A 60,948-nucleotide genomic window follows, 5' to 3' on the forward strand; every position below is an offset into this window, starting at 1 on the left:
TTCTATATAGTAATAAACATAATGTTTTCATATTTAAATTGCATCAAGAAAGCAGCATATGTGTATGAACAAGACGTATAATTTGTTTATTATATTTCTTTTTTAAGAAGGAGTATAATTGTGTTAACTATTTTGTTTTGGTCTTTTTAGGAGGAATACCAATTTTGTTTCGACACGATTTCAGACTACTTACAGAATGACACTTTGTATGCAAACGTTTAGACTTTTTGGAAAATATTTCCGAGCGTTGTTCCACAAAACAATTTTATTTAGTGCTCAGAATCTAGTACATGTATACAACATTCTGGAAACAGTCTGTGATGAACAATAGTTTTATACTACATTAGATTTTTAACATTCAAATGAAAAATGTGTTGTTTTTACTATCAGAATTGTGTTCTATTCATTTATGTAAAATGATATCTGATCATTGAATTAATTTAGATGAATTTAGCATTTGTTTTTAACTTTTAAACTTTGAATAATTTGATTCAATGAAAATACACGCTAACTGTTTCATGCTGTTAAGTTCACATTTTAGAAAGTGCCATCTTAGTTGCACATCATTGTTGTAGTCTTAATTGTTGGTTGTTAAAAAATGTTGATTTGTTGCAGTTGTTTATGTGCTTATTTGTTAGGTTTTCTTTATTGTTGAATTTAGTAAGTATTTTTAGAATATCGTCAATTGTTTTCCACGTAATTTCATGTCAAGCAGAACATAAATTCCTACATTTTGTACTAGTACTGACATAGTTTATGTTTGTTAATGATTATTTTTTATCAATTTGATTAAAACCGAATCTCTTATATCCGCTTCTACAAATTTATTTATAAAATTATTTTTGTATATTTTAATATTTGCCTTGTTTTGAGATTTAAAATCTACAGTGTTTTAAAATGATTTGTTTGATATTTGTAAAATTTGCATCAAATGCTGTTAAATAGTTTATGCAATACAACAAATTAGCGCTACATGTATAAGATACTTGTTTTCATGATAAACCCACGTATACTGTCCGTTTGTTGATTTTCCTACTGAATGGATACTATACTAATAGATAGTCATAGAACATAAAGCGATATTTGAAATGTAATTCAAATAATCATCTTGACTATATCGGCAAAGATCACGTTAAAAAATGAACATTGTACACTTTAAGTTAACTTTCATCAACAAAGAGAAATCATAAAAAATTAAGACAAATTAAAAATGTAAAATTATAGGATTCTGATCCAACTATGTAAAAATCATATTGCTGGTTTGTACAGTCTACATATGTTTTTGACGTTTTGGTACATAATTAACTGTCCATTTGCCAAGAGGACAGGAGTAATATCTGCAATCATGGTCTGTTGACCCCTAAGATTTGATCTACGTGTATATATACATGTAACAAGAATCCCCTCCCTCCCACCTCCCACACACGCATCTCTGTCGTTACGCCCCCTCCCCGTCCATACCCCGACTCCATATGCATGCATGGTGTCGCGCTTTCTTAAAAGAAATATATTAGTGTAGCGGCTTAGGTCAATATTTCAGCAAAATATTTCACTTGTGGAGACAAGCACCAAATTTTGCATGAAGGTTCCTTGAACATAACTTTATTTTCTGTGAAATTATGAAAAAGAATTTGTTGTATGATATAATTTGATGTTCATTTCATATATGAACACTCTGCGCATGCGTATAAAAACATGCTGCAGCTCATTTTTGAATGTACATGATCTAATTGTCTAAGCAGTTGCACTGCAAAGAGCAGTGCAAAATAATTCGGACTTGAAACATTTGCATTCCCCAACACAACTAATATTACATCAACATTTCAGTAGTTTTTGACATGAAACTGCAATTGATGGTCAGGATGTCCCGTGTGAAACCAATAAATCGCAATCTTATCCCAACCCATCGGGAAGGGGATGCTGTGGTTTTTTACTTACATAGTAACTGACCCAATGTATGTTTAGCTTGCAATACAGATCTCTTAATATGCTCTACAAGAGCAGCGTCTGAAGGATCGAGGGATGCCATTGTATGGAAGGTGCTTACGAGCAAAGAGGCCAATGCGCGTGTCATTAACTCTTTTGGAAGTGCTAGACCGAACGTACATGATGACTACAAATTCTTCTAGTTTATTAATTATATGTTCTGTCACACTGTCACAAGGAGAACTTAAGATAATTTCTGTCGTAGTAGTTGCATATACGATTTGGTCTGCTTTAAATCCAGATGGTCTTGTTTTGTTCTCGTTACACCGAAGAAAAGTGTTCCAAGAGTTTGGCGGTCTAGTGTTTCTAGTTATCTTCCGCCTAGATCTTATGCTTCGTTTTCTTCTAGTTTCACCTTTATGACTATCATCTTTGTAAACATCCGAAGACAATATCTACTCTCCGATGGCCTTGCGCAAGCGAAGTGATGTGCGTTAGGATAATGTCATTGGCATAGTTATCAAAGGTTTGACATTGTTCGGTTGTTTTGAATTGACTAATGATGTGCCGTCAATAACAAGTGAGGGAACTGTCGGTACACTGTTTGGCAATACTTGACTAGCTTCCACAATAGGCATCGACTGAAATTTCACACCAGTATACAAAAAACATTTTGAGAAAGCGAGGGGGAATTTCTGATTTTCATATTCCAAAAATTTTTGTAAATCACATTGCTCTGTCAGGAAATAAAAGTCTAGATAACAGGCCACAGTCATCTTCTAAATGTGCTAACTATGTCTTTGAAGAATCAGCTTTTTGTTTGGCAACTTTACTATTAGAAAAAGTGAATCACTGAATTTTTCAAGCTCAGCCAATGCAAAAGCCCATGAGCAGAACAGTGCAATTGTAAAAGGTGATGATGGTGCGATATTGCTAACTGTCAAAGAATCTAGAGGGTATGTAACTAGTAACACTAGACTTGGAACTCTTTTCTTCGGTGTATCGAGAAAAAACAGAACTATAGGGTTTTTAGCAAACAAAATCTTATCTGCAACTATAACGACAGGCACTACTATAGTTGTAACAAAGGCAAAAATGTTGTTAGTAACAGAGCTATAGATACAGACTTTGTATCATCTTGAAACAATGAAGAAGCTGACACTTGTATGTTCCTACATACAAAACATGCAGCCTTGGGTAGTATCAATTCAAATTCGGATACAGATTGTTGTTGTTATTGGTGTGGGTGTTTTTAATGATTTAAAAGTTGATGAGTTATGGGTGAAAGGGCAGGGATTTGAGATCGATACCAATTCATGATAATGTTTGATCAGTGGGTCCAAGATCATAAGCACTTTAATTCTTTCATGCATTTACGGATTGTGATACAGAGTCCGTATTTGATGGGACATGTAAAATGACAGCATGGCAGGCTGAAAAGTGTTTGAGAGGGTTGTAGGGGTATTCGGATTCTTAAGTTCTCCTTGTGACAGTGTGACAGTCTATAAATAGTGCCTGTTTGGAAGGGTAACAGTTGAAATTGACACCCCGAGAAAACCAGTGTCAACCGACGCGAAGCGGAGGTTGACAATGGTTTTCGAGGGGTGTCAATTTCAACTGTTATCCTCCCAAACAGGCACTATTTATTTTATTATACTGAATGTCTTAATTTTAGAGATTTTTTGTGATTCTATATAGAAATGACGTGAATTCCACGGCGAACCGTACGCGCATAATTAACGCACATGTAACAATTCGTTGTGTTACCCGTTGCTAAGTGTATTCCTAACGCTAAGGGTAATAGAACGGATTATCAAATGCGTCTAAACCAATCAGATTTCAGTATTTAACATGAAAGTATAATAAAACATATAATCAATTTGTACACATCATGTACGTTCGGTCCAGCACTGCCAATTGAGTAAATGACACGCGCCTTGATCTTTTCGCTCGTAAGCAGCGTCCGTACAATGGCATCCCTCGATCCCTCAGAAGCTGTTCTTGTAGAACATATTAATAGATCTGTATTGCAAGCTAAACATACATTGGATCAGTCACTATACAAGTGACAAAACTCGCCATCCCCTTCCAGATGAGATTGGGATAAAGATTACGGTTTTCGGATTTCACACTGGACATCCTTACCACCAATGGGGTCTTCATTTGAAGATTTACTGAAGTGTTGATGTAGTATTAGTTGTTCTGGGGAATGCAAATGTTTCAAGTCCGAATTATTTTGCACGGCTCTTTGCAGTGCAACTGCTTAGACGATTAGATCATGTACATTCAAGAATGAGCCGCAGCATGTTTTTATACGCATGCGCAGAGTGTTCATATATGAAATGAACATCAAATTATATCATACAACAAATTCGTCTTCATAATTTCACAGAAAATAAATCATTACCCAGAAATATTTAAAATATCATGAAAACATTATGAAAAAAGACGCCATTTTGAAATAAGAGGTTGCCATCTTGAAAATGATTAAAACTTGAATATCCAACGATATTTTTTAATCAAGTAATGTTCAAGAAACCTTCATGCAAAATGTGGTGCTTGTCTCCACAAGTGAAATATTTCATCCCCTAAGCCGCTACACTAAAACTGCGAAGGGTAGAAGGATGAAAATTACACGGGGCGAAAATAACCCTGTATACAGAATTATCAGTGGAATTTTATTCATTCTGAATAAACTTCACCATAATCAAAACATTGGCCTAAATAATTTTCAAACAAATGCAAATTCTATGTTTATAATGCTGTTATATTCTTAATAACACAGTCTGTTATAATTTTTACCTTGATGCTGTGAAAATGGAATATTTAGTAAAGATTGTAGCATCACATAGAAAATTGTTCACTGCAATTAAATCAGCGGTTGAGTAAATTATTTAATAGCACGCAGTATAAAGACCTATGAATTGATTTGCTTGCAAATCTGTTTAGTTAACTGTAAGGATGGGTGATGTAACAATGGTTCTTGTATTTGCACAAATGGAAGGAATCTCTTTTGTGCAATGGCGGCAAAATATAATAAAATTTAAGTGGTATTCTGCTCCTAATATATTGAAACGTTTGGGATTGACTATATCATCTTTAAAAACCAATAGGAGATCATGTACCTATACAACTGTTTATAAGGCTTGTCTGCTCAAATTGATTTTTTCATTGTACGCACGAAGTACCTGGCATTGTTTTAAGTTTCATTTGTAAATAATATTTTAAGCAATTGTTTAAAATAAACATTGTGTTCAAAAACATTGAATTTATCATAATAATTCATTGAAAGTGTTCTTTGTTTATTTATAACAATACATGCATGAAAACAATGAATTTGAAAGTTGGGATGGTTGTGATGTCGAGAACATTGCTCATAAGCATCAGGAGATATAGAATAGGCTAATTCTTATAAAGTATAACCAGGCACTATAACCAGGATGTTTGCGTGTGTGAACCAACTTTCATCGGGATCGGTAAACGTTTGGGAGGAAATTCGAATGCTATTTGAAGGAAATTCGGATGAACTATGTGCAATAACAAGTTTAGCTTTTTAAAAAAAGCTTACTGTCTTAAGAGCGAACCATAAACAGCAATTAGTTATCAAAGACAATTTAATTCTTTTTCATATAAATGTCATCTTCCTCTACATACCATGGCGTTTGGAACATGTTTATGCCATCATGTGTCTTTAAAGCCTGCGTGTCTAAAATTGAGAAATGCCTACCCGAGCTTGTAAGTTGATATCGACTACAGTAGGGTAAAAGAAATCTTAGGAAGGGTCGTAGACTCGTATTATTTTGATAAAAAGTTATACCGCTGCATTCAGTATTTTGTTGAACAATTATTACACGGAGTTTTACCTATCTAAGGTGCAAACAACTTTACCGATGTTAGCCATACCGCCTCAATTTTTTTTAATTTTTGTATTTGAAAAACAAAATAATGAAAAGAAATAATTTTAGTAGATAGTATAGAATATTGCTTTTAACTAGTTGGACCTGAAAATCAAAAGGCTGAATTTCATTCATAGCAATTTGTTTTGCATTTTTGTTTTCAAACTTTTTAAGATTTGGAATCTACAAAATTTGTGAAGTCGTACATGAAAGAGATCATTAGAAAATTATCTCCCTTGCGCCGAACAGTATTACAACAAATGAAATAAATGTAAATTTTCACATCATGTATTTTCTACCAATCACAAAGGTGAGGAAGTGCACAACCCGGAGACTGTAAATTATTTCAACTCTTTGTACCGTCTTTCAAGGAAGAAAAGGAACAGGAATATGCGATTTCAATATCACATGTTTATTAAAATAAATAAAAAATGTAATGTACATTAGGTTCTGCACCAAAAAGTGATTTTAATATTTTAGAGGACAATAAAAAGTAATGTAAAAGGAAAATAACAGGGAGAGGGAGTTTAGTGGGACATGGAACGGGACCCCCCCCCCCCCTACCCGCACACGGGCAAAGATTCTTCATTTACATTTATAAAAAAAAATGTGATCTAGCATAGAGTCATCCCTAAACATGTAAAAATTGAAATAAAAGAGAAACTATTAAACAGAGAAATTAAAGTTTAAGGTATCCTTAACCCCTTACCCCCATGTATAAGGATTTTCAACTTCTTTAGAAGTATATTTTTTTGCATGTCAAGATTGTTTGGATGAGTATGCCCCAACCGACTTGGCTACGTACGATACTACGTGCCTGAACAAAACATCATGATAGATTCATTGCATTCATGTATACCAGTATAAAAAGACTAGATTTTTATATAAACCAATATTATCTCATGCATTTGTTACGGGATTATCAATGATCACAATTTTAATATACTGTAACAAATTTTATTTCCTCTATTGATGAATGAAATATAGTTCTGAAACATACACAAACATACATAAATATACACATCACAAGACAACACAAACACATATATCAAGTACACTAAGCTCCATTTCATAATTCAATAACAATTACTACTTTAATGAAATGGAAAATAGATCAAATTAAAATCCAATCAATTGTTCATATTTCACCATTATTATTAAGAATGATCAATATGTAAATTTATCACATATATGCATAATTATGACTTTTAGATATAAATGTCAAAAATAAGTAAAGACAAAGTTTAGACAATTTTGACATCACATACATTTATATGTTAGTCACACAAAACATAGATCTTACCAGATATATGGTATCAGAACCAATGCAATTGACATCACTGTATTTAATTACTTGCGTAGGAATGACTTTTAGGTCTTAGTCGAAGTCTGTATAGGTTGAAATATAACAGACCGCTCTCAACAGTAGTCACTGGAGAAATTAAATCAAACACCCCAAAATAACTCTACCTTCAAAGAATTCAACCTTTCACCTTAAAACCAACCAACCAAAGTTAAGAATCACTAGACCATGAACAACAATCTGAATACTCTATACTTTACCTGTATGGAAACCCATAAGTGACTTTAACAAATAAATAACTTGACTAAAACTGTATAATATGGAAACATATGACAACAATGATAAATTTATTCAAACAACCAATAATTAAAATCACTTGCAACCTGTTCTATCACATATTGTGTCATTCAAGATTAAATAAAAAATCCGAGGTTAGGAAGGGGAGAGAAGGAAATCATTTATTTCGCTTTTTTTATTCTCAGGAGTTATCCATTTTGAGAGGGGCAATTAGTGATAATCAGGTCACCGACTCCTTGTAGATCACAAGGGTCTGTATACACATAACAAGGGTCAGGGTACGTATCACCAGGGTCACGTAACCCAAAACTAAATTGTCCAAACAATCTTGACATGAAAAAAATATATATATTTCTTAAAAATTTGAAAATCCTAATCCGTGGGGGTAGAGGGGTTAAGTGTACCTTTAACATTTATTTCACTGTATATCCCAGATAGCAGGACTTCACTGGACCTTTGTTGAGACAACAATGTTCCTTATATTTGGCTATTGTAAGCAATTAACATCGGGCCATCGGCAATTTGCCCATCGGCCCTTAATCAAACCAACTTGTTGGCTTATAGTTGAGCCAATGTAGCGAACAATATTGGGCCTTTGTTGAGCCACTTCAAGATAAGGCAAACAAAAATACTTGAGCAAAAAAAAAGATTAAATATAATTAAATTGTAACATATTTTATTACTAATGCAGTTCATAAGGACAACATTTATTTTTTAAAAAACTCCCGAGTCTCCTCCTCCCTACTTTTCTTCTCTGCCCGTTACTTCCTTCCCCCTCTCTTTGGTATACCTTTCCCGTTGATATTGTTCTCAATGTCTTTTGTTACAGAATCAGCCGTTGTTCTGTTTTTTTATCATTCCCTAAAATTGTAGTAGTTGGTATTTAAATAATTTGCTACTTTTCTCAGTAAAGAGTAAACATACATTACGATTTAATTTATATGTACCTCGTATATGATTAAGCTTTCAAATAAGAATCCTTGCTAAACATGTTTATACTAGAATAACTGGTAAAAACCTTAATTTTTAATTCAACTTACTTTCAGTGACTGTTCTTAAAGATAATTCTTGGCAAAGTAATTTATCATGAGTGTTATCAGAATTCCTCTGACACACATTTCAGTACGGTCTCCACCAATGGTAGCCAAATGAAAAACCTAATAGACCATTACCAATTTAAAATGTCAAGTATTTCAATTTTACAGAAAAATAACCATAATCAATATTTAATTCACTATCTAATGAGTGGTTAACATAAAAAATAACACAATTCTACATGTAGCTCCTGATGTAGGATCAATTCTATAAAATTGTTAAGCCTTTTTTCATATATTTCTTTCATACTTCTACTCAAAGTAAAAACTTGTACTGTATGCAGGCCCGTGGTAAGATAGGTAAAGTTAGCTACTAGTAACTGGCTACTAGTAACTGGCTACGAGAAGTAAGAAAAGCTAGCTACTAGTAGCTGGCTACGAGATTAAATAAAAGTTGGCTACTAGTAACTGGTTACTAGTAACTGGCTACGACAAGTAAAAAAAGCTAGCTACTAGTAACTGGCTACGAGATGAAAGAAACTCGGCTTCTAGTTACTTCTAACTGTCCATGTGAGAACACATTCCAAGAATTTCATCTTGTGTTCTTACGATGTACATTGCATTATATCACTGTCAATTGTCAATATATCTCAAGTAGCTGTATATATAGACTGAAGATATATGCCAGACTTGCTAATATCAACATTCTGCCAAGTCATCCACATAATATGATCACACAATAACTCAGATATCTCTCTTTATGTAGTCAGCTACTTCTGCATTTTGTTACAAGTATCTTTATTTTTTGGCGGTTGTGTCAATATATCTCAGATAGCTGAATATATAGACTGAAGATATATGCCAGACATGCTAATATCAACATTCTGTCAAGTCATCCACATAATATGATCACACAATTACTCAGATATCTCTCTTTATGTAGTTAACTACTTCTGCATTTTGTTACAAATATCTTTATTTTTTGGCGGTTTTGTCAATATATCCCAAGTAGCTGAATATATAGATTGAAGATATATGCCAGACATGCTAATATCAATATTCTGTCAAGTCATCCACATACTATTACGACACAATTACTCAGATATCTCTCTTTATGTAGTCAGCTACTTCTGCATTTTGTTATAAACATCTTTATTTTTTGGCGGTTTTGTCAATATATCTCAAGCAGCTGAATATATAGAGTGAAGATATATGCCAGATATGCTAATATCAACATTCTGTCAAGTCATCCACATAATATTACGACACAATTACTCAGATATCTCTCTTTATGTAGTCAGCTACTTGTGCATTTTGTTATAATCATCTTTATTTTTTGGCTGTTTTGTCAATATATCCCAAGAAGCTGAATATATAGATTGAAGATATATGCCAGACATGCTAATATTAACATTCTGTCAAGTCATCCACATAATATTACGACACAATTACTCAGATATCTCTCTTTACGTAGTCAGCTACTTGTGCATTTCGTTACAAATATCTTTATTTTTTGGCGGTTTTGTCAATATAGTCTTACAATGCAAACTTCTTTATTTTTCAGCAGTTCAAAAGTTCATTATAAAGAGTCTGGAAGATTAAATATTTAAATTCCTTTTTGCTTTTTATACTGAATATTAACGTTATCTACTATATATTTGCAAGTACTTTGTAAATGCATGTCTATAAATTTAATTATAATAAAGTCAATAACTATAAGTAACATGTAATAATACTATGATAATTGTATATTGTATGTATTAGCATTAGGAGAGGAACTTGTAAGTTGTAAAAACTTGTTTCCAATCCTTTTGTGTAATTTACACAATAAAATATGTGCAAATCAAATCATTCCTTATTCGCAGTTTCATTTATGGCATGCTCCTACAAAAGTGGAGGGGGAGGGCAAATCCATGATATTTCCATTTATCATATAAAGTTAAGAAAAGTGCCAGCTACCAAAAAAGTGGGGAGGGGGAAACAGCCCCCTCACCCCAAACCCCGATGCTACGTGCCTGTGATGTAGACACATGGTGTGCTTTGGGGTATTCGCATGATCCTAACGGACAACGTCAACTAATCGGTGCGTAAAAACTATGAATGAGACATTATGGCGCGAAATCCTGCTATAACCGTTCACGCAACGAATGAACTCATGATCCATGGGGAGGGGGTCAGATGAATATTTTGACATTTGTTTTGTAACAGCTACATACATGTATATTTACTTTGGATCGGATGTTTTTGAAGGAATCTAACGAATTAAGAAACACATTTGATTAGTAATTGTTAAATGTAGTAATGTACATTTAGTAAGACACGCGAGTTATGATCCTTTTTTTAAGATTACTGAAATCGCACAACTGAACGAAAATCGGGTCACACCCCGCTTCGGCGATTAAGTTCCTTCAGGAAAGGAAACATTCCAGCTGTATAAATATATATTTGTTTTAATCAAAACTGATGACTCTTTTGTAATAATGTTAATCCAACACCAATCATTACTTACATTGTACCGTAATAGACAATATGTTACAACCTGTTGCGATGACCCCCTCCCCCTTTTCCATCGTTCAAATATAATGGAATTCTGATCTATGTTTAAATCAGGATTACACACCTGCACTGCATGGTGAACGTCCCTTTTACTTGAAAAATTTTGCTCGCTGTTGTTATTACATGCCATATATCATTTTCATCAATTGTGAGTGTTTATGCTGACATTTTGAACATGCATCGGTTAATCTTATTTTGTGAAAAATCATGTAATTGCTTGTCTCATTGTCTGCACTGTTTTGGAGAATGCAACTTCTAAACCTTAGATATGCCTGACGTCATGACGTCAGACAATGAATCCTTATACAGTTTCGTTCCGGATTTACTCTCACTGGAATCTGCTGTCTGTAAAGTCGGTCATTTAAAATTTAGTCGAGACAAAAAAGTGTATGCTATTTTTTGCACATGTATGCTTTGTTTTATAAGAAACATATTTCCATACATATCTGCTCCGTATAGTAGTGCGTATAAATGTGCATGGAAAATAGTTTCGGTTAGACACCTGTGTTTTAGGAAAGATAAAATCCTAGGCAGAAATTTGAAGCTGTAAACGCAAGCGTTTCAATGTTTATAATGTATTCCTCTTTTGTACTCGTTGCTTCAGAGGAGAGAGACTTTTCCTCGCAGCAAACTTCTTTCTATTAAAAAGGGATTTAAATTAGAGTTTCTCCCCATGCGGTTTTCGTATGCACGTTAAAAGACGAAGTGAATGAAAAAAAATAACCAGTGAAATTGAAATTATAAGTAAACTATGCCCCCCTCCCCCATCCCCTTAGAGATACGATTTTTACAGTTTTTATGATTATAAATGTTTTTGTTTGTTCGTCAAAAATCAAATTAAAAACTAGATAGCTTTAATCTTTAATCTATATGTACAATGTACAGCAACTTGAGTAACATGGAAAGTGTTAAAAATGGAGATATCTGTAACAAAATGCACTAGTACCTGACGAGATTATGAGTGATAGCTGAGTAGTTGTGCCGTAATATCATGTGAATGACCTAATAGAACGTTGAAATAAGCAAGACTGGTTAATATGAGCAATCTATACATAAATCTACTTGAAAAATGATGAAATAATCCTAAAAAATAGAAATAATTTTAACAAATGTTTTTTAAAACTGACGAGATTTAAAGGGATATCTAAGTAATTGTGTCATAATATCATGTTGGTGACCTCATAGAATGTTTAAAATAACCACACTAGTAGATATCTTCATTCTTTTTACACAGCTACTTGAGGTTTATCAACCAAACTGTTAAAAATGGAAGTTTTATAGAAAAAATGCACTAGTAGCCGACAACATTGAGAAAGATAAATGAGTAATTATGTCGTAATATCAAGTGGATGTCCAAACATAATATCAAAATAAACAAGACTTGTAAATATCAGCAATCTATATACAGATACTTGAGATATATTGACAAAACAGCAAAAAGATGAAGATATTTGTAACAAAATGCACAAGCAGCTGACTACATAAAGAGAGATATCTGAGTAATTGTGTCGTAATATTTTGTGGATGACTTGACAGAATGTTGATATTAGCATGTCTGGCATATATCTTCAGTCTATATATTCAGCTACTTCAGATATATTGACAAAACAGCCAAGAAATAAAGATGTTTATAACAAAATGCACAAGTAGCTGACTACATAAAGAAAGATATCTGAGTAATTGTGTCGTATTATTATGTAGATGACTTGACGGAATGTTGATATCAGCATGTCTGGCATATATCTTCAATCTATATATACAGCTACTTGAGATATATAGACAAAACAGCAAAAAAAAGATAAAGATATTTGTAACAAATTGCACAAGTAGCTGACTTCATAAAGAGAGATATCTGAGTAATTGTGTCGTAATATTTTGTGGATGACTTGACAGAATGTTGATATGAGCATGTCTGGCATATATCTTCAATCTATATATTCAGCTATCTGTGATATATTGACAAAACAGCAAAACATAAAGATATTTGTAACAAAATGCACAAGTAGCTGACTACATAAAGAGAGATATCTAAGGAATTGTGTCGTAATAATATGTAAATGACTCGACAGAATGTTGATATGAGCATGTCTGGCATATATCTTCAATCTATATATGCAGCTACTTGAGATATATTGACAAAACCACAAAGAAATGAAGATTTTTGTAATGAAATGCACAGGTAGCTGACTACATAAAGAGAGATATCTGAGTAATTGTGTCGTAATATTATGTGGCTGACTTGACAGAATGTTGATATCAGCATGTCTGGCATATATCGTCAGTCTATATATACAGCTACTTGAGATATATTGACAAAACAGCCAAAAAAGTTTCATATCTGTAACAAAATGCACAAGTAGCTGACTACATTAAGAGAGATATCTGAGTAATTGTGTCGTAATATTTTGTTGATGACTTGACAAAATGTTGATATTAGCATGTCTGGCATATATCTTCAGCCTATATTCAGCTACTTGAGATATATTGACAAAACAGCCAAAAAATAAAGATATTTGTAACAAAATGCACAAGTAGCTGACTACATAAAGTAAGATATCTGAGTAATTGTGTCATATTATGTAGATGACTTGACGGAATGTTGATATTAGCATGTCTGGCATATATCTTCAATCTATATATACAGCTACTTGAGATATATAGACAAAACAGCAAAAAAAGATAAAGATATTTGTAACAAAATGCACAAGAAGCTGACTTCATAAAGAGAGATATCTAAGTAATTGTGTCGTAATATTATGTGGATGACTTGACAATATGTTGATATGAACATGTCTGGCATATATCTTCAATCTATATATTCAGCTATCTGTGATATATTGACAAAACAGCAAAACATAAAGATATTTGTAACAAAATGCACAAGTAGCCCACTACATAAAGAGAGATATGTAAGGAATTGTGTCGTAATATTATGTAAATGACTCGACAGAATGTTGATATGAGCATGTCTGCATATATCTTCAATCTATATATTCAGCTACTTGAGACATATTGACAAAACAGCCAAAAAAGATTCATATCTGTAACAAAATGCACAAGTAGCTGACTACATAAAGAAAGATATCTGAGTAATTGTGTCGTAATATTATGTGGATGACTTGACAGAATGTTGATATTAGCATGTCTGGCATATATCTTCAGTCTATATATACAGCAACTTAAGATATATTGACAAAACAGCCAAAAAAGATTCATATCTGTAACAAAATGCACAAGTAGCTGACTACATAAAGAGAGATATCTGAGTAATCGTGTCGTAATATCATGTGGATGACTTGACAGAATGTTGATATTAGCATGTCTGGCATATATCTTCAGTCTTGATATTCAGGTACTTGAGAAATATTGACAAAACAGCCAAAAAATAAAGATATTTGTAACAAAATGCACAAGTAGCCCACTACATAAAGAGAGATATCTGCGTAATTGTGTCGTAATATTATATGGATGACTTGACAGAATGTTGATATGAGCATGTCTGGCATATATCTTCAATCTCTATATGCAGCTACTTCAGATATATTGACAAAACCGCCAAGAAATAAAGATTATTGTAATGAAATGCAAAGTAGCTGACTACATAAAGAGAGATATCTGAGTAATTGTGTGATCATATTATGTGGATGACTTGACAGAATGTTGATATTAGCATGTCTGGCATATATCTTCAGTCTATATATTCAGCTATCTGAGATATATTGACACAACCGCCAAAAAATAAAGATACTTGTAACGAAATGCAGAAGTAGCTGACTACATAAAGACAGATATCTGAGTTATTGTGTGATCATATTATGTGGATGACTTGGCAGAATGTTGATATTAGCATGTCTGGCATATATCTTCAGTCTATATATACAGCAACTTTAGATATATTGACAAAACAGCCAAACAAGATTCATATCTGTAACAAAATGCACAAGTAGCTGACTACATAAAGAGAGATATATGAGGAATTGTGTCGTAATATCATGTGGATGACTTGACAGAATGTTGATATTAGCAAGACCGGCATATATCTTCAATCTATATATACAGCTACTTGAGATATATAGACAAAACAGCTAAAAGATAAAGATATTTGTAACAAAATGCACAAGTAGCTGACTACATAAAGAGAGATATCTGAGTAATTGTGTGGTAATATTAGGTGGATGACTCAACAGAATGTTGATATTAGGAAGTCTGGCTTATATCTTCAGTCTATATATATACAGTTACTTGAGATATATTGACAATTGACAGTGATATAGTGCAATGTACATCTTAAGAATAAAAATAGAAATCCTTGGTATGTGTTCTCCCATGGACAGTAAGAATTGACTAGAAGCCAAGTTTCTTTCATCTCGTAGCCAGTTAATAGTAGCTAGCTTTTCTTACTTTTCGTAGCCAGTTACTAGTAGCAAGTTACTAGAAGCTAACTTTTTTTTAAATCTCGTAGCCAGTTACTAGTAGCTAGCTTTTTTTACTTCTCGTAGCCAGTTACTAGTAGCCAGTTACTAGCAGCTAACTTTACCTATCTCCCGTGGTAACGGTTTCAAAAGTTTGGGGGGGGGGGGTAAATTTGTTTTAAAAAAAAGACAAGGAAAAAAAGAAGATGATTTAATACTAAAATAATTGGAATTTGCCAATGTTAGACTTTACAACAAGAAAAAGTGTTGGGGCCAGTATCGAAAGGTAAATTTACTGCAGTAACAGAAAAGCCCCCCCCCCCGCCTCGCGTTTTACTGATAGGTAACTGAAAGGTGGCTCAATGGCATAGCTATGCCATTCAGTCACCTTTCCAGACCATTCAGGATGAAGCTCTGCCATTCAGTTGACTGAATGGCAGACCTTCATCCTGTGTTCATTTTTCAATTTATACATGCCCCACAAAAGTTGGGGGGCTTTATTTTAAATCACATTTTTCATGTAAATTGAAGAATGTTTGCTGCGGCAAAACGTGTGCCCTTGGGGGGGGGGGGGCAGTCCCGCTCCCCTGCCCCACTCCACCCCTTCCCCCTGTTATTTTCCTGTACCATTGCTATTTATTGTTCTCTCATATATTCAATTCGCTGTTTGGTGCAAAACCTAATGTTCATAACATTTGTTTTCTTTTAATGAACATATGATACAAAAATTGCATTTTCTGTTCCTTTTTATTGCACATAGATCAATTCGAAAGTCCTCCAAATAGGTTTTGAATTTCCTCCCAAACGTTTACCGATCCCGATGATAAGTTGGTTCACGCATGCACACATCCTGGTAATACTATATAAATCAAAGTACTGAAAGTACTGATAGACGGAGGCATCATTTTTGAGGAGATGAAACTAATAATCAAAATATTGAAGTACTGATGTGAGTTGATTTTGTCAATTATTATTTATCTTAAAATCAACAATATATAATTTCGCATGACAAGAGTTTCTTATCCGTATTTGAATTACGCACATTTCAATAATATGAATGTTCGGGCTTTTCCGTCAATTTAAAGAGACATCTTATAAAAAAAAAAACCGACTTGAAAAATGTTCCGATCGGGTTAGGTATTTTTGTACTCATGAATGTATAAACATTTAAAAAATCACAAAGTTTCCCATGAAATAAAATGCAATTAACTGCATAGGAGAATTGATAAAATCAACTCCCCAAAATATATTAGTTTTCTCTTCAAATTTTAAGCTATAGACGGTTTGGAGTATCAATTACGAGGTTGCAATACTATACTACAGGATAGAAACTAATTTGCTTATATATTCGTGCTCTTTTTGGAATGCGCAAAAAAAAATAGTTTACAAAACAGAAAAATATTTTGTTAGTTAATACGATTATAATTAATGAAATTCACAATATATACTATATTTATGATAAATAATCAATAAAAACTCTTGAACAGCGAACTTGTTTTTAATGAAAAATACATTACTGCTCGAAAACACCTATTGTTAGGTTATAACATGCATGTCTCAATCTCGCAAAGTTGTCGTTCTTTTTTTTGGCAGAATGTATGATTCGACTGTAGAGAGTGATCAAATATATTTCTACGCGTTTCTAAAAATTATTGAGATGAAATATTTACATGTGTATTAAAGAGATACTACAGCTCATTTTGCGCAAATACCATTCAATGACAGTTTTCCCATACCTTTCATGAATTGTAAAATAATGCTTTATAAAATTTGAAAATATCATAATACCGTTAAATTAATCATTTCAGACGGTCCAAACAGCAGATATTGCTAGCTAAGCCTGTTATCAACAGCTTAGTGCATCGATTGTAAACATTTCAACGCAACGTTAAATTTCTGCAAGGGGTGAAAAGATTTCTATTTTCTAAAGATTTGACATGTGGTGTAGGTATAAACTTTGAAATCCAGAAAAATTCTTTAACACACAATTGCGAGTTATTATTGCAGTTAAAAAATTAAATCTTTCAGTACATGCACAAACTTCTATTTTTTTATCTAACTGTGTTTAAAAAGGAAAATAACCAAGAGGAGAATTTATTCAGCTCTAATGTCTCTTAAGGCTAATTTTAAAAAATAATATATCGGTAGATCTGTACATTCTGTCAAATGTTTTCACACTTTTTTTCACGCGCAATACTCTTATCTGACTTCCAACTCACTTTGAAATTGACAGCGCTGGCCAGCCATGCATCAATCCTCATTGCACGTGGCCTGGGTACTCTTCCTATGCAACACTGACTATCGGGTTTTTGTGTTAAAGGGTGAAATCTGGATGTTTAATTTATTTGTTTCATTATCCTTATAAAAGGTTTAGTGGGCATGCCAAACGCTTTACTGATTATAGTCAAAATTCACGAAAGTAAGCGTAAAAATTAAGTAAAGTAAAACTAAACGAAAATATGCCATACTACGATCACGGTTGGCAGTACACAGGGGAATATTCCAGCTTCACATAGCAGTGGCTCAACTTGTTGAATAATCATTTTAATTGGATCGATGTCGGGATGGGGTGTAGCTATACATAGATAGATGCGTCTCTGCTGGAGATTAATTGATAATAAGCAAGTAATATACGAAACAGACAAAGAACCACGCCATGTTTATCCATTGAATCTCATAATTCTTCAATATTTCGGTCAACACTAGATGCCTCATTATTTGACGTCACGGACAGGGTAAAAAGTATAAATAGCCACTTTATGATTACACACCATTGCTTATGAACACCAAACATCATCTATATTCTTAAACTAATGCATATTCATACTTGCTAGGAATTTGAAGTATGGACCAAAATTTACGAGAAAAATTACGTTTATTAATTGCCATATGTATAGTTATGTTTAATGTATATTATGTTATTGCAAATAAAATATTTATTTCAATAATGATGTTGAAAGATGAATCTTAAACGAATATTGCAAATTTTGCCGCTAGGTGGTGTCCGCCGAATCCACCAAGTTCATTATCGACGTCACATGCAAGCTGGCCGTAAGCAATAGAGGAGGCTCGTAGACCCTCCAACTAAAAATAGCCTATTCTATACCTTACATCAGTGGCTACAATCGTCAAACTTGAAGCCATTGTCCATCAAACAAACGGTTCCCAAGATTCTAAATCGAAAGTGACTAATACAAAACGTTGTATGAATAAAGAAAATATGATTCATAAGTATATTTAATAGTTTTCTTTTATAAATTGTTTCCGGGTCACTAAAATGATTCAATATAGGAACATATTCTTTTATGGTCACTGCATTATAACTTATATTTTATTTTATACAATGTAATTAAGATTAGCTAAATTTTAACAGTTGTAATTTGAAATAAAATAGAGGCTCATATATTTATGCAAAATGATAATTAGTTATGTGCACTGAACTCTATTCTGTCCAATCTCTTCAGAGTTCAGGTTACATCATTGGCTGTGGAGTAAATGCGTCTGCTAGCAACTTTTATTCAATTATGTATTCAGTCTGATTTCTAACATAATGAAGAATAAAACAAGTAATTATATCAAAGACTCTCTGCTTTAAAGTCATATTATGAAACATTTGTTGAAACTTGTGTTATTTGGAATCATAATAAAAAGATACCAATAGTTTCTTTACAACTAATGAAGGCTTTAAAATTTTTTACTATTAGAAAAATACTGATTCATAATGCTAAAAACGTGTGTGATCAGTTTAGCAATAAGTTTTATTGCTGGCGATCCTTTGGTATATTTTGTTTTTATTAACAGCTAAATAACAATCTAATGCATTTGATAACAATTGCAATGGCTATTATTTTGATGATATAATTTTAGTGATTTAGTAAATATCGTAAGTGCTACTGTATACCTAATTAACAAACATTTTAATCTACTAAAGTAACCCATATTTAGCTGCTACCAGTTTTAAAATGTTATCTAAAAAGAATATATCAACAAGCTTGTAGGGTATCATTAACAACCAATTCAATCATATATATGTAAAAAACCTATACTGAATATGAACTTTCCATTTCTTTGTATTCAGTCTGTTTTTTCTAGTCAGTATATTACGTCAATCATTTACAGTTGTACCGTTAATTTCTAAAAATGTTACGCTTTGTATTAAGCTGAAGTTAGCTACTTTTTATATCGCGTTTTTGTGTTTTATGAGAGGATAATATATCGGTGAATGTTTTAAGGAAATATCGAAGGCCAATAAATAAAGTTATTTCTGAAGATCCTGAAAAGAAAGTTTATTATAGGCAAAGTAATTTTATTGCAAATGATTAATGTATTTCTTCTTCTATACATGTAGTATGTCCCAAGTTATTGTTTTCATCACTTTTTAATGATTTTTGATAATAATACCCATAAAAAAAATGCAGTTGCAATCGATAAAAGGGAATACATCCAAGGTATCTTCATTAAACAATTATCATTTTTCACTCAAAAAAGTTCACAGGAACGAAAATAAATTTCTTACGGAGATTTATATTGGGAAATGTTTACATCTTTTCTCCATTATTATCGGAATTCCAATTGTTTTTATTTTTTGTTTTAATCACGTTTCTTTATCCTTCTAAAATATAGTATCAAACTTCCGAAAATATAAAGGATGAATTACGGAGATGGTAATTTCAACACCCCCTCCATTTTCCTAGTTTCGAATTTGTTTTCCAGTATAGAATCAAGCGCCCTCTATTACTTCTGACCGAATATTTTGAGGCGAATTAATTTCAAAAATGTACTAGAGGTACATGTTAATAGACTTATAAATGAAGAAAGATTAATAATTGTGGAAATATGTCATTTAAACAAATAATATGATCGTTATTTTTATCATACCGTTTTCCCGTCAAATTGAAACTGGACTTTTAACAGTTTTCATTTGCGTTACTTTATGAAATTGAATTTTCATGAAAACCCTCTATAATAGTAATTGATGACAAGTAATTGTCATTTTCCTTTGTTTTGCCCGTATATCTATCAATATATCCAGCCAAATAATGCTTCTATCGCAGTGAACCGAAACTAGGAAAACAACACGTGGTTCTATTTGAAGTCGCAATTTCATTCAAAGCTCCATTATTATTTTACATGATGCATAATCTTATTTATTGGATTATAATTACCAATTATCAACCAAATAGAGGTCAATAACAAACTTATTTTAATAGTTAGGCTTAATTGTTTTCACACTTTCGTTTTTTTGCCTTGCACTTCCGGTGTAATGAAGAATAATGACCCCCGTAGAATAATGACCGGGGGTCATTTTTATATGTAGAATAATGACCCCCCTAGCTGAAGAATAATTGGATTTTTCTGAAGAAAAAAGACCCAGGGGTTATTTTTCTTCATGTTAAACATGAAGAAAAATGACCCCCATAAAAAATGACCCCCTCCCCGTAAACATGAATAGCAATTGGTTACCCCGTATCCAAGAAATGACTTTGAAATTACTTAATTTTTCAATCTGTTCAACTGATTTTGAAGTTATAAACACCGAACTTGTAAATAAATCGCTGTATATAGTTTTTCATATCCGTAGCAAGCACACACAAAACACTCTGACATTTCCACAAATTGATTGTAAACAGTAAAGTCACTTCTCTCGTCGACATACGGTGGGAAATGACGCAAATAAAGAAAAATTCATACACAATGAGGATATTGTGTGATAATTAACGAACAATAATCATGAAAGAATAATTGTTGTAATGATATAAGCAATATTCATTGGTGAATCAATTGTCAATCGAAGAATGATACATGTATATATCTTTATGAAAAAAGACTAAGGGGCAGGTAACGTACGAATATGAATACTTCTTATTTACATTTCTTGGGGAAAGTGATTTTTAAAAAAATCATTCTGCGTTAGTTTTGTTTTCTTCTACGTAATACAAGACCATCAATATTCTAAACATTTGTTGTTTTGTGATCATGAATAAACTTTATTCTTTTGGAGCAAATTTGTGAAGAGTACCTGACTAAAGTAAATCTTAATTGATGATAAACACTGATCGATTATAATAAGAAAAGATTGTTTCTTAAAGCGTTGATAAGAGGTTAGGGCCCATGTTAGGGGTTTAATTCCCGCTTGATTTTGATCACACGATCTTTATTGTATCCAAAGTTACCAATGCTTATACAAACTGTTGAAGCATTAATCATCTTGATATTAACTAAACTAAAGTGCCGAGGATAAAGTAAAATATATTTTCTGTACGAGTACTCTTAGTACTTTGACAATTTTCCTTATTGGCCGTCAACCTCTACTGGCATAATGGCTGCTGTCATAGCCTACTAAATTCAGCTTGGTTATAATGCCTAACAGTGATGTAAACTTTTCATAATTTTGGTTTCCTCATTAATTCTGGGTGATGAACTTGTATACCCAGCAATTTGTATTGTGGAAATCCTCAATGCAAGTATAATTCATGAACAATATAAAAAATATAGAAGATGCAACGGCGAAGCGCGAAGATGCGAAGACGAAAGTGCTAAGTTGCGAAGGCGAAGAAGTGATACTACTATCGCTTCTTCGTCTTTGCAACTTCGCACTCTCGCCTTCGAATCTTCGCGCTTTCGCCTTTTTAGCTCACCGAGACGAAGTCAATGGGAGCATATGCTATACCCCCGGCGTCGGCGTCCGGAGCTGGTTAAAGTTTTAGTTGCAGCTCCTGTATCTAAGGTATTGCTTGTCCTCTCTTCACCAAAATTACATGAATGATGCATCTGGACCTGCTAAATCTGGTTCCTAACTTTCAGATGCTGGAGGAGGTTAAGGTTTTTGGAGCAGGTTAAAGTTATTGTTGCAGGTGCCCTTTAATAGCAATATCTAAGTTACTGCTGGTCCGTACTTCACCAAACTTGTATGGATGGTTTGTTTTATGATACTGATGCACCAGACAGGCTTGAGTGCTGAATCTGAGCTATAGGTTTCGGATCATGGAGGAGGTTAAGGTTTTTGGAGCTGGTTTAAGATTTGTTGCAGGTGCCCTCTTATGATTATATCTTAGTTACTACTGGTCCTAACTTCATTAAACTTGTATGGATGGTGCGTCTTATGATACTGATGCACCTGACAGGCTTGAATGCTGAATCAGAGCCATAGGTTTATGATTCTTGATAAGGTTTAGTTTTTTGGAACAGGTCACGTTTTATAGATGATAGCTTGCATAGTTGATTTAACTATATTATAAATGAAACGCAGAGGTTGCTTTAGATACAGAGCCTGATCTCCATTATGAAGGATGCGAGAGAAATCTCCTACCTCACTCAAACCTGCTTGATAGATAGATGTGGTTGTTCTAAAATGATGTAACAAGATTTCTATGATATAGTATTGTATGATTTGAAACACTATTGTTTAATAGGATACAATATAATACCCTATGTCATATTGTAAAACGTTATATGAAACGATAAAATATTGTATCAATTTGTTTTATATTTTATGATATGATAATGTATCGTGATATTGTTATGTATAGTATTGATTTTTATGATACAATATTATACAAATATTGACTGGGTTGAGGGCAACATTGTTTATATTAGCCCCCGAGTGACGAAATATTATATATAATATAATATAATAAAGAATATTTTCGTCTCAAGTAGGCTAAAATAATCAATGTTGCCCGAAATCACAGTCACCATTTGTTTTGTTATATGAAGAAACAAACCAAAATTTAAGAAAGTAATTGAAAACAAATCGCCGTAATTTTCTCAGCTCATCGAATTCAATTGTGTGCAATGTTCATTTCATATCACACGATATTGTATAATATGATATTGGTTTATATTATATATTATCATATCACATGAAATTGTATTTTATGATACTTTTATATATATTATTGTATCATATGATACAATGTGTATAATATGATTGTATTATATAATATTTTACTTTATCCCATGATATTGTATCATTTGATATGATACAATGTTGTATCAAATTATATTGTATGATTATATAATACAATATCATATTATGTATCAAATACGATACAGTATCATACAATACAATATCATACTGTATTATACAATATGATATCATATGTTTCAATGTCATGATGTATTATTGCAATATGATATTGTTTCATATAATACTATATTGTATTATGTTTTATGGTATTCTATTATTTGATCAAATACAATTATAATGTATAACACAATACAGTGTCATATCATACGTTACAATATCATTTCTCACAATTTTTTACGGTATTTTATGGTATTATATTATATGATATATATTGTAAGTATGATAGGATGCAATTTTAATTTTATATTATTGTATTGATTAACATATGAACATATGATTATCATACAATTTTTTTTACACATGATATACGATATTGTGTCAAAACAGAATCCATGAATATCCAAGATCATAAAGAATGGTTTTCATATAATATGATAAAGGTGGTCTCATAAAGGTGATGCCTCATAAAGGTGATGCCTCGTCTCGGTGAGCTATGAAATCTGTGATTACCTATGTTTTATAATTGCGGAACTCTCCATTTAAAGGATTCCGAGGCATATTTTCGAATTTTTTTTTTATAAAATTAATAAAATTAAATTATCCAGGGGGATAGGGTCCGGACTCCCTCTCCCGTTTTACTGCGTAAAATTATTAATATTGAATTTTCCGGGGGCGGACCCCCTCTCCCCCTCTAGATCCATGCATGAGCAAGGAGTGTCGCGTCATGAAATTAGAATGTTACTGTATTTGGTCCACGGTAAACAGACGGCTGGTAAGTGACCGGAGTCTAGAAGTGCATATGTACACATTATGGCGGACATTAAATTTTGTGTGGAGTAGATAATGATTAGGCAAAGTCAGCACTGGTAAACATATATGTTACATGTACACATTAAAATATTTATAAACATTCATAGTAAGCGCGATGGCCTAGCGCATGCGTACCAATAATAGCATGGATTAATCGGAAAACCTTGGCGAGTACGGTGCCTGTATTAAATTCTATGTAATCGACCGAGACTTGCTGAATGCAATAAAAAAAAAGGCGAAGGCGAAAGTGCGAAGCGTCGTCGCATCTTCGCACTTTTGCTACTTCGCCTTCGCACTATCGCCCTTGCAACTTACGTCGAAGTGGCCCTATCGGAACACCATAGATATATGTAAATGTAATTGTTAAGATGACAACCATACCCCAATACAATACGTCAGTATCTTGTTATAACGGAAGGATTTTTATTTTCTAAGATATACCCCTTCTTTCACTTTTAGTTTATTTGAATATGAATTATAATTGCTGTTACTTTCTGTAAACTGCAGCAGTAAAAATCACAATAGTGTAAAGACTATTTCACAAATAATAAAAAAATATACTGAAAAACTTTAATATACAAGGGGGTCATTATTCTACAGGGGTCACTTTTCTTCATGTGGAGTGTGCTCATTTTTATGAAAATGACACTTATTCTTCAGGCAAAGGGGTCATTTTTCTACGTAGAATAATGACCGGGGGGTCATTTTTCTGCGTAGAATAATGACCGGGGGGTCATTATTCTACGTAGAAAAATGACCCCCGGTCATTATTCTACGGGGGTCATTATTCTTCATTACACCGGCAGCTCATATCTGGGTCACCTTTTTAATTTGTAAACAATTCGGTAATTAATCGTGCAAATGTCAAACAACTTTACACACTGATAGAATATTTATTAAGGTCTTCCGTTGGAAACGGAAGACCTTATTGTTTTTGCTTTGTTTCTTTTCCTCTATTATTAAGGTCTTCCGTTTCCAACGGAAGACCTTATTGTTATTGCTTTGTTTCTTTTTCACTATTATTTTTATTGTTTTTTTTTTTCTGTCACGTTTTCTCAGAAATGCCTCAGCCAATTTTCATGAAATTTTCAGATCTTATTCATGACAAAATTTGTAAGAAAAGTACACGGGATTCTTTTGATCGTCACTTCCGGTACCGAGATATTAAAGATTTTACGTTTTTGCTTGTTCACAATTTTTCTCAAAAAGTATTTACGATAGAAACTTCAAATTTTCAGACAAGGTAGAGAGTGAACGGCCGCAGTGCCCTTCGCATATCCGAACGTCCGCCGGCACTTTCGGTCGTCACCGGAAGGAAATGAAAAACCTTAATTTTTCAAATTTTTAGATTTGAATTTTATTTATGTTTTTTTTCGATAGAGACGCTTAAAACACTTCAGAATATGAAATTCGTGTTAAAATCGATCCAGGCATTCCCGAGATTTTGAGTTCAAAAGTTCTGAAGCGAGAGTCCGCGTAGCTCAGTCGTTAGAGTGTTGGACCTGTGCCCAGGCGACCCGGGTTCCATCCCCGAGTGCCGATTATTTGTTCTTCCCTAATTTTCTTTTGTTTAACGTTTTTACCTTTAAAATGATGGGTTTTATTGTTTTCCGTTTTATTTTTATCATAAATAAAAATAATAACAGTTTTTTTTAGTACAAATATAGAGCTCGTTTTTGTCAGCAGTTCGCATCGCCGCCATCAAAGACATGCCGCCGAAGCGCCCCTGCAGTACGACCGCATTAGAGTTCACTGGGTCGCTTTGCCGGCATCAAAGAAATGCCGCCATCTCAATGACTGTATGCACACAACATTTAGCAATGCACCAACGTTATTCTACATGACCTTAAAAGGAGGACTGATTAGTATTTGTTCACATATATAGATACACGCTTGCATGTATGCATGCGTTTATTGACATTCGTTGCTGATATACTGATTCCCTAAACACTATAAAAAACTAGAAAATCTCTCTCTCTCTCTCTCTCTCTCTCTCTCTCTCTCTCTCTCTCTCTCTCTCTCTCTCTCTCTCTCTCTCTCTCTCTAAAGTACTTGTACAGGTAACATGCAGTAAATTGGATAGAGGCTAAATGTACATTGGCGTCCAAAAAGTATACATGTATTTATTTCAAGTTACGGGATAATGTCTATGGATTCAAATAATTTGAAATTCATTGCTTAATGATTGTCTTCATACTGATTGGAAGTCAACGCTAAAATTAAAGATGGTGGACTTTTTCCTTTTTTTGTGCATGTCTATATACTGATACAAATCTGTTGTCTGTCTGGGATTAAGAAAAACCTCCAAAGTTTATACACGTAACTATACAAACGAACGGGTGACTGCGACAAGGTTTGAAAACTGACCAGCCGTTTATGAGTGTTTGAGCCTAAGATAAACAGATGTTAAAAAATCAATAGTTACATCTTTCAAACAACGCTTATACATTGTTCTAACATATGTATATTGTTTAGAAATTGTGTAATATGTGATATTTAGAATTTAATATTCTACGTTTAATAAAGCAGTCAACGACCGACCCCCCCTCCCAATTCATCAAATCATTTAGTTTTTCTGGCCCGATTTTACTTGATCTTTGATCTTGGGCCTTTAATTTTAACATATTACCATTCTAGATAACTGTACTAATTACCAGATTAATTCGTTCATTAATAACAGAGTTATGAAGTTTTTGGCAATTGAGTTTCAATTGTCGTGTTTGACATGTACTATAAAAAAATTCCAAGCCCTTCACTCAATCCTAATGAAAATTTGTGAAAATGAGCCTCGGGCCCCATTCTTATTGTCTGTGAAATATGCAGCGGATTGAACAATTAAGACAAAATTCCTGAAATTAAACGGTGCTTATTGCCTATACCTGGAAATTAAATTTACACAGTACACGCACCGACCCCCCCCCCCCCGCCCCTTCCTATTCACAAAATCATTTAGTTTTCCTGGCCTGATTTTACTGGATCTGTCATCTTGAACCTTTATGTTCAACCTAGTTCAAGTCTAGATTATTGTACTAAAGACCAGACCTATTCGTTCATTTTTAAGAGAGATATGAATTTTTGGGCATTCGAGTTTCGATTGGCGTGCTTGACATGTACTGTAGAAAAAAATTCTCCCGAGCCCCTTACTCAATCCTAATGAAATTTTGTGTAAATGTACCTCGGACCCCATTCTTATTGTCTGTGAAATATGCAGCGGATTGAACAATTAAGAAGAAATTCCTGAGATCAAACGGCGAGTATAGCCTGTACGGGGACTTAAAATTTACACAGTACAAGGGATGTAAGCAGCCGCGTAATATTTCTGTTGCATGTATATTTCTTGTTTTCCGTTTAGTCTGTATCTATGACAGCGTGTGAACTACTTATGAATGTTAGAACTGTGGAAATTACTGTCATCAGATTTTTACCGAATAAATTTACGTGTTACTGATTTCGTTATTTCTACATTTATAAAGATTTTATCAATCCTGCTGAAATAAAACAGTCAAACATAATAGTAAACGACACGAAAAAACATTCTCAACACTGAAATACATGGGTAAAATGCATCAGTCATTGTTTTAGGACTTCCCCTAATTGTTGTTAACCGAATCCGAGATCCACACCTCAAAATTCTATTTTCGATTTATTTACGACGAAAATCAAGCTCGGGTCTTTTCACCCCCCCCCCCCTCCAGACACAAACACGCATCAATATTTCAAATGACCTCGCACTGTTACCAAACCTGAATAGTCAGACATCTTACACGTTGTTTTTCATCTCATACAAAAACTCAGCTCCTCTCCCGGGCGGAAACGCCCCAAATTCAAAGACAAATTCGGGAATTATTTCGCGTCAGCCATGTTTTGAGACATCTGCAAAGGCTGTGTGTTCTAATCTCGCCGGAGCCAAGATTTGTTCTTTCTCTCTATTTTTTCTCTCCTTTTTGTCTAATTTTCTAACTAAAATATTCAACATAAAAGGGTGTTTGACTGTAGTACAAGTAGGAAAAACTCTTCAATTAAGATTTAGACAAAAACAGTGTTTTATTATTAGGGTCTTCCGTCTTCAGCGGACGGAAGACCTCCTCGTTGCTCGCAACGAGATCGTGTCTAGTTATTATTAAGGTCTTCCGTTGGAAACGGAAGACCTTATTGTTTTTGCTTTGTTTCTTTTCCTCTATTATTATTATTATTATTATTTTTTTTTTCTGTCACGTTTTCTCAAAAACGCTTCAGCCGATTTTCGTGAAACTTTCAAATCTTATTCAGGACAAAATTTGTAAGAAAATTACACGAGATTTTTTTGGTCGTCACTTCCGGTACCGAGATATTAAAGATTTTATGTTTTTGCTTGTTCACAATTTTTCTCAAAAAGTATTCAAGATAGGACTTTCAAATTTTCAGAAAAGGTAGAGAGTGAACGGCCGCAGTGCCCTTCGCATATCCGAACGTCCGCCGTCACTTCCGGTCGTCACCGGAAGGAAATGAAAAACCTTAATTTTTTAATTTTTTGGATTTGATTTTTTTTTATTTTTTCATTCGATAGAGACGCTCTCAAAACTTCAGAATATGAAATTCGTTTTAAAATCAATCTATTCATTCTTGAGATTTTGGACTCCAAAGTTCTGAAGCGAGGGTCCGCGTAGCTCAGTCGTTAGAGTGGTGGACTTGTGCCCAGGCGACCCGGGTTCAGTCCCTGAGTGCCGAATCTTTTTTCTCTCTCATTTGTGTTTTGATTAATGGGTTTATCTTTAAAATGATGGATTTGAATGTTTTCCGTTTTATTTTTGTCATAAATAAAAAAAAAAAATAGCGGCTTTTTTTAGTACAAATATAGAGCTCTTTTCTGTCAGCAGCTCTCTAAATTACGACGCTCGTCGCATCGCCGACATCAAAGACATGCCGCCGAAGTGCCCCTACAGTTCGACTGCATTAGAGTTCGCTGGGTCGCTTTGCCGGCATCAAAGAAATGCCGCCATCTCAATGACTGTATGCACACAACATTTAGCAATGCACCCACGTAATTCTACTCGGCTTAAAAAGGAGGACTGCTTTGTATTTAATCCCATATATAGATACACACATGGATGTATACATGCGTTTATTGACATAGGTTGCTTATATATTGATTTCCTGAACATTATAAAACGCTATGTAATCTCTCTCTCTCTCTCTCTCTCTCTCTCTCTCTCTTTCTCTCTCTCTCAAGTACAAATGTTTTAGCATTTGAATAAGAACTAGTACAGGTAACGTGGAGTAAATTGGATAGAGGCTAAATGTACATTGGCGTCCAATAAATTATACATATTTTATATCTAATTACGGGATAATGTCTATGGATTCAAATAATTTGAAATTCATTGTTAAATGATTGTCTTCTTACTGATTGGAAGTCAACGCTAAAAAGTCATTTTTATTAAAGATGGTGTACTTTTTCCTTTTTTGTCCATGTCTATATACTGATACAAATATGTTGTCTGTCTGGGATTAAGAAAAGCCTCCGAAGTTTATACACGTAACTATACGTACGAACGGGTGACTGCGACAAGGTTTAAAAACTGACCACCCGTTTATGAGTGTTTGAGCCTAAGAATAAATAGATGTAAAAAAATCAATAGTTACATCTTTCAAACAACGCTTATATATTGTTCTAACATATGTATTTTATTTAGAAATTGTGTAATATGTGATATTTAGAATTTAATATTCTACGTTTAATATAGCTGTCAACGACCGACCTCCCCTCCCAATTCATGAAATCATTTAGTTTTTCTGGCCCGATTTTACTTGATCTTTGATCTTGGGCCTTTAATTTTAACTAATTACCATTCTAGATTACTGTACTAATTACCAGACCAATTCGTTCATTAATAACAGAGTTATGAAGTTTTTGGCATTTGAGTTTCAATTGTCGTGTTTGACATGTACTATAAAAAAATTCTAACTCCCAAGCCCTAAACTCAATCCTAATGAAAATTTGTGAAAATGAACCTCGGACCCCATTCTTATTGTCTGTGAAATATGCAGCGGATTGAACAATTAAGACAAAATTCCTGAAATTAAACGGCGCTTATTGCCTATACCTGGAAATTAAATTTAAACAGTACACGCACCGACCCCCCCCCCCCGCCCCTTCCTATTCATAAAATCATTTAGTTTTCCTGGCCTGATTTTACTGGAGCTGTCATCTTGAACCTTTATTTTCAACCTAGTTCAAGTCTAGATTACTGTACTAATGACCAGACCTATTCGTTCATTTTTAAGAGAGATATGAATTTTTGGGAATTCGAGTTTCGATTGGCGTGCTTGACATGTACTGTAGAAAAAAATTCTAACTCCCGAGCCCCTTACTCAATCCTAATGAAATTTTGTGTAAATGTATCTCGGACCCCATTCTTATTGTCTGCCAAATATGCAGCGGATTGAACAATTAAGAAAAAATTCCTGAGATCAAACCGGGAGTATAGCCTGTACGGGGACTTAAAATTTACACAGTACAAGGGATGTAAGCAGCCGCGTAATATTTCTGTTGCATGTATATTTCTTGTTTTCCGTTTAGTCTGTATCTACGATAGCGTGTGAACTACTTATGAATGTTACAACTGTGGAAATTACTGTCATCAAATTTTTACCGAATAAATTTACGTGTTACTGATTTCGTTATTTCTACATTTATAAAGATTTTATCAATCCTGCTGAAATAAAACAGTCAAACATAATAGTAAACGACACGAAAAAACATTCTCAACACTGAAATACATGGGTAAAATGCATCAGTCATTGTTTTAGGACTTCCCCTAATTGTTGTTAACCGAATCTGAGATCCACACCTCAAAATTCTATTTTCGATTTATTTAAGACGAAAATCAAGCTCGGGTCTTTTCACCCCCCACCCCCCTCCAGACACAAACACGCATCAATATTTCAAATGACCTCACACTGTTACCAAACCTGAATAGTCAGACATCTTACACGTTGTTTTTCATCTCATACAAAAACTCAGCTCCTCTCCCGGGCGGAAATTTCCAAAATTCAAAGACAAATTCGGGAATTATTTCGCGTCAGCCATGTTTTGAGACACCTGCAAAGGCTGTGTGTTCTAATCTCGCCGGAGCCAAGATTTGTTCTTTCTCTCCTTTTCATCTAATTTTCTAACTAAAATATTCAACATAAAAGTTTAAAAACACTCTTTAATTAAGATTTAGACAAAAACAGTCTTTTATAATTAGGGTCTTCCGTATTCAGCGGACGGAAGACCTCCTCGTTGCTCGCAACGAGATCGTGTCTAGTTATTATTATTCTTTTTTTTTTCTCCCACGTTTTCTCAAAAATGCTTCAGCCGATTTTCATGAAATTTTCAGATCTTATTCATGACAAAATTTGTAAGAAAATTACACGAGCTTTATTTGATCGTCACTTCCGGTACCGAGGTATTAAAGATTTTACGTTTTTGCTTGTTCACGATTTTTCTCAAAAAGTATTTAAGATAGAACCTTCAAATTTTCAGAGATGGTAGAGAGTGAACGGCCGCAGTGCCCTTTGCATATCCGAACGTCCGCCGTCACTTCCGGTCGTCACCGGAAGGAAATGAAAAACTTAATTTTTCAATTTTTTGAACTTGAATTTTATTTATGTTTTTATTCGATAGAGACACTTAAAACACTTCAGAATATGAAATTCGTTTTTAAATCGATCCACGCATTCCCGAGATTTTGAGCTCAAAAGTTCTGAAGCGAGGGTCCGCGTAGCTCAGTCGTTAGAGTGGTGGACTTGTGCCCAGGCGACCCGGGTTCCGTCCCCAAGTGCCGATTATATTTCTTTCCTAATTTTGTTTTGTTTAATGATTTTATCTTTAAAATGATGGTTTTTATTGTTTTCCGTTTTATTTTTATATTAATAAAGATAATAACAGCTTTTTTAGTACAAATATAGAGATCGTTTCTGTCAGCAGTTTGCTTAATTCAGACGCTCGTCGCATCGCAAGCATCAAAGACATGCCGCCGAAGCTCTTTGCAGTACGACTGCATTAGAGTTCACTGGGTCGCTTTGCCGGCATCAAAAAATGCCGCCATCTCCTTGACTGTATGCACACAACATTTACTTAGCAATGCACAAACGTTATTCTACATGGCTTTAAAATGAGGACTGATTAGTATTTATTTACATAATTATATAGATTAACGCATGCATGAATACATGCGTTTATTGACATAGGTTGCTTATATATTAATTTCCTGAACACAATAAAACACTATGAAATCTCTCTCTCTCTCTCTCTCTCTCTCTCTCTCTCTCTCTCTCTCTCTCTCTCTCTCTCTCTCAAGTACAACTGTTTTAGCATTTGAATAAGAACTAATACAAGTAACATGCAGTAAATTGGATAGAGGCTAAATGTACACTGCGCACAAAAATTATACAGTTATTTATTTGAAGTAACGGGATAATGTCTATGGATTCAAATAATTTGAAATTTCTTTGTTTAATGATTGTTTTCTTACTGATTGGAAGTCAACGCTAAAAATTCATTTTTATTACAGATGGTGTACTTTTTTCTCTTTTTTTTTTGTGCATGTCTATATACTGATACAAATCTGTTGCCTGTCTGGGATTAAGAAAAACATCCAAAGTTTATACACGTAACTATACAAACGAACGGGTGACTGCGACAAGGTTTGAAAATTGACCACCCGTTTATGAGTGTTTGAGCCTAAGAATAAACAGATGTAAAAAAAAAAATCAAAAGTTACATCTTTCAAACAACGCTTATACATTGTTCTAACATATTTATTTTATTTAGAAATTGTACATGTGTAATATGTGATATTAAGAATTTAATAATCTACGTTTAATATAGAAGTCACCGACCGACCGACCGACCCCCCCCCCCCATTCACAGAATCATTTAGTTTTTCTGGCCCGATTTTACTTGTATTAATAACAGAGTTACGAAGCTTTTGGCATTTGAGTTTCAATTGTCGTGTTTGACATGTACTGTAAAAAAAAATTCTAACTCCCAAGCCCTTCAATCAATCCTACTGAAAATTCGTGAAAATGAACCTCGGACCACATTCTTATCGTCTGTTAAATATGCAGCGGATTGAAGAATTAAGACGAAATTCCTGAGATTAAACGACGCTTATTGCCTATACGTGGAAATTAAATTTACACAGTACACGCACCGACCCCCCCCTCCTTCCTATTCACAAAATCATGTAGTTTTTCTGGCCTGATTTTACTGGATCTTTCATCTTGAACCTTTATTTTCAACCTAGTTCAATTCTAGAATTCTGTTCTAATGACCAGACCTATTCGTTCATTTTTAAGAGAGTTATGATTTTTTGGGCATTTGAGTTTCGATTGGCGTGCTTGACATGTACTGTAGAAAAAAATTCTAACTCCCGAGCCCCTTACTCAATCCTAATGAAATTTTGTGTAAATGTATCTCGGACCCCATTCTTATTGTCTGCCAAATATGCAGCGGATTGAACAATTAAGAAGAAATTCCTGAGATCAAACGGCGAGTATAGCCTGTACGGGGACTTAAAATTTACACAGTACATGGGATGTAAGCAGCCGCGTAATATTTCTGTTGCATATATATTTCTTGTTTTCCGTTTAATCTGTATCTACGATAGCGTGTGAACTACTTATGAATGTTAGAACTGTGGAAATTACTGTCATCAAATTGTTACCGAATAAATAAACGTGTTTCTTATTTCGTTATTTCTACATTTATAAAGATTTTATCAATCCTGCTGAAATAAAACAGCCAAACATAATAGTAAACGGCACAAAAAAATTCTCAACACTGAAATACATGGGTAAAATGCATCAGTCATTGTTTTAGGACTTCCCCTAATTGTTGTTAACCGAATCCGAGATCCACACCTCAAAATTCTATTTGCGATTTATTTAAGCCGAAAATCAAGCACAGGTCTTTTCACCCCCTCCAGACACAAACACGCATCAATATTTCAAATGACCTCGCACTGTTACCAAACCTGAATAGTCAGACATCTTACACGTTGTTTTTCATCTCATACAAAAACTCAGCTCCTCTCCCGTGCGGAAACGCCCCAAATTCAAAGACAAATTCGGGAATTATTTCGCGTCAGCCATGTTTTGAGACACCTGCAAGGGCTGTGTGTTCTAATTTCGCCGGAGCCAAGATTTGTTCTTTCTCTCTATTTCTTTCTCTCCTTTTTATTTAATTTTCTAACTAAAATATTCAACATAAAAGGATTGTTGAACTGTAGTACAAGTTGAAAAACACTCTTCAATTAAGATTTAGACAAAAACAGTCTTTTATTATTAGGGTCTTCCGTCTTCAGCGGAAGACCCTCTATTCTAATTGTTATTAGGGTCTTCCGTTTACAAAGGTAGACCCTCTTTTTTTCTTCTGTTTCTTTCTATTTCAGGTCATTAGACCTGTTATTAGGTCAAAAGACCTCTTATTTAATATGAAATAAAATTGGGCTGGTCCTTGAAATTAGGGATCTAACGGGGTGTATAATCCTTCATCCATCGCTCTTTTAGATCACATCTGCATTTCCTGATATGTTTCGTTGATGAAAATAAAAGGCAAGGTCATTTCCTCTTCTAAAAAACAGAAGGAAGACCTCCTCGTTGCTCGCAACGAGATCGTGTCTAGTTATTATTATTTTTTTTTTCTGTCAAGTTTTCTCAAAAACGCTTCAGCCGATTTTCGTGAAACTTTCAGATCCTATTCATGACAAAATTTGTAAGAAAATTACACGAGATTTTTGTGGTCGTCACTTCCGGTACCAAGATATTAAAGATTTTATGTTTTTGCTTGTTCACAATTTTTCTCAAAAAGTATTAAAGATAGGACTTTCAAATTTTCAGAGAAGGTAAAGAGTGAACGGCCGCAGTGCCCTTCGCATATCCGAACGTCCGCCGTCACTTCCGGTCGTCACCGGAAGGAAATGAAAAACCTTAATTGTTTAATTTTTTGGATTTTATTTTTTTTTATTTTTTCATTCGATAGAGACGCTCTCAAAACTTCAGAATATGAAATTCGTTTTAAAATCGACCCACGCATTCTTGAGATTTTGGACTCCAAAGTTCTGAAGCGAGGGTCCGCGTAGCTCAGTCGTTAGAGTGGTGGACTTGTGCCCAGGCGACCCGGGTTCAGTCCCTGAGTGCCGAATCTTTTTTCTCTCTTATTTGTGTTTTGATTAACGGTTTTATCTTTAAAATGATGGATTTGAATGTTTTCCGTTTTATTTTTGTCATAAATAAAAAAAAAATAGCGGCTTCTTTCAGTACAAATATAGAGCTCTTTTCTGTCAGCAGCTCTCTAAATTCCTATGCTCGTCGCATCGCCGACATCAAAGACATGCCGCCGAAGTGCCCCTGCAGTTCGACCGCATTAGAGTTCGCTGGGTCGCTTTGCCGGCATCAAAGAAATGCCGCCATCTCAATAACTGTATGCACACAACATTTAGCAATGCACCCACGTTATTGTACTCGGCTTAAAAAGGAGGACTGCTTAGTATTTAATCCCATATATAGATAGACACATGCATGTTTACATGCGTTTATTGACATAGTTTGTTTATATATTGATTTCCTGAACATTATAAAACACCATGTAGTCTCTCTCTCTCTCTCTCTCTCTAAAGTACAATTGTTTAAGCATTTGAATAAGAACTAGTACAGGTAACATGCAGTAAATTGGATAGAAGCTAAATGTACATTGGCGTCCAAAAATTATACATATTTTATATCAAGTTACGGGATAATGTCTGTGGATTCAAATAATTTGAAATTCATTGTTAAATGATTGTCTTCTTACTGATTGAAAGTCAACGCTAAAAAGTCATTTTTATTAAAGATGGTGTACTTTTTCCTTTTTTGTGCATGTCTATATACTGATACAAATCTGTTGCCTGTCGGGATTAAGAAAAGCCTCCGAAGTTTATACACGTAACTATACAAACGAACGGGTGACTGTGACAAGGTTTAAAAACTGACCACCCGTTTATGAGTGTTTGAGCCTAAGAATAAATAGATGTAAAAAAAATCAACAGTTACATCTTTCAAACAACGCTTATACATTGTTCTAACATATGTATTTTATTTAGAAATTGTGTAATATGTAATATTTAGAATTTAATATTCTACGTTTAATATAGAAGTCACCGACCGACCCCCCCTCCCAATTCATAAAATCATTTAGTTTTTCTGGCCCGATTTTACTTGATCTTTGATCTTGGGCCTTTAATTTTAACTAATTACCATTCTAGATTAACAGAGTTATGAAGTTTTTGGCACTTGAGTTTCAATTGTCGTGTTTGACATGTACTATAAAAAAAATTCTAACTCCCAAGCCCTTCACTCAATCCTAATGAAAATTTGTGAAAATGAACCTCGGACCCCATTCTTATTGTCTGTCAAATATGCAGCGGATTGAACAATTAAGACGAAATTCCTGAAATTAAACGGTGCTTATTGCCTAAACGTGGAAATTAAATTTACACATTACACGCACCGACCCCCCCCCCCCCCCGCCCCATCCTATTCACAAAATCATTTAGTTTTCCTGGCCTGATTTTACTGGATCTGTCATCTTGAACCTTTACTTTCAACCTAGTTCAAGTCTAGATTACTGTACTAATGACCAGACCTATTCGTTCATTTTTAAGAGAGATATGAATTTTTGGGCATTCGAGTTTCGATTGGCGTGCTTGACATGTACTGTAGAAAAAAATTCTAACTCCCGAGTCCCTTACTCAATCCTAATGAAAGTTTGTGTAAATGTACCTCGCACCCCATTTTTATTGTCTGTGAAATATGCAGCGGATTGAACAATTATGAAGAAATTCCTGAGATCAAACGGCGAGTATAGCCTGTACGGGGACTTAGAATTTACACAGTACAAGGGATGTAAGCAGCCGCGTAATATTTCTGTTGCATGTATATTTCTTATTTTCCGTATAGTCTGTATCTACGATAGCGTGTGAACTACTTATGAATGTTACAACTGTGGAAATTACTGTCATCAAATTTTTACCGAATAAATTTACGTGTTACTGATTTCGTTATTTCTACATTTATAAAGATTTTATCAATCCTGCTGAAATAAAACAGTCAAACATAATAGTAAACGACACGAAAAAACATTCTCAACACTGAAATACATGGGTAAAATGCATCAGTCATGGTTTTAGGACTTCCCCTAATTGTTGTTAACCGAATCCGAGATCCACACCTCAAAATTCTATTTTCGATTTATTTAAGACGAATATCAAGCTCGGGTCTTTTCACCCCCCCCCCCTCCAGACATAAACACACATCAATATTTCAAATGACCTCGCACTGTTACCAAACCTGAATAGTCAGACATCTTGCACGTTGATTTTCATCTCATACAAAAACTCAGCTCCTCTCCCGGGCGGAAACTCCCCAAATTCAAACACAAATTCGGGATTTATTTCGCGTCAGCCATGTTTTGAGACACCTGCAAAGGCTGTGTGTTCTAATCTCGCCGGAGCCAAGATTTGTTCTTTCTCTTTATTTCTTTCTCTCCTTTTTATCTAATTTTCTAACTTAAATATTCAACATAAAAGGGTGTTGGACTGTAATACAAGTTGAAAAACACTCTTTAATTAAGATTTAGACAAAAACGGTCTTTTATTATTAGGGTCTTCCGTCTTCTGCGGACGGAAGACCTCCTCGTTGCTCGCAACGAGATCGTGTCTAGTTTCTGTGTTATAATTACCTAGCTAGGATTTTTAACACCTTAACTTCGTCTTTCACCAATAATTTTTCTAAAAAATATTCGATACTGGCAAATATTCGTTACCGGTAAAACGACTGGATTTCCTAACGATACAATGGGTAAATCTGAAGTTATACAGACATGTGTTTCCATATGTACTGTCTCTTCAACCTCAAACGAGTTTGAAACATAACGCGGAAAGATTTATGAATTGTTCCTAAAATATTAATATTCATTAGTTTGACGAAGTAAAGACGTTTCTTAATAGGCAAACAAAATTCATTGATACCCTTATCAATAATATTTTAGCCGGGTGTAATTTATAAAACGGAAATTCCCAAAATAAACGCTGTCAACAATGTAAAAAAATATGACTATGTTATTGTAAAGAAACAAAATAGAATTTAATAAATACTATAGTATCTGAAACATTCAAAGCTTATCCTTAAAAAAAATACACATTAGTTATTTCACGACAGGGAAAATGTGGTGTCTTCACAAGTTGTAATCTTTAGACGACGATCAACATTTACGGCAAGGCTGGCTGTTTTTAAGAATAATTCAAATAAACATGCACATGTATCATGTACACATATATATGGTATATAGTCATCTTGGTAACATGATTTGAAATTGTTAACGATGAGTTTTGAATTAAAATACGTACAAAGTCGGTCATCAGAATAAAGCGTCGTACAAGCAGCTACAGGTGGTACAGGTACATCTACTCCTTTAGCATATTCTATACGGCAGAGATATCATTTAAATACTTCACTAGATATCTAGTTACCATAGCATTTGCAAATATTACACAGACGTACCATTCTTTGTCGATTCAAAAGCTATTGTCGTCAACAATTGCGTCTCCTTGCATCATTTTTATACCCAGGTGCATTTTCCAACTCACTTTAAAGAATCTTGCTGCACAGTGAATAACATCACGAATTATCGCATGTGTTTTCCCGTCGTTTTTAATTCAGCCAATGAAAGTCTCAGCTTTCTATTCATTTTTAATCTATTAAATTAGGTTTGGAAGCCCTACATGTTATATGTTGATCAGCTGAAGGCATCCATTATAAATGGTGTTACAGTTATTGTTGCGTATTTATGGAGAATGTTTTATTAAATTATACACGCATTGGTGAAGTTGTCTGGTAAAAGGACTATATATGGTTTGAGCCTAAAATGGCCCCCTAAAATGAACATTGTCATTTTACTGTAATTCTTCGTTTTATTTGTACAAATATACATTTGAAGATTTTTCATAATTTTTATTTTGATTTTAGTACCCACAATTTAAAAATATGACATCATAAAGTTTACCTTTTCCCGCCATTTTCTCGTTTTTAGCATATAAACGGCTTGTTTTTAGGTAGTTTTTCTTTAAGGAAACATTGAGCGACTGCTTGAACAAACAAAATATTTTCACCAAAGATGTATCTATCCAATACTTTTAAGTTACAAAAAGTTCGTTCTTGTTCAAAGAGTCGCTCTATATTTCCCATTCGAAAAAAAGATAAGAAAAATGTCAATTTTTGATTGATTTCGATTAAATTATAAAAATAGCGTCACTTCTGACGTCATATACTGCCAGTGAGTGCATATAAATCAAATAAATAGGTGAAAAACATATTTCATGTCAATTCTATTATAAAGTAACACAATATATTAATGTACCTGAATCATTTTAAAAATAGCGAATTTTGGGGGCCAAATTTGACTAATATCATATATAGTTCTTTGTTTCCTTTGGAATGTCAAACTATGCTTAAATGTTTAAAACAATGGTATTAGCTAATTAGATTGCCAAAGCAAGTGCTTTTCTGTTTGTGGCTTCTACACCTGAACTATCAGGACCATGGCAAAATGCATCGGTTGGTGCATTTTATTTTGTATTCAAATGTCAGTAACTGCTGATGATTCAGATAATAAATATCAATCTTTTATTATATTTTAATATTAGTTGAAATTTTGATTTAATTTTGCTTGAAGTTTTATAAGCAATCTAATCTCTGAGTTGTATAAACATTTGGTATATTTGTAAAAAAAAAAAAAAAAAAAAAAAAAAAAATTCGTAATATGCATATAGGAGAGTGAAACATTTTCCTCGATTTCCTGACATACTTCACCATACTTCCACGTATAATTATGTATTCTCCAGAAGGTCGCTGACCATCTTTTGTCTAACACTTTAAGATCTTTAACAGTCACAAGAAATAATATTTGATCAGTCTACTTTTTTACAAGATCTTTGATACATGGACACTGCACAATGTTTTTGAAAACTTGAGACTTGCCTATCAATAGCTAATGCTTTACATTCCAATAACTCGAAAAGAAGAATATAATCCATATATACGATTTAAGAAAAAATATCTGTTTAAAAAACTGAACTTTTTTTTAATTGAAAAGGGCCCAAGTTTGTTTTAAGGTGCATGCAATTTGTATTGTTAGAGGTAAACTATGCCAATATTTTCATAAACTTAATGAGCTTTTAGATATATTATATACTTTTTGATATGGCAAAGACAGATACTTATCTTATCGTGAATTTACACTATAGGAGCGTTAGCGATCAGCCGGGGGATCTTATTTCTATTTGATCACGCAAAACATGGATATATGACCAAAACTCATCACCATATCTAGAACTTCAAATAACTTCCTGATCCACCTTTACATTAAATAATTGTGTAGAAATTGCTTTGTATTAACATTTATAAAATCACAAAGTTTGACATAATGCTCATAAAAATGTTGTGCATTATTTGGACATTAATGAACTTAATTGTTACTAGGGGGTATGGTAAGTAAACATTTTTTATATATATAAATCGGAGCGTAACCAGTGTTTGTTTACTTTTGATTTCATAAAAATACCATTATATTCCTTGCGTTGGGAATTGTCATTATTAATCAATTTTAAAAAGGTTGAGAATTATGATTGCATCCAAGCCTGATCAAACTAGTAATGTTAGTAAACCATGTTAAGAGGGAAGTGCGGCCATCTTTTACATTCAAGGATAGGAAAGTAAACATTTCTTGAACTGACTTGTTTCTACCCAAAACTGGCCAAAATGTTGCCAAAAGATATAAAAGTAATAAATATGATGTCCCTTATGTCATTTTGTTTGAGAAGTATACATATAAAACATGACAATGCCCTTTAAATCACTCAAAAGCTGTCGAATTGCACAGCTAGTGCCTACAGACTTATTTTGAAGATTTAAAAATTTGAAAAAATATGAAGGGGTTTTTCTGGTGTCTTGCTTACAACTGTTTGTTGAGAAAAATGTTTAAGTTTGCTTATCTAAGTTGTAACTTTGTCTCAAAGTAGGGTGCCCTATTCTTAAAATGGGCCTCAAAAACTATCAATTTTCCTATGGAGGTACACTGAAGGTATATTTTCATTGAAATATAATGTATAATATCTTAATTTAAGACCTTTTTGGACCCCTATCCGACTTTAAACAAGAATTTACTATAATTTATACCTATAGAACTAACTCAAAACATCAAACAAACATAGGACATGTATAGAGATGTACATGTATATCAAAGTCAACAGGAATTGTTTTGAACTGACATTTACTTTTTTTCTATGAAAATATAACGTCAATATGTCTCCATAGGCACAGGAGGTCTAAATATAGACTGGATTTCTCTTGTTCTAAAAATAGATCACATGCCGACAGATAAAAATAGGGTACCCTATTTTGGGGCAAAGTTACAACATAAATATGTAAGATTCAATCTTTTTCTCAACAATGGTTGTAGACAGGACACCAATGAACCCCCTTCATATTTTGTCAGATTTTTAAATCTTTAAAATTAGTCTGTAGCTGCGCAGTTCGACAGCTGTTTTAAGTGATTAAAAAGGCATTGTCCTGTTTTTGTCTTAGTTGTAGTACTTCCAGTTCTCAATGATTCTTGTATATACAGCTTTTGTAGTTTTCCTTTTTAAGTAGTATGTTAATTATTTCTTTAACAGATGATTTATCAACAAATAAGGTCGCACAGCAATACAAAACATTCAGTGGTTGCCATCTAAAGTCGTGTGATGCTAATAACGCTGTTGATAGAGACATACAAACCTGTGCCAGGATGGACGATATTGGAACTACTGCGACCTATAGAAGTATCTGGTGGTATGTAGATCTCGGAAGTACATACAATGTAGTTAATATCAGGATACAGTTCAAGGACTATGAAGGGTATAGTAAGTACTTAACCAATCAACATATTTTTATCATTAGGTCATCATCGATAAATTTTTAACCTTATTTGAACTTGGAAATACAATTGTACCTATACGATTTCCATTAGCAATTATTATATATATCATTCATACCTTTTTCTAATTACCTGATACATTAAAATTCTGAAAAGAAAAGTTAGATAGAAAACACCTGACAATGCTGAATTAACTAGTGTTAAAAATCTAAAATTCATCATTCGCTCCTTCACTTTGTTTGACATCATGTATTATTTAACAGCCATGAGACAGAGAGGTCGTTTTGCCGGGTTTTCCTTGTATGTGTCCAACACAACTAATCAACATATGGGACACCTGTGTTACAAGGACGGACCTCAGTTACCTCCCCTAGATTTCAACACAAACTGTATAACATATGGACGTTATGTTATCTTTTACAATGAAAGACTACTTGGAACAACCTATCCTTATGATTATGAAGTATCGTCAGTTTTTACAGAGCTGTGTGAAGTGACAGTTACAGGTATATACCTATTTTTGTAATCGGCTTCGGCCGATCACTGTTGTGTCAATATGAGGCATCCGGCAAATGCTTCAACGTGCGCACACATTCCGCTTGCATAAGTAGTTCTTATAAAAACTTGAAGCTTTGGTTTAGTATTTATATAACATTTTACTCAGTTTTAATTTAATTCATTTACCTTAAGAGATGCAAACATACATTGAATACAGTTCGACCTGTTAATTCAAGAATGCACATGTTGTCTCACGCGTAAGAATTTCGAGCGAAATTCATTCAGTAATGCAGTTGACCTCGATGAACTGACCTCGATCATAAGAAGATGATCGTGGTGACCTCGATTTATTGATGTTGCATAATAGTAGCAAGGAAGACGGATTAATTTATAAACACTGTTACGTTATAATGCGACCTCAATAGCAAGTTATGATGTCATTCAATGTTTTTCAGTCGCATTAAATTATTAGTCCCCTACCGGTTTTCACCGGAGGGGACTATAGCTTTCGTCTGCGTCCGTTCGTCCGTCTGTCCGTCCGTCTGTCCGTCCGTCCGTCTGTCTGTCCCACTTCAGTTTTCCACACTTTTTTCCTTTATGCGTTTTTAGGAATAATATGAAATTTGCTGAACCGCTTTAAAATGTCAAATTACAGATCAAGTTTACACTTTTGTAGCGTCTGGTTGACATATTTTCGAGAAAATTAATTTTTTATATTTCAATTTTTAGCTCACCTGAGCTGAAAGTTCAAGTGAGCTATTCTGATCACATTTTGTCCGTCGTCCGTCTGTCCGTCTGTCTGTATGTCCGTCTGTCTGTCCGTCTGTAAACTTTTTACATTTTGAACTTCTCTAAAACCGCTTATCCAATTTCAACCAAATTTGGCACAAAGCATCCTTATGGGAGGGCGAATATAAATAGCAGAAATAAAAGTCCGATCTGTATTCAAAACGGAGAAAACCTTGAAACTGTAGAAAAAGGAGGATGCATTTTTAAAATCTTCTTCTCAAGAACTACTGAGTCCAATTCAACGTAGTTTAGCATAAATTATCCTTATGGGAAGGAAAATATAAATTGCAAAAATTAAGTGATAATTCTGTTTTAAATCTGGGTTATTACGAAAATAATAATAAAGGAAAGGCGTGTTTCAATCAGTTTAATAGCTTCGGGTTCGGCATCCGGTAAAATGGGTAGGCAAGACTTGGCCTGGGTAAAACAAAAGATTGGCAGTTATTAATCTGCTAATCTTATTAAAATTTCAGGATATTTGATGGACCAGTATATTTGTATTCACTGTAAATATTGCTGCAAAATAATGCGTATTTGGAAATGACGATTGCCGATCTGCCCCGGCTTTTATTTTGCCACGGCCCAGGTTTGCATACCCATTTTACCAAGACTCGTATTCCATACTTCTAAAACGAGGTTCTTTGTTTAAAGCAGCCGTGACATTATACGAAAAAGGGTCGATCTGACTATGATGAATTTGCTTGTTGTGCAACAGTTCGCGTATGAAGGGAATTTTTTGAAACATGCAAAATATATTGGTGCCGATTTTGTGAAGTTAATTGAGGCTAAATATTTCAATGCGTTGACAGTTTTCACACATGACGTTGGTGTTAACTAGTTCTGGTTTGCGTAATGGTAGATTAATGCAATTATAGGTTTTGTTAAGATGCTTGGCATTTTCTCGAGTTTATTCAGTTTAAATAGAGTTTGATACCGCTGACGGAAATATGTAGGTATATATACATGTATATATATGATTCATTTCGAAAAAATAAATTGTGTTCTTTATTTGTTATATATGTTTCTTGTGTTTAATTGTTTACAATTTCTATTTACTAACCATATAAGAGTTTTAAGCTTCGAATTATAAGCAAGATACAGAGATTTACTCACAGTTCTATGTTTGTACACAGATCTTAAAAACTAAAGATTAAAAAAGTAAAAAAATTGTCAATATTTTTAAAGAAAATTTTCAAAGTCTGTTCTTCCAGAAACCAACTTTAACAACTTATTGTATTGTAAACTTAACCTTTTTTCGTCATTATTACTCCTTCTGTACATGTGATCCTTGACTGTGTTTGTGTACATTTGTATAAACTGATATTGAACCTCAAATTCCAGTGAACTGGTCTTGAGTGAATAAAAGAATTGAAAATCTTAGGCCATTCTTTTTTTCCATTTTAAATGCTGAATAGGAAATACCATGTTAAAAATCTTAAGCTGAATGTAATAAACTCATGTGAACAAAATATGACACAAACCTAGGCGAACTGTGAGCTCTGTATCTTGCTTATAATTCTACGATTGACGCTGAAATTTTGGTTGAACATTAGAACTTCTATATGAATTAGAGTATGTTAAATACTTGTAAAAACAAAATAAATGATTGATATTCTGTATATACCTACTCTCTGGGCCCCTCTTTATACAATAAATAATGTGAAATCTACATCAATTTTGATAGTTTTTCAGACACGTGTAAATAAAAACGACATCTTTAAAACAGTTTCCATAGTTCTGACACATTTCTGTTGCGGGGATAAAGTAATTATTGCTATTCCTAAGAAAATATCACAGCGGGAAATTATCCTGGTTTGTACGATAGTTAAATATCAGTCATTTGATTATAATGGAGAAGACAAATTAAATTTTTGAATGTTTTTAATTTGAGTAATTGAGCACATTGAGGTACAATTTTCTTTTCACATCTATACATGTAGGATTTTTTAAATAAAAAACAATAACTATTATATATATTTTTTAAAATACAATAACTAGTAAGTAGTTGATGAAAAAAATGTACCTATATGCTCTCATATATTTTGATCGCTTTACAAAGTGGGGGGGGGGGGGGGGGCATAACGAAAATATAGGGAATTGGAAGTTAACAACTTAACAGTGTACCCCTACCAAATGTTTAGTTTTATATCTTGCGTAGGATTTTCTTATTCTGCTAAAAAATAGTATTTCATGAAGGTACAATGTCAAAGATTACGTGTATGCAAAAATAAGTGTAAAATTCGAATACTTCACATTATTTATTTTTTGTTATTCTACCGAGGGACCATATGGCACAATATCTTTTGAACGCCCATTGTTGCTCAGGTGAGCGATGTGGTACCATGGGCTTCTTGTTTAATGTTCGGGTTCGTTATCGGGTTCGATGTGTATTGAATTTCTACAAACCGGTAGGGGACGTGCATTGCTTATGCAATGCTCTCAGAATGCTGTTTTAATACAACTCTTTCTTTGTATACGTGTCAATGTTCTTTGAAGAGCCCTACTCAGTATTCTGAAGAAGAAGATACATTAACATTTAATAATTACGCTAATAATATAAAACTAGACAAGGAGTTTACGAACGGCTTTCCCCAAATTTATTTCAAAATTAAATTTGTTGACGGTTTAGAATGATGAAATTATGTATACAGATTCAAAATATTCTATATTTTGTAAAAATACAGTACTTTTTTAATTATTTTACATAAAACTGATTATGCTGATTGCTTCTAACTATCTATATATCATTATTGCCGATCATTCCTTTAAAAGGAATGCTTAATTGTAAGTATTTTAGATATATTTTATTCAATTTTTCACCATGATATAATCAGCACTTATATACATGTACATGTAATCTGTAAAAAGGTTGTTCCTCTTCTGATGTTTATGGAGAAAACTGTAATAAAGTCTGTCCAGACAACTGTCAGGGACGTAGATGTGATATCATTAATGGGACCTGTTTAAGCTGCACACCTGGCTGGTTAGGAGAACACTGTGACAAAGGTAATTTATTTATTTTTTTAAACGAATCAACATGATGAGCTCTTTATATTTTACAATCAGTAAATTTTTACTTTTTTAACAAAGCATGCCCTGCCGGACATTATGGTCTACAGTGTGAATCAAAGTGTGTTGGACATTGTAAAGACAGCGTCGGTTGTAATCACACGAGTGGTTTGTGTGACAACGGATGTGATGATGGTTGGACTGGATCAAACTGTACCGAAGGTTGTCAGAATAGTCATATTAACAAAAGTTTAAATATAAACATATTAAACTTATCTATTTAATTCACATGTTTTATTTATATACAATTTAAAACAGACAAATCTTAATCAATGAATGCAAGTAAATCACAGTCAATTAAACTGTACTGGATATTTTAAAGACAACAACCATGTCACCACACCAGAGGTTTGTGTGACAACTGAGGTGATAATTATTATACCGAGAAAACTGTACGAAATGTTTGATTACTATAAAAGTATATACTGTAATTATTATGATAAGCAAACATGTACAGCTATAAAAAGGACGTGTTATCTTTGATCATTCATTGCACTCCATTTGCGGACACTTTTTAGCCGGGCTCTGCTGAAAGCAGAGTCCTGGCTATAGGCAGGCAAATCGCCAATGTTACTATAAATAGCACAAATAAACAAAAAACCAAACAGCGTCAAGGTAAAGCTTCCGCTATACCAAATAGTTACACAAAGAGCCACGTTTTGTCAAAAGTGTTGGCATTTTGTTCTTTTTTTTAAATTTCGAATTTTTAACTTCTACTAGACAGACATATTTTTTGTCTATAGCCGCTTACAAAATTTGGTCGCTCTCTGATGCTTTGCCGACATTAAAAGCATGAGAGAGAGAGAGAGAGAGAGAGAGAGAGAGAGAGAGAGAGAGAGATTTTCAGTCTTTACTACACAATATGCCTAAAGACACACCAAAAGAGCCAGGCTTTCAGTACTTCAGTACTTTGATTATATTAGTCATTCAAATAACAAATGATAACAAAATGTTTACAGAATGCCCTTTAGGGAATCATGGACCAGACTGTGTGTGTAAATGTAGTGGGAGGTGTTTAGGTGACGTTGCATGTAACAGAAAAACCGGAAAGTGTGACACTGGCTGCGATATTGGTTACACTGGAGAATTGTGTGAAACAGGTATGATGAAATTAAATATACACTTCACTATTCGTATATCTTAGCAGGTGTGATTTAGGTTGAAACGAATATGTGTGAAACAGAATTTTACAATCAAGCAAAGAATCAGTTCATTGTATTTAATTTCTGCATTGTTATTATTCACGGATTTTTAGATTTGAAATTTAGACAACTGACAAGTATGCTTTCAGTTTACATCATACATGTAGGACTATATTCGGTATGGTCAAATATCTGACCCCAATTTTAACCAATTTTTAAATGCTATTGTATAAAAATCAAATCTTTATAAATTATAGTACAGAGGATGCCTATCATTTTAATCTTGATTTTAGTCACCATTGCTCATTCGCTGTTTATCTATGACGTCACATAAATGACCAAATTCCTGCAAATTTGCAAATCCATGAAAATGCTGTCATTTTTTCTTTATAATTTGCATTCGGAATTAAAGAGCGCAGGTCTGCTCAAGTACGAATTTAACATATGTTTTTATTCATATAATTATACACATCATACTAAAAAATGGTACTTGAGCAAGCCTGTGCTCGATGTTTCTCAGTCGAAAACCGTCGGAAAACACCCACATTTTGCTACAAATCATCAATATTACAAAGTAATACTATCTTCATGACGTCATCTGTACATTATGACGTCGCTATAGTGAAAACTTTTTACACACTTATTTTCAATTTGATTTCAACTATCTTCCACCTTATCTTTTAAGCTCTATATAAAACTTTAATAGGGGGGGGGGGGGAATGCATAATACCGCATATAGTCCTTTAAATAATAATAAGTCGTTAATTTATTGTAAGATATATTTTGTGTAAAACTATGATCTAATTAACAAAACTGCGTTTTACAAAAATACTTACTACTCTGAAACAAATAACTCATGCTCAGTATTTATCAGCTACTAAATATTTTAACCTTAATACCAATGAGACATAAAACAACTGTATTTGTTTCATATAAATGGCTATTATTTTTAAAGAGATTTAAAAATTTATTTTCTTTAAATAAAAAAAAATAGCTTATAACTCCTTCCGCTAAACACCATTATTTATTTTATATTGATATATACGTAACATACACTGCTTAAAAAGGCATCCCAATATTACACCTTTTGCTTAAACACCATTTTATATTTTGTGTCCCAAAACATATTTTACACTTTTAAACTGTTGTCAAATTTTAATACCTTAAGTTACATTTATGAAATTTACAACAAAAACAAACAACACTACGTCACAAGATGGCGATTAAAATGCTTTGTCAAACTATTTATATCATTCGATTGAGTTGTACATGTATATCGTCGTAGCTCAGTGGTTAAAGTATTGGGCTTCTGAACCGCAGATCATGAGTTCGAATCCACCTGGAGCTTTTGTTCATGCTAACTTAATTCAATTTTAAAAATTTAATTTTTCATCTAAAATTGCAAGTTTTTTGCATATTAGACTTTAATACCTCTTATCCATCATGATATCTATCATAATCAAGTAAATTTGCTGATTTGAGAAAATATTTCACAGTGTAGTGAGCCACCGTAACTCCTGGAACCACACATTATCAGAATTTACAATTTACAAAGGGTTGGTAGATGTCTTTATTTCATTAAATTTAAATTTCGTTTATCGTGCATCGCCTTCGAGGGAAAAAGCCGATTGCGGCCGAAACAGTTATTTTCTCACAGTTAAAAGGTTTTTCCACATAAAAATTAGGTTTCGCCGAACCCAAGAATCAAAAGTTGTGTTTCATGACAGCATTATGGAGTGGGCTTCTTTGGAGAACCTTATTGCATATGTTAATTTTCAGGGTCGGGTCTACTTTAAATATAATAAAAATATAATAAGCAAACTCTAAGCGACTTCTAATGTTGGTCTTTTTCAAATGCTGCATCACACTTAACTCGTAAGGAATCAACTTTTAAATTCAATTTAAGCATTCTATGAACAATAAATTTACCAACGGTGCCATTTAGTTCAATCAGTAAACTTCCTCACTGGTATTAAATTAGCATTTTGTTGAGCACATTAATTCAGACTGTTATTTTTCATTGTTCTCATATCTAAAGTAGCAGATTTACACTTATAGTAAAGTTGTATAATATCCACTAGCTGTTCACATTCAGTTTCATCTTATTAATGTGACGACGTCATTATAATGTCATATTTATATATCTTTTTAGCATAGTTGCAGATGTTCACAAATTATCTTAAAATAGCTTTTTTGATTTGCCAAAGTTATTGATGATTATACGTGTAATACATGTTTTCGGACATCCTGAAATATTACAATATATACTTTAAGACAATGATACCATACGTTCAATTACTAACTAATGTGGGTAATTAAATGATTAAATATATTTAAAACCATGTTTTAAACGCTATACATCATATTGTTTATATGATATGTAGCATTGACAGGTTGTGAAATCGGAAGGTTTGGTAAAGGTTGCAGCAACCAGTGCAGTGGGCACTGTCTCAATAACGTTCCTTGCAATTCAACCACTGGGCACTGTGATAGTGGGTGTGCTCCAGGATTTCAAGAACCTTTTTGCAACAATAGTATGTGTGTTATCAATTTCTTATAATGCATGGCATTGAGAGAAAAAAAATGTATTAAAAGGTTAAGGAAATGTCACTTAAATTTGTAGATTTGATGCATATGCTAATAAAACGTTCTCAATTAAGGATGATTATTACCGAGGGTTAAGTTGTCAAGTCCGGATTGTTTAAAGTTCAATAAATAAAATTTGTTCTAAATACAAAACACCTATAAGTTGATATCAATAAAGAATATAAGGAAAAGGATTCTAACACAGACACTTGTGGCAAAACATATTCGGACTAATTTATTTTATTTAATTTTAATATGAATAAATTTGGCAGCAATATGACAACTGCATGATAGTTAATATAATAGTTGACACCATGTATGGTAATGACTGCAGACTAGTCATTAAGAGTTATTTCAGACTATAAAACAATAAAAGAAACGTCGATTATTTTTTATTGATATTTTACGAATTTATTTTCGTAGAAAGAAAAAAAAAACAAATTGCCGGTAATTGTAGTGGGTTTTTTAAACTTAAAAAAAAGACAAAAATATATTTCAGTTATTAGCCTCTTTTTTTTTTAAATAATGAACAGATTCACACTATGATTAAGATTATTATAATTGGTTAAAATATAAAAAAAAAATTAAAAAAAAATTATACAGTTCAGTGAAGACAGTTTAGCTGAATAGTAATAAAGAATTAGGTTTTTAGCAATAGCGTAAAACACTATTAAAAATTTCTATAACACACAAAATAATAAAAAAGATGATCGGTTTTTTGTTTAATGACAGAAGATATGGATTATATAGTGTAAGCAGAATTGTTCACTTGAATACAAAGATGGGTTAAGTAACAACGTCGACGAAACCTGCATTTGCAGAAATGGAAACCACGGTTTTTAGACTGTAGCGAATAAAAGCTATCTTAAATGGTTTTAAATAAGCAATGGACGCAACAACATAAGGGAAAAAAAATTAAAATGTAAGCTCAAATATCGAACATAATAGTACACATTTAAACATTCAAAAGACTCTATATGTGTTGACAATGATTTTTTTATAAATGTTCTGACCTGAGGTTGAATATATGTAGCCGAGCAGTCAAGGAAAAATGAAGATGAAGTACCGTGTATCTGATGACTTCATTTGAATAATGAATATAGAGGCATTGACCTACAAAATAATACATTATATGAGAAAACTGACAAAATGAATGAAAATACATTAGCTATAAGTTACCACAAATACATTATACGTTTCATAAAAAAATCAATTACAGTGCGTACTGTGAAGAAAGCTAACCTTTGAACTTTACGAACATTCCAAGTATTGTAACTTTAATTACAAAAATACACTTTAGTATTGACAATGCAATTAAAATTAAACCAAGAGACTAAACATTTACACTGATAAGTAAAACGTAAGTTAATATGAAAACATACCATAAGATGCTTCGGATATCGACTGGATACTATTTTCTGGAAACGGTATACTGCTCTAACTAAATTAGAATTATAGGTAACTTATCTATACACATAGCTTCAATATAATTGGTTAATATTATGAACCTATGAAATTACAGATAAGAAGAACTCAATTCACTTGCGCAGTAAAACTTTGACTGATCTAGATTTCAGATTCCATTGAATGAAACGAAAAATAAAAAAACAAAACGAATAAATAACCATAAACTATCATATATAAAAATTTAAAAAATGGCGACAGCGAGATCTAAATCTATTTTTCTTAAACGATTCCTTTTGCATTAGTTCACAAAGAGAGCCAAATGAATTATTGATAAATTTTCATTAATGGTATATTTATAAACAAAACTTATTTGCCTTAAAATGAATATAAGGGGTTTTCATTTTTATATCACATTGTGCAGAATGATTTTTTTAGTAAGTAACAGTTCAAAGATAATTCTGTGTAATTATGAAATTAGCCAATCAAATTTATGTCAGGTAAATAGTTAGATGACATATAAAACACTCTACAGTATAACATACTCTGTATTTTGATAAACTATATGTTAGTAGTTTTTCGGGGGACTATACTTAGAATTTCATAAGTCTTAGAGGCATTTTGCAATCTATTTTGTTTTATTTCACAGCTGATTTAGAGTCCAATGCATTGATGGAAAGTTGTAATGAACCATCTTACATCGCTGGATTATCAGTCTTGGCTGTAATATGTGTTGTATTAGGCAGTGTATGCCTATTTTTAATGTGGTAAGATTTCTATAGTTAATTTAGGAATTTAAAGAAAAATCAATAAATAGGCATACCATTCGTTCAAATCATATATCAATAAATTAGATGTTTTGCTTTAGGTGATTAATAATTGAAATTTACCGTAAAATGCAATATGCAATAAATTTCTCTAAAGCCATCAAAGAGATATTTTTTCCATTTATTTAATTCGTACAAGAATTAAAATATATATAAGAGTATAATAGCAAATCACGTATGATGATAAAATATCAGTGCTATCACCCGAAATTGCTTTTGTAGAAAAAGATATACAATATTTTAAGGATTAAAAGATATAATATTAATAATACATTGTATGTGTTTTTATCAGAGAAAAAGAAAAAAAAATCATGACAAAAGTTTTTTTTTGGTTTTGAGAATTTACAAAGAGGTTTAAAGCTGTCTATCAAAGTTGAGATAATGGTGAAAGTTTATGGAGTTATCTTCCTTTGCTTCATAATGGCGTTACTAAATATAATGTAATAAAGAAGTTGTATCAAAAGATTATGCAAGTATTTTTATCATTTGAAACAAAAACAGTTTTTGAACATTTTAAAAAACAAATAGTAAAGTAATAAAACCAAAATCACTGATAAACAGTATATGTAAAATTATTTTGGTAAAAATACCAGATGGTGGTAATGTGTTATTGTGTTAGGATAAATATTCAAAGTTGGAACAGAAGTGTATATTACAGATGTAATCACTTAGTTTAAAGCTGGTTTTATTTTCTGTTTAAATGCCAACATGGAGAGTTCTGTCTACCCTTGGGGAGGGGGGATGGGAGGTCGCTTAAAGAAAACATGTTTTCTAGCCACCTTGTTTTAATTTTTCTATGAAAACATATACATAAAACCTATCTTGAAAGTTAACAAATGTGGGAATTTTTTTTTAAATCAGAACCTCGAACCTTTTCAATATCAGGCCCCGCCGTCACCAAACTTTCCTTTGCCTCAACCTCAGTACTCAACTCAAGTCCTTAAGGTTTCCTTAACTGAGGGTTTCCTCAAATAGCCGTCACCAATTGCGTTTAATTTCCCCTCAACTCGGTTGAGTTGTTACACTAATAATATCGAGCATTTTCGCGGTATTTTTACGTAATGTTTGTACGCAATAAAATATCTGTCGTTTGTTTGTTATTTCTTTGTAAAATGGCTGAAAAAGATATACTTGGGTTAATAACAGCGGGGAAAAGGAAACGGGGGGCTAATTGGACAAGTGAAGAAGAGATAATTCTAATAGAAGAGGTAATGAACTTTGAAGATCGGTTGTTTGGAAAAACGAAAGGGGCGAGAATCAAGGGAAAGCACGGGAAAATAAAAGAAGAGACCTGGAAGTCCATAGCAGACACTTTGAACTTGTAAGTATTATGATATCTATCTGTATTTCACTTACTTGTCGGTTGTTTTGATCAGACGATTTCCTTTGTGCACATTGTAACCTCCCTTAGTAGGTGTATACACAAATTTTATCCCTGTATAGTCCAGTCCTATATTATAACTGGCCGTGTGTTTTTCTTTTAATTATAGAAAACGCGTACAGTTTATAAAAATGCATTCCTTATACTTCATTAAATTGTATTGTTATACTTTCATGTTAAATACTGAAATCTGATTGGTTAAGACGCAGTTAATAATATTTACTATTACCCTCAGCGTTAGCAACGCACTTGGCAACGGGTAACATTAAAAAATGTTACATGCGCGAAAATTATGCGCGTACGGTTCGCTGTAGAATTCACGTTATTCCTATATAAAAGCAGTAAAATTTTCTTTAAAATTTTAAAAAAGACATTCAGTATAACAAAATAAATAGTGCCTGTTTGGGAGGATAACAGTTGAAATTGACACCCCTCGAAAACCATTGTAAACCTCCGCTTCGCGTCGGTTGACAATGGTTTTCTCGGGGTGTCAATTTCAACTGTTACCCTCCCAAACAGGCACTATTTATATAATAACACATTTTAAATCATAAAGACACTCTGATATTATTGCACTGACATACAATGTATATAACATGTACACACCACACGCATATATATGCATGCATGTTATAGTGAACGCGATTCCAGACCGCAAAAATATGCATCGTATCTACGTATCTACGCTCTTCTCTTTGGATTAACCTGACATAACATATAGAACACACAATACCAGTATTTTCTTTCTGAAATATAAATCTTAAAGTAATGTAAAGATTTTGTTTAGATTCATAAATTATCAATTAGAAAAAAAAACGAATAGAATAGAAAAATGCGATATTCCAAATGTTTGCATAGCACAAATGTATTGTTTATTTTCTTCTTTTTTTAATTTATTTAGACAATTTAAAAATGACAGAACGTCTGATTCCATCTACAAAAAGTATGACAACATCAACGAACAACAGGTATATATCGGCATTTATAGTTTAAGACTTTGTAAATTATTAAGCAAAACTGTGTTGATAATTAACATAAATTTCAGTGAAAGAGAAAATTGATGGCATACGCCGACCAAAGACAGGGGGAGGTCCACCATCGGCACCCCTTACGCAAGCGGAGGAAGCCCTGTACCAAGCAATGGACACCCGGCCCAATATTGTTGGATTGGTCGAAGGCATTGATTCCGATGGTACATGTAATGAAAAATATCATATTTATTATAGGTAGAACATTGTCAAAGTAAAATTCATATTAACGTTCTTGCATTGTCATTGCAGAAATAGAACACTGCAATACAACTTTAATAATTCTTATTTTATAAGTATGTGTGTATTTGCTAATTTGTCCATATTTCAATAATTAGATGAACGGCCTAAAGAAAAGAGGAGGAAGATGGCAACACGTGAAGTCATAGAAGAATTGGAAATAAAATCATAAAACTTGAAAACGAAAACCTCATCCAAGAAATTAGTGAACTTCAACCAGAGCAGAAAAAATAGAAAGGGGGGGGGGGGGGGAAAGAAATTTCAAATTGAGGCCGAATTATTAAAAATTAAGAAGTCTTCACTGTTGTGTAAATTAGTTTTGAATTTCTGGAATTCATTTTAGACCCTTTATGTAAATGACCAACTACCTTTGAAAATGAAGTGATATGGTCACGATTTTGTATTATTTATATAAATTGTATACGTATAATTATTGGTAATGCTTTCCAGTAATGCAACCTACCAATATTTGATTGTCAGTCGTAGAACTATAAGCCAGAAACAGAGCTTGTAAACAAAGCTTAGATCGTGTTTTTGCTTACAATTTGAATGCTAAGATGTTTTAAATGTTGAATTATAAAAAAAGAAATAGATATAAGGCGGAAAATACATTTTGATCATAGTCTTGATCATGCCCTTTTAAATAAATCACAAACTCGAGATTGGGGGAATATTTAACATTAAACATCTATTTATTCCTTCAAATAAACCACTTTTCCACTTGTATCTCCAAATTTTTAAAATGAATTGAAATAGAAGAAAAAAAATTTAAATTCAATACAAGAATTGTTGTTTTAATCATTTAGTGGAATATATACATATTTACTTTTGGATAAAACTACACTCGAGTGATTTCCGGTGTGTTATGAATTTTATAATATATATGCAGGTGCATATTCCAAGTGACTTCCCTCTGGAGAATTGCACTCAACTTGGTGGGCGGTCTCGTCAAATGCGTCCATTGACCGGTCTACTCTATCCATCACATCACCAGTTTGAATGCCAAGGTTATGCAGGATGACACGGGCGACGACGTATCATACTGCTTGTTCAGGAGCCGTTCTAAAATATTTTCATTTACATGTAATTATACAAATATTGACTTGAATAAAGGGCAAAATTGATTATGTTACTCCCCAAACGAACGGCCGTCACTATTATTTGGAGGAACAAATGTCAATTATATGGTTTCAACTAACAATGTAGGACTACTCTTTTGAGACAACAATCGTGGTTATTTAGAAGTTAATGTATTTTATGTTAATTTAATAAACTTCTTTCCCTCAGAATTCCTTGGAGACAGGAAAACCTCCGTTTCATGATGCCAAAACTTTGCTCAATGAGCACCCTTGTTATGCATAGGGGAGCGTTGAATCTTTGATGAGCGTTTGTTGTGGATTTAGATATGGCGTCATTAAGAATCGCTTGCAGGAGTATCCTGAATCGACCAACAAAATTCCATTGTGTTCACCTAAACGTACAAGTTTTATTAAATACAAACTCATCATCATTGTCTTAATGCTTTCAATATATATTTCATTTCCTCTATCAAATGACAACTGGATTTAATTTTTAAAATATATTTTTTACCTCTTTCAAACTGTCCACAAGGGAGGACTCTCGCCAGATCCTACTATCATGAACACTCCCGGGCCAGCTGGCACACACGCTTGTGAATTTAAATTTGGCGTCACAAACCATCTATTCAAAAATAAAATTCAACTCCAATTATATAAGGGGACCGCTGATTTATTGCATATCATTATACTACACAATTAATTAATTGTAGAGATGTTGGTATGGATGTTGAATATGTTTTTCAGTTCTTATCTTCAATATTTCTTTAAGCATTAAATGTGATTTGAAATACCGAAAAAGAAAATAATAAAAAAGGGACCTGTACATTTAAAGAATAAAACCCCTTTCTATTTACAAAATCCAGTTCGTTTTCAGTTGGAGCCAGGATTCTAATAAACGTGCCATCAATACAGCCCCGTATGTTCGGGAATCCTGTGTAAAAGTATTATAATGGTGAAGAATATGACACCCTTAAAGCACACAATCCATCGGATGCATGTAGGGGGGTGATGGTAGGTTATTGTATATATTTGGTCGTGGTTGGCGGCAAATGAAATGAAATTGTACCCAATGCTGTCAACCAGTGGAATTCACTAAATATTGAAGCCAGAACAGCAACCTCAATCAATTTGTTTTGCAAACGCATGCCTAAAGTTACGAAACCTCCTATTAATTTGTCTTTTGGTAAACGCTGTACCAACATTATTCATACAAAGCTGAGACATAACTGTGTATTAAATTATGATCTTTGTAAACGTAATATTATAAATAATCCGTTGTGTTTACGTGGTCAAACAGAAGATGTGTGTATCATTGTTAGAACTTGTTTCTTGTTAACTTGTTAATCAATTAGATTTATCTGTTCAAAACAAAACAATAACATTAAAAATTCCTCCCCCCATATCTCCCTAAGGGAAAAATTTGTGGGACCACACATGAATATCATCCATAAAATTAAAATTAAAAATGACAAAATTATATTCTGAAATACGAAATTTGATGAACAACTTCCCCAATTTTTTTCTTAACAAAAATCGAAGCACGAGTTATCCTTTTTAAAAGAGAAGGTAGAAAACAAAACAATACGACTGATAACATACCGTCAATTTTGATGAATTTTTGCTTTGTTTTCTGGGCTTCCTCATCTCTCGGAAAAACAATAAATTGTTTTCGAACATGGAGGAGGGCCTCCGTTATCGATCTGCAACATCTGCCGACCGTGGACTCTGATACATTAAAACTATCACCTATGGGTTTGTGATAAGCACCTGTCGCAAAGAAGCGAAGACAAACAAACAGCTACCACATCGGGGGTAAGGCATTGTTTCTAGTGCTTTCTGATAAGGTACCGCCTATTAAATTTAGAAGATACACTTCAGACGCCTGTCTAAATCGATAACGCTCAAAAAGCTCGTCGTCAGTGTACGCCTCTCAGGGGTTCAGACGGTCCTGAATCACCCTTTTAAGGTTGCTATGAATCTATACTTAAATATTTGAGGATTATCTCAAAATTGTCCCTCAATTTTGTGTGGTGACAGCTACTTGAGGGTGAGGGAATAAATTTGAGGGAAAACCTCAGAGTTGGGGGATGTTCGTGACGGCGGGGCTAGGTCATGCACTCTATTATTATCTTTATCTTTTTCGCTAAAATGATAAATTGTATAGCCCTTGTTGAATGATTTCAGGCAAGAAGGTGGTGTTCATTACACTATTGAAATTTGTCTACTCCAGAATAAAACTTAATTAAATGCATTATAAGACCCCTAAACAAGTTTGTGTATGGGCTTTGGTACTCAGGTGACCGTTAAGGCCCATTGGCCCCTTGTTTATTAAAGCTGAAGTGTTTATCATGAAATTATAAATCGAAGTTTAGGAGTCTATTCTTATTTATTTCAGGAAATATTACAAACTAGTAAAGATGATGCACTCTTTGCAATATATATCTGTAATTAGAACATCGACACAGGACAACAACGCTGACGATTATCAACAATATGAAGAACTACGTATATGAGAAAATGGATGTCCCAACATCATTTAGACATTAAAATAAATACATGTATAATTATCAACTATGCTGGACAATTAATTTTTTTTTCTTTATTAAAGGGAATCAGTTCTTTTGAACAACATAGTATATAGTGTTTGTATTGTTGTGCTTAAATTAAAGAATCACAATTTGGATTCTGATTATATTTAAATAAAAAAAACTACTAAAAGTGATGATATGAATGACAGTATATGTTTGTCTAAAATTGAAATTGAGTCTGAAATTTTCAGAATAATAAACTTTTGACAACATTTGATCAGCCAACGCCTCACTGATTTCTTGTGCAAATGATTATTGCTCTTTGGCTAAAACATCATTTTTTTCCATAAATAAACATTTATTTAACGGTGTACAAGCAATTTAAGGACGTCAAACAGTATCTATGAGGTTAGTTATATAAGAATGAAATGCTGTTTTTATAACATCCTGAATCAAAAATAAAAAAGTTTTTTTCTGTATGTATAATGACAAGATTCAAATGTAAATTTTACATAACATGTAATTGTTTCAGACCATTGTATAAAATGATCCCTTCAAAATAAAAAAGAAATTATGAAAGAGATGTCATGACTTTACATTATATAGACCCTGAAACCTCCTTCTACACTAGTTGAATGGTTCGGTTGTGTACGCTTTTTAGATAGTATGATTTGGTTTTGCACGGCACGAATCGATTTGTGAACGTAACGATTCGTACAGGCACCTAGTATCGTTTTTGAAAGGGGGGGGGCAGACTCATTAGAAAAATTATGACAAGCAAATAAAAGAGAGGGGGTACACTTTCCAAAATTCTGAAAATCCTAATCCGAGGGTGGGGTGGGGGGGTCAATTTCATTGCTTATTTCCTTATTTGCAATAAAAAGTGGGGGTCGAACCCCATGTCAATTCAATTTTTTGTATGTAAATTAAAACAATCTTTGCTACCTCAATTTATAAAAATTTCAATTATTTGTAGTTTCCGTTCATTTTCTTCGCAGTTGTTTCCAAGGGAAGGGGGGGGGGGGTCATAAGTGATTTACAAACATCTCTTGTTTAAAAAGTGTATACTTACGACTATTTAATTGTAAGCAAACAAAATACAATTACATAAATATCTGAAATTTAAAAAGTTTAACCTTCAAACAATACACACATTTATCCACGAAACGGAAAATTAAGTGTCTTCTCACAATTTCGTCAGCTTGAGACGCCGATCAACATTTATGGCAAGGCTGGCCATGGCTGTTTCTAGAATATTTGAAATTAGCATACACATATGTGTATAATATACACACATATACCTGTATACCCTATCACGGTAACACGGCTGTTTAAAATTGGGTACGAGTTATGATTTAAAACACGTACAAAGTCGGCCATCAGAATGCAGCTTTAGGAAGTCCGTCCACTTCTTTAGCGTATTCCATGCGGCAGATATACATGTACTTTTATTTGCCTCATTTGCTAACTAGTTTCTAACCAGTTATTTGTATTGTTAGAGATAAACTATGTCAATACTTTCATATATGGAGGGTAATCGTGTTCAAAAATCCAGACATGTAAACTATGCAATCGTGTTGATGTGTGAGCCTGAGCATGAATATGTGTAATTCTGATCGTGTAACCTATAAAACTCGGGCATAAACACGTGTAAGATTTGACTCAGTTCCTTCGCATGATGCACATTTTGCAACTTTATTGTTTACATTAGTTAATTAAACCTTCAACTTTGCACACTTTCAATCCGTAGTTTCTGCATTTGTAACTTCAGGCTCGGCAATAGCACATCTGACATGATACAAATTGACAAATGTAAAGTCTAAAAGTTTGTCGAATTTTGACATGACCTTATATGGAAACAGTGACGTCACTGATAGAAAAAGGCTAGCTGCAGATAAAGGCATGCCGTAATCGCCGGAATAGGGACGGTGTTATATAGTGCCTTTTCCCCCTAGCCATCTTTCCCCCCGGAAAAATGGCTATATAGCAGTTCTTCCCCCCGGAAAAATGGCTATATAGCAGTTTTTCCCCCACGGAAAGCTGACTATATAGTTGGCTTTCCCCCTTTTTATAGCCAGATTACCCCCCACGGAAAACCTACTATATAGTGGATTTTCCCCCATTTTTACTTTCCGGC

General features: G+C 33.3%; 1 protein-coding gene and 3 pseudogenes across 1 annotated transcript; 3 read left to right on the plus strand and 1 right to left on the minus strand.

Moving 5' to 3' along the window:
• Positions 1-304, plus strand: part of LOC128164414 (receptor-type tyrosine-protein phosphatase alpha-like) — a 6,933-nt pseudogene extending 6,629 nt beyond the window's left edge.
• A 40,445-nt stretch (positions 305-40,749) lies between these two features.
• LOC128166013 (neurogenic locus notch homolog protein 4-like) lies at positions 40,750-50,298 on the plus strand. The gene is made up of 7 exons (XM_052830931.1): positions 40,750-40,813; positions 41,999-42,226; positions 42,504-42,746; positions 46,396-46,533; positions 46,618-46,758; positions 47,556-47,696; positions 50,132-50,298. The coding sequence occupies exons 1-7, from the start codon at positions 40,750-40,752 to the stop codon at positions 50,296-50,298; spliced, it is 1,122 nt and encodes a 373-aa protein (XP_052686891.1).
• A 3,369-nt stretch (positions 50,299-53,667) lies between these two features.
• Positions 53,668-55,564, plus strand: LOC128165524 (uncharacterized; annotated as a pseudogene).
• A 512-nt stretch (positions 55,565-56,076) lies between these two features.
• On the minus strand, positions 56,077-58,090 carry LOC128166014 (putative nuclease HARBI1; annotated as a pseudogene).
• Between the last annotated feature and the right edge of the window lie 2,858 nt (positions 58,091-60,948).

This window comes from Crassostrea angulata, chromosome 10, assembly GCF_025612915.1.
Source record: "Crassostrea angulata isolate pt1a10 chromosome 10, ASM2561291v2, whole genome shotgun sequence".
In the NCBI taxonomy this organism is placed as follows: domain Eukaryota; kingdom Metazoa; phylum Mollusca; class Bivalvia; order Ostreida; family Ostreidae; genus Magallana; species Magallana angulata.

Bases quoted from the DNA above. Each gene is read 5' to 3' on its own strand.
- LOC128166013 (XM_052830931.1), top strand. From the start codon at position 40,750: ATGCTCATAAAAATGTTGTGCATTATTTGGACATTAATGAACTTAATT. The intron at 40,814-41,998 runs GTAAGTAAACAT...TTTCTTTAACAG, and splicing joins AATTGTTACTAGGGGGTATG to ATGATTTATCAACAAATAAG. The intron at 42,747-46,395 runs GTATATACCTAT...ATCTGTAAAAAG, and splicing joins GTGTGAAGTGACAGTTACAG to GTTGTTCCTCTTCTGATGTT.